This window comes from Quercus robur, chromosome 4 (genome assembly GCF_932294415.1).
Source record: "Quercus robur chromosome 4, dhQueRobu3.1, whole genome shotgun sequence".
Classification (NCBI taxonomy): Eukaryota; Viridiplantae; Streptophyta; class Magnoliopsida; order Fagales; family Fagaceae; genus Quercus; species Quercus robur.
In genome coordinates, this window is record NC_065537.1 from 29,318,541 (window position 1) to 29,379,488 (window position 60,948).

The window sequence follows — 60,948 nt, forward strand, 5'->3', positions numbered from 1 at the left end:
GGTGGGTTTTTATATGCTTTCGCTTGAGGTTCTTTTAATCTAAGCTTTGATAATGATATTTATGTGATTTATGAGTTTTGAAAGCGATATTCATATGTTTATATGTATGGATTTGGTCTTGGTGGACTTATTTGATGAGTGGGTTTATGGTTTGTACTAATGGTGGTTTTCTAAGGTTTGTTATGGTGAATATTTTGGGAGTTTCGCTTGCTAATGTGAAATAGTTGGTAAATCTAATTTTTATTGTTTATTTGGAGTTAGTGAAGGATTTACATTTGGGGTTTGTAATGGTGGATATTGTTATATATGCTGTTGTTTCATGGGTCTCTTGAAAATGGTATGTATATATTGTGGAAGAAAATTATAAGGTGTTAGGATCTCTTATGATAAAGGAGAAGGTTTTGAATGACATGATTTTAAGTCTATAAATTGGGGTCTATGCCTTGTAAATTAAATTGTTGAGAAACTTTGGAAGTATAATACATTATTTGTGAGGTTAAATACTAGGCCAGCCTAATTAAGTGCTTATTTGGCAATTCCTAATTTCTAGCTAGATACCATTTTAAGCTTTATGCTTATTATGATAGGTTTGCTTGATGTTGTTTTGGTTGTAACTAATCTCATTTGGAACTTGGAGAATTAGGCTTTTGTATGTTGCAAGGTAAGTAGCTTTTTAATATGATTTTTTGGAAAATAATCATGTTGCATAAACATTATTTTTGGGTCTAACACATTTTGGAAAATTATTTATGGGATTATGTTTTCTTGAAAAGTAATATGTTGTGACCCTATTATATACAAGGTTTTGAAATCCGGACCATTCATTGAACCGTAAAAGAGAGGTTCAAGGTTTTTGAGGTCGAACCAAGATTGAACCGTGATGACGTCATAATTAATTTAATAACGAGTACCCTCTGCAGTCACTATTGAGGAGGTCAGATTTCAAGGGGGGGATAGTGAAATGGGGGACGACACTAGGGACATTCAACATACGATACAAATTGAGAAATTTCATTAAAATATAGGTGTTAGCAGGATTTGTTGCCAAGTTCACTCCCTCCTCTGGGGCTTCTTTGATGATATGCCAAGTCACAGCTAGACAATGGAAGGTGTATGTGGATGGTGCGTCTAACACAAGAGGTTCGGGAGTAGGGGTGGTGTTGGTGTCCCTTGATGGCATAAGAGTAGAGAAGTCACTAAGGTTGGGCTTTTGGGTTTTGGACAATGAGGCTAAATACAAAGCCCTTATTGCTAGATTGCGGGCAGCACAAGAGCTCGGTGTAGAGAAGGTAGAAATGGTTTCAGATTCCAAGTTGGTGGTTAAGTAGATGGGAGTTTCAAGGCAAGAGACCAGTATAGTCAGGGTATTGAGAAGTCAAAACAGCTGTGCTGACTCCTTGGCAACATTGGCATACTCTTCGGGTGATCACATTCCCCGAATGATACTAGTAAAGCTTTTGGAGCACCCGAGCATTGAGTGCCAAACGTTAGTGGCAACTACGTCGGAACTGGGGTTGAGTTGGATGGATCCATACGTAGCCTTTTTGTCCGACGGGTCTTTGCCGGGGGATGCAAAAGAGGCGGAGAAAGTGCACAGAATGTCGACACGTTTCTGGCTATCTGAGGATAAGAGGTTGTATGGAGAGTCATACAGTGGACAATATTTGTTGTGCCTTCATCCTGGGAAAACCGTTGAGTTGTTGACCAAACTTTATGAAGGAGTATGTGGCGGGCACTTAGGGGGAGGTCCCTTACATATCGAGCCTTGACTCAAGGATTCTAGTGGCCAAATATGCAATGAAAAATGGTAGATTATGTTAGAAAATGTGATTGATGCCAAATTCATGCACTGTTATTACACCAGATGGGGGGAAACCTTAACTCGATCGCGAGTCCTTGGCCCTTCGCCCAATGGGGGCTAGATATAGTCTGACCTTTCCCTTAGGCCACGAGAAACAGACGGTATGTAGTGGTGGCTACAGACTATTTCACTAAGTGGGTAGAGGCCGAAGTCTTAGCAACATCAGGGACATGGATATAAAAAGATTCGTGTGGAAGAACATTATCACAAGGTTCGGAGTTCCCCAAGTGATGGTATCTGATAATAGTTGCAATTTGATAGTAAGCTCTTTCGGGAATACTACAACAACCTTGGTATAACCAACAGGTACTCATCACCAGCATACCCCCAAAGCAATGGGCAGGTCGAAGCAACGAATAAGGTGATTGTCAACGATTTGAAAAAGAAATTGGAGGGGGTAAAGGGAAGTTGGGTCAAGGAGTTTCCGAACGTTTTGTGGACGTATCGAATTACTCCTAGAAGATCGACAAACGAGATGCTCTTCTTCATGACTTATGGTACCGAAGCAGTTATACTGATTGAAATCAATTTGTTAAGTTCAAGGGTGGCGTGCTTTGCACAGGGATGTAACAATGAAAGTATAATTGGCAATCTGGATGCATTGGAAGAGCGAAGAGACATGGTGGCCTTGTGGCTCGCAAATTATTGACAAAAGTTGGTCTAGGGGTATAACAGGAACATTAGGATTCAAGAATTTGTGCCGGGGGACCTCGTCCTGCGAAAGGCCGTTAGGAGTATGAAAGATCAGAGTGCTGGAAAATTGACTCCAAACTAGGAAGGGCCCTACCGAGTGACAGCTACAGCCGAAGCGAGAGCCTATTACTTGGAAGATTTGGAAGAGAAACCCTTGACCTAACCATGGAATGTCTACAATTTAAAGAAGTATTACCAGTAAATGTAATGGGTGGCATGAAATTGCCATTATAATATGTAAAATAACAAGGACCATGGAATTAAGTAATTTTCAGTTAATTGATCTTGTGTAAGGAAGAGACGAATGATGAAGTAAATATTATTTTTGCCCAAGGATAGAAGTCTGGCCTCGGCTTGACTCCAGTCACCGACCAGAAGGAAACCTTAGATATTCTTACCCAAGGACAGAAGTCTGGCCTTGGCCTAACCCCGGTCACCGACCAGATGGAAACATTAGATATTCTTATCCAAAGACAAAAGTTTGGCCTTGGCCTGACCCCAGTCATCGACCAAATGGAAACCTTAGATATTCCTACCTAAGGACAAAAGTCTAGCCTCAATCTAACTCTGGTCACCGACCAGATGGAAACCTTAGATATTTTTGCCAAGGATAGAAGTCTGGCCTCGACCCGACTCCAGTCACCAACCAAATGGAAACCTTAAATATTTCTACCTAAGGAAAGAAGTCTAGCCTTGGCCTGACTCCGGTCACCAACTAGATGAAAACTTCACATTTCCACCTAAGGACAAAAGTCTGGGCTCAGTTCAACTCCGGTCACCAACTAGACAAGAACCTTAGCACCACTCCAAAAATATATATATATATATATATATATAATAATGAGGAGCATAACCATGCTCGGTTCCGAATACAAACAACAACCTGGATGCATTTTATAGTTGTCGTAACATTCTATTTTGACTAGGGATATATTTTTAAATACGTACTTGATATTAACTGATTAGTGTGCGTAAAAGCGGTGCACTAAAGGGCAACACTTAGCAGTAATGAAGTGTCACCGAATGGTAACACTTAAATGAATTTTTATTGTAAATTTTGAGTTCAGCCCTATTACCTAATACTAGGGTTATTATGTTACCTAACGTTGACACTTGAATGCTTCCTGGTATAAGCATCAAGGCCTTTAGTATGAGTGCAAAGTTACCAAAAGCATGATAAAAGTAGGTGGAAAGCATTATTTTTTCCAATACAAATCCAATATGATAAAAAGAAAAACTAATACAATCAATCTCATACAAAGAAGGGGGGGGGAAGGAAAATCAATAACAGTAAAAATAAAATAAAGCAAAACCAACTGACACAATACAAACACTTCTAAAAATTAAGCTTTAGGGGTAACAGTGGCTAGGGGAGTTGTGGTGGGGGCTCCTTGATCAGTTGGAAGGGTGTTCGATAGAGGGCCAGAGGTGACCATTGGCTGGGCAATTTGATAGGTCATGGGGGCTCCAATTCTCCATTGATCATCATTAAGCACCACCACATGGGAGTCAATCTGTTAGGACAACTCTTGGGACTCCGGGCTCTTAACACCCTCGTCCTTGTCACTGCTGTCCTCTCTTTGCTCTTTAGCCTGGGCCTCACTAGCAGGGTCCTCGGGCAAAGGTACTCGGTCGAAGTTCCTGAAGGGGGAGTCTTCAGGGAGGCCAATGGTGTTAACAGCTACCATCCAGCCTTCCATAAACCCGAACTTCCAGGCCTGAAAGATAATGGGGCCAGCAAAGTTTTCAGCATCCTTGAAGCCCCTGTTGTAGTAGGTTTGCTTTTGGGCCTTCTCCCCACCCTTGTACTCAGCAAACTCTTTGTCCTAGGTAGAGAGCTCACTGGCAGTCTCGGCGAGCTTAACCTCGGTCTCACCAAGCTTGCCCTCAGCCTCATTGGCTTTCTACTTGGCCAGCTCCAGCACCTTTTCAGCAGTGGTTGCCCGCCACTCCATGACATTTAACCCAAGGGTTTTTTCTTTCAAGCTAGCCTCGGCTACCTATTTTAGGGCTTTCTCCTTAATTGGCCTCCTCCTGAGCATCTTTAAGCCGGCCCTCCACTACATGCACTAGTTGGACGGCCTAAATCAACAAAAAAGGTAGTTCGGTTACCCCAGACCGATTAGTAACACTTAAGAATATAAAAAAGTAAATGAATGAGTAAACCGATATATGTATATGGATGCATATGGGACAATGATCACAATAGTGGGTGTATAGGGGTGCTAACTAGAGAGCTTGGGAGGAAGCAAAACATACCGCTATGGTGTACCACTTTAACTTGAGCACCAAGTCGTCGTCTCGGTAGTCGGAATAGTGCTTCACATCAACAAGAAGCAACAAGGCCTGCCCAAGACTATCTGATACCTGGCCCCCCTCGCCGCTTCCCTAGGTTCAAAGGAATGAGTTAGAAGGTATGGCTTTATCCCCCGGTTGGAAGGAACACTTCCATAGAGCAATCGAGCCTGAGAAGGAGGCTGTGTCCTGCGAGCCAATTGTGGCAGGCTGGCTTGGGGGCCATGTCTCCTGGGGGGGTCTTGTTGGTAGGTGGAATAGTAGACCGACCCGAAGCTTTGATGGGCAATCGGGTGATGGGAGGGGTGCTTTCCTGAGTCACAGCACCACTACTACCTTTATTGCGTTTTCTTTACTGCTGAGAGGCAAGAGAAGCAATTTGTTGAGGGGTGGGTTGAGCCGGAGCTTAGACCCTTGAAGCTTGCGTGACCAGAAACCAACGGTCCAAGGCCATTAACCATTTCTTTACCATTTCTTCTACTAGGTTAGGGAGCACAGGTTCTATCTCTTTGGCAGTTGGACCTTCTTTGTCAAGATCTCCTAAGAGTGGGGCATCCACGGGAATATGTTTTGCACGGCCTTGGAAAATGGTATCCCCCAAACCATCTTGAATGGGTTCTAGGGAGTCGTCTTGACCAATTAGGGACCTAAATGTTTGGTTTCCCCGAATGTGATCCCCTTAGGCAAGAAACTTGGTAGTCGAACGTCTAGATATGATAACAATGGGCTATCGACTATCTAAGCACTTGACAAATTCTGGTAGCTCGTATAGGAGGGCACACAACCCAAAATTAGATGGGAGGCCCTTAGATGACCGTCGCAGTGCTCAAAGATCTCTGAACGAAGAATGAAGTTGAGCTCCTTCACGCGAACCACTCTGATGTCTTGCTAGAACTTCTTAGAAACTGCAAATGGGAAAATGGAAAATGTAAGTGAAAGATAACAAAAGGTAATGAAATGAAACAAAAAGTAAAGTAAGGGAGGGGGAAAGGGAGTCTCAGTCGGTGAATGCCAGAGATCGACAAAAGAGGTATCGATTTATCTGATGGGGAGAGGTCGAACAGGTCATCTCTTTGTTCAGCCAGTTCCCACTCACTCTCACACATTCCCCCGCCAAATTCCTGTTGGAATCGAGGAAGCAGGATATTAACCTAACCATGGTGTTTCGAGTTTGAAGGTAGTACCCGTGCTTCAGACTTCCCCGATTGGCATATAGGAAGTTGATGTCGTGATGGGTCAAACTCAAGCCATACAAGCGGTTGAGACACCCCACACAATTAACTACCCTATAAAAATTAGGCAAGCATTGATCAGGGCTAAGGCCATAAAAATTGAGGGTTCTAAACAATAAGGGGTCTACGAGAAACCTAACCCCACCCTCAAGGATGGGCATTAAAGGAAAAAATACAACATGGGGAAGCCTTTGGTCTACTATCTCTCCCTTATGGCAGTATGAAATCTCTACATCATGAGGGATATTGTACTTGACTCTGAAGGATTCTATGTCTTCCCTAGTTTTCAATAGGTATGCAAAAGTCATATTGTCAAGTCTAAGTAAAGATGAGAAGAGATAGTAAGGGAGAAGAGTACTTACAGATTGATTTCTTGTAGAGGAGAGTGATCTTGTAGGGAAGTTAAGGGCTCAAGAGCAGAAGAAGACAGTGTTCATAGAATGCAATGCTGATTAAGGGTAGTATTTATAGGAATAAGGGTCATTAATCGTAACTGCCCAACTGCAATAAATGCACGCCATCATGTCCCTTCACGAGTGCCTTGGTAAACGATACCTCAGGCCATCTGAGCCATCCGATATTTCAAATACTGCCACGCACACAGAAAGAGGGGCATTCTGTTGACACCCCATTTTGCAACCTGCATTTAACCTCACATGGAGGGTAAAAGGGTAATTTCACTTTGGAAATATGCAATTTGATTCTGGTCATTAAATCCTTAATCTCATTTCACCAAAATGATCTTGATGTTGTAACGATCAAATCGACTGGTCATAAGCCCTAATCGAGCTATCAAATTGAAAGTTATCATCAAATAAAATTTTAATGGCCGAGATGCACTATCACAAATTGAGTTCGACTATATGTGATTATGAACAATTGATTCCAATTGGTTATAATTATAATCAATTTGAAATTAATGACATATCATAATTTTATTGGCTAGGACTACATTATATGGTAAGGTTGCACACACTTAATTAATTAGATAGTTAAACATTAATTATTCAATTATTAATTTGAGCAATTATCTTTAAATTGGGGTAAATTTAGAACTAATTAAGTCTGAAATGGGAGTGATTGGAGCCTATTAGTGTTAATTGGAAATTAATTTGAGACTTATTAATGTTAATTGTTCTGAAATTGTTTTCTAACAAATGACCTCTACTCACCATTTCATTGATATCTCTCAGAATATTTTGATTCTATGAATAAGTTTAATTTTCCCAGAAACTAGACATCTGGGGCTTCAATTTTAGCATAAGAACGAGACAATTCCAATCAGAATTGAGTAAGATGTGATTTTTTGAATTTGGCTCTACAAGCTGTTACAGTAGCTACAGGAAAATTGAATTTTGCTTACTCCTCACTCCCACCAATCTCTACATTTAATGCACCCAATTTCTCCAAAAGCTAAAATAAGGTCTAGGTTCATGATTTTTTGTCAACCCTCATTAAATGACCTTCCATTCATATTTTCTTCACCACTATTATATAAACTCCCCCCTTTTCTATATTCCAAGACAAAAAAAAAAAAAAAAAAAAAAAAAAAAAAAAAAACTCTCTTCTCTTTTCTTGAGTTCTAGTGAAGTAGAGTAGTTTTTTCATATCTTGGTCTTCCTCAGACTCAAGGTATTGAGTGAGACTCACTCTCCCTCTCCTAGCTCTTCTCTTCCACCATCCTTAGGACCTCCACCAAGAATCTCCTCCTCCACCATATGGATCTTGCATAAAGGTATAATCTCTTTCCCTAACTTGTTTTTTGTGTTGCAATGATGAGAATTTAAGATTAAAACATGATAGTTTATTTAAATTCTGTAAGGTTGAATTTAATCAACCATCTTGTTGGCTTTATTCCGTGCCAAATTTGCTTGTATTTTAGCAATTAGTAACCCTGTATTTAGGTGGGATTTTTGTAAGGATAGTGAATGAGATAGTGTGAAGAAATGCTCAAGAATGTACAAGAAAAATAGAGACCCGCGGATCTCGCGGATGACTCGCGGCTGCAAGCCGCCAGAAGCTACACATGTGCCAAGCATACCAAAAGTTGAAGCATGATGCTAGCTGGAGCACTACAGGACAAAATAGAACAACTGGTCGTTCAGTTATCTCGCGGCTGGATCTTGCGACTCAGTCAAGCCGCGAGCCAACCCTGTTTTGAAAAACCTGACTCTGCACATTCCATTTTCACCCAAGTATAAAAATCCTTCATACCCACGAAAGTAAGAGAGCTTCCAAAGAGAAATTTGAGAGAGAAACCCAAGAATAAAATAAGATTGATTCATCCACAATCTTCACATAAGAGACTCTTCAAATTCCTCTACTCTCTTCCTCTCCATTGTTAAATCCTTGAGAGGCCTGTTACCAAAACATTTTCTTACCATATCCATTACTATGAGAGGGTTGTTTGGTGTTCTGTGAAACAGTTAGGAAGGAACCAATTTCATATTGGTTGATGTTATGGTTAAGTAGTGGAAACCGGAAAGTTAGAAAAGAAATAGGTTCGGCGCAACCTCGTTGAAGCAAGAAACTTGTAGAGCTTAGGTACACTAGGTAGATTAGGCTTGGAGGGTCTATTGCTGTTCATGTATCCCAACTACATTTTCTAGTGGACTACTTACCGCTTGGAGGGTGGCGGAGAGGTTTTACGCCGAGGGCTTCGATTTCCTCTTCGATAACACATCGTTGTGTTGTCCTTGTGTTTGCATCTCTCTTCCCTTAATCTTTGCCTTTTATTTTCTGCTGTGGATGTGATTTTAATTGGCTTAGATTGCTTACCAATTCTATTTATAACTTGTGTTCATTTTTCGCACACTTATTGTTTGTCATAAAACTTGAATTGGTATTTTTGTTATTGGGGGTCTAAACGTTCAAGGGTGTTTTATACACTATTTGAACTTTCAATTGGTATTAGAGTGGGTACACTTTTATTGGTTTCATAACCATAGTATGATCCTTGACCCCATATTGAGATGGACCGGTCTCAATCCCTAAATGCACCTCTATATTTTGATGGTAGTAATTATACTTTTTGGAAGGTCCGCATAAGAGCATTTTTATGTTCCATTGATGAATCAGTTTGGGATGCTGATGATATAGGTTGGACCAGGCCTGAGGAAGCCAAATCCACATAGGATAAGGTAGCACTTGCCGCATCTAATGCTAACAGTAAAGCATTTAACGTGATTTTTTGTGGTGTGTCTCCAGATAAGTTTCATAGGATTTCTCACATTACCACTGTCAAAGAAGCATAGGAGATAATGGAGACTACCTACGAAGGCATGAAGAAAGTGAAAGACACCAAGCTGCAGATGCTAACCACTCGGTTTGAGGAGCTCAAAATGAGTGAGGATGAGTCCTTTGACTCTTTCTATAGCAAGCTGAATGAGGTGGTTGTCAGCAAGTTCAATTTATGGGACAAAACGGAGGATTCTAAAATAGTAAGGAAGATCCTTTGGTCATTGCGGGAAAGCTTTCGTGCGAAAGTGACAACGATTGAAGAGAGCAAGGACCTTGATGACATCAAAGTCCAAGAACTGATTGGTTCTCTTTAGACTTATGAAATGTCGCTGCCCACTCAACGGAAGAGCAAATCTCTTGCTCTTAAGACCATTAATGAAAAGTTGGAAGTCCATGACTCATCGAATGAGGATGTGGTTGACAAAGATGTTGCATACCTTGTGAAAAAATTCCGAAAATTCTTGAAATTCAAGAATAATGGTAAATTTGGTGATAAAGGGAAATTCCAAAGTTCAGGAAGGGAGAAAAGGGAATTCAAAAAGAAAGATGGAAAAGAATCCCAATCTACACAAGGTGTCACTTGTTTTGAATGCAACGGGCATAGACACTTTAAGAAAGAGTTTCCCAATTATTTGAAATCGAAAGGCAAGGTGTATGCCACGACACTGAGTGACTCGGATTCATCCAACTTAGATTCTAAGGAAAGCTGTGACAAAGAAGGGAATTATTCTGCTTTTATGACTATTGCCCATGTTGAGTCTTCAGACGAGTTAAATTTGCTTGTACGTGAACTTGGCGAACATAGTGATGAAGAATCATTGGGAGTTGTTGAAGAATCAGATGCTGAAGAAGATGAAAGCACAGCCAATCTTCAAGAGAATTATAACTCACTCCTGGAGAAGTGAGGTGAGTACACAAGGGTAGCCAAGGTAGCTATAAGAAAGATGAAGAAGGCAGAGGAGGACTATAAAAGTCTCCTAATTCGCTATAAGGAGGCCAAATGTGAGATAGAGACACTAAATGGTGAGCTGTCAGAAGCCTACACAAAAGTGAGATTTCTTGAGCAAGAGGGTGTGCAAGCAAATGCTAAGATAGAGATGGTCTCCACCAAGAAGCTAGATGATGTTATTTCATCTCAAAAGCATTTTTCAGACAAATCCGGGTTGGAATATACCGGAGGGAGTAGCTGATCTGGCAATATCACCAAAGAAGTGAAGTTTATAAAGGCCAAAGAGTCAGTTGAAGTTAGCCTTACTACTGAGAAACCCAAGATAGAGGAGAAGAGGAATGTGGAGAACCAACGGATGTTGAACAACCCCCGTAATCAATTTGTGGGCAGGTCTAAATCCCGAGCCAAGTCTCATCCACGACCACAAAGAGGTCCTAGATCGAACTATGTGTGTCATCACTGTGGACTTCAAGGGCATACTCGACCAAATTGTCAAAAGCTGAGAGAAATGAATAGTGCAACTGCTCCAAGGTCACGAGGACCTAGAAATGACAGGAGAAATTGGGCTAGTGAACCATCAAGAGATCAAAGTGGTGATCCTGGAATGATGGACCTAATCCTATAAGGACATCACCCCAAATGCAAGTGACGTGTGGGTGAAAAAGGGTACTCATGTATAAGCATTACAACATGTCCATGCATCAATACTTCCTATGCTTTGTGACTTTGTTTGGTTGTTTACTTATTAATTGTGTTGGTTGAAATTTGTTTGTCTATTTTTGCATACTTTCGTTCATTTTTGTTGATTTTGATCAATCTTTTCCTTCTTATGTGTCAAAAATCTATAAACCACATAAAAAGTAGAAAATCAAAAAGTTTGATCGACATTGTTGAGTTTTGTCTCAAAACTTGTTTTGCCTTGTACCTTTGTGCTAATGGCTTTGTGCATTTACGAGCGTAGCTTGTTCCTTTGCACACTTATCACTGTGGAAGAAATCTTGAAATCTATATGACTGTTGTAAATAGATCTTCAAACTTGTCATGAATGATTAGTGAATGGTTATGTTGATCTTGAGACATGCATAGACTTGTGGCTATATATCTTCCTACTCTTTATTTTTTTTGTTCTTTCTAAAAAGAGCTCACCAAATGTTAATCTCCAAATGTAAAGAGATATTGAGTTGCAAAAGCCTGTCGCACATACTAGTGTTCGACTAAGAAAAAGGGAAAGCGACCAAAAATAAAGTGTATGATTGTTCAAAAAGCCAAAGGCTATCTAATCAAGGTGAAATATCAAATATTATTCTCACAATGAGAGGTGACTGTTTCAAAAGGATCAAAAAGATCAAATGTTATGATTGAAAGTGGAGTCAAATGTAAAGCTCCAAATTATGTAATCAAGTCTTGTGGGAGGTCATATATGCATACTTCTATAATTGAGATGGGTCACATGATCTAGAGCTAATTGGGTATGTCTTGGTTGAATTAATCATTAAGCTTCACATTAGACTAAGGACTATCACATTGTTGATATCCACACACAACACACAAGTTTATGTTCAATGAATGCCATATTCATTTGTGTGATTGTACTTGATAAAATGTGTTTTCACATGCTCAATCTTTGTTGATTCAAACACAAAAAGATTTTTGAGTGTTTTAGTTGTTTTTGGAAAGTATTTTGTTCTCACAAAAACTGAAAATTTCAAAAATAGTGTTGCCCTGTTTTGGCGACTCAATCGCGGGTCAGTCAAGTCGCATGCCACAATTGCGAGCTTGCGGGTCAATTTTGGCGACTTGTTCGCGAGTGGAAGGTCCAGTCGCGAGGGGTACACAGAGATTTTCACAGCTCAACTCGCGACTCCCTCGCGAGTGAGACTTCCAATCGTGAAAAACACTTGGCAAATTTTTTCAAAACTTTTGGATTGAAGTGTTTTGGCGGGTGTTGTTGGCGACTTCCTGGCAACTTACCTCAATCACGAAAAACACGTGTGTTGCACAGTAAGGGTAGTTTTTAAAATCTTTTTCAGTTTTCCCTCCAACTTTTTATGACTATTCACTTTCTCTTTCAACTAAAACTAATCCAAACACTCTGTGTCACTCTCTACAAACTCCATTTTTGCTTCATTTCAACTCAAAATCTTCAAGAAAAAGGTATGGGTTCTCACTTTCTCACTCAGTATTTCTAATTTGAGCATTTCTCTCTTGATTCTATGAGTTGATTTTCTAATTTGCGTTGGGTTGGTGATTCGGTGTTGAGCTTTGTCCATGTATGGCGTGTTGAGGATCTTGGTTTATATGAACTTGTTTAGGTTGCTAGATTTGTTCATTATCATTTGTCATACTCTAAGCTTAGGGTTTGTTGACTGACTTATACCCATTTTGTTTGATCTTACTTTGGTTTGTTGTTTCAAAATGATTGAGTTTTGTTTGTTGGGATATATTGATTTGATTTTGTGTTTGTATATCTTGTGTGTGCTTCTGTCTTAAGTATTTTGTGTCATCTCATTCTCATCAAGATATGTCTCATTAACATATGTTTGCCCCTTGTGTGATGTTATTCTATGCATTTTTAGAACTTTTCTCCAAAATGTTGCTTGGTTTTGAGTATCTACCAATGGGTACACTCATTTGAGTTGTTGGTTTATGATTTGAGTCATTTCCTCTTTACCTGACTTTAAGCCATCTTTGGTCTTGTTGCTCTACTCTTATCTCTTTATGACACTAACAGAGTACTAATTTTTTTATATACATGTACTATGCTTTGTTGTTGTGGCCTTTTCTACTTGTCTACAGATGGCTCCTTCATCCCCAAAGAAGAAAACACTTGCCAAGAAAGCAGATAATATAATGAAAATAGACCATAATCTGTTTAGGTCTGTTTCCCATTTTGAGAGATACAAGAATTTTTTCTTAAAGGTAGGAATCATACAAGAAAGGTATGTGGATTTGGAGGATTCGAGAGACATCTTTATCCCTAGTTGTTTTGAGGGGAGAGGATGGGAAAAGCTGCTAAGTGATTTACCAGTTGTGTGAATCCCTGATTAGGGAGTTTTACTCCAATGCTGTGATAAGGGAAGAAGAGTTGAGCTGCTGGGTTAGAGGAACAGAATTCACCTTAGATGCACAGGACATTGATGATGTGCTAGGTCTTGAGGGGTTAGAAGATCATGAGTTCATCAACTATAAGGATAGGATGCTTTCTATAAAAATTGTACAGCAGAGGATTGGTGGACAGACAGAAGGGAAATGCCTTAATACCACAGCCTTTCCAGTGGACATGAGGTGTCCCACTATTATCATGATGTTTAACCTGTATCCTATAAAGAAGTTGACTACAATTAACAATGCCAGAGCTATTTTTCTGATGGAGCTCAAGGAAAAGACATTCATTGATATCAGCTCCCACATATTTGATACTATTGTGGATGAGACTAAAACCACTTCTAGGCCTAAACTGATCTTTCCTAGCCTACTCATGAGGATTTTCAGAAAGAAGGGTGTTGCAATCCCTCGAGACATCAGTCCCATGTCTACGCCTTCAGCAATTCACAAGCAAACCTTCAAGAGGATAAGTGTTCGTCTTCTAGGTGAAGAAGATGAAGGTGATGAAGGAGAGGGTGTCCCAATGGAGACTGAGGCAGAGGCAGCAGGTCAAGCATCAACTTCAACACCCAGAAGGAGAGGCAAAAGGACTAGAGCATCAACTTCTTCAGATATACCTCTAGATGCATTTCAGGTCATCTTGGATAGACTTGATGGGTTTAGAGAGGTCCAGACCGAGCAGTCTAAGAGGATAGCAGCCATGCAGGACCAACTTCATGTTCTCACAGCAAAATTTGACAGCATCACCACACATCATGAGCAATGACCCTTTGGCCATTCCGGTCAAAAAGGGGTAGAAGTTTTTTTTTGAAGCAGCCCTTGAGGGGGAGTACTAATTTGAGGGGGAGCAGTCAAAAACTGTGTTTTTCTTGTTTACTTGGTTAATGTTTATGGTTATAGTATTATGGTTTGGATAATTGTTGTTATTATGGGTTTGATACACTGTGGTTATGGTTTATGTTTGGTTCAAACTCAAAACTCATTGATGGTTTCGAAACTTTGTTACTTTTTATATATTGATGATGTTTTTCAGTATATAATGTGTTTTGTACCCATGTTGCTTTTGTAAGCTTTTAGGGTTTATTTTCATTATCTGTAGGCTTTATGATTTGTACCATGATTTATGCAGCCTTTATGCTTTGTTAAATCAGTACTTCTAACTAAATGTCATGCATTTTCTTATTAAGTACTATCACTCTTGTGCCCTTGTAGGATTGTTCCTAGATGCATATACTTAGTGTATTATGCATTAGTTGAGTGTTGGGCATACAAGTGACTTGCATTATTCTTGTTAGCTTGTATGTCCAAATGTGAATGAGCATTGTGATCACTACCTTGTAGTGATTAATTGTTTGATCAAGCCATTGTTTGTTTCTTACTCCATCTTTGCTTGATCACATCATGCCTGCTTCATATGCATTTCATGCTTTTTTGCATATAATGATCATGGTGTATTATTGTGTTTCAGGAGATTCATGTTCATATGATTCAAGAACTTCATAGTTTCTAGAGTTAGATGTGAGTGAGTTATGTTCAACTGTTCCCAACTCACATGTTAAGTCTAGAGTCTGTCTTAGGATTTTGTCACGGAATAGCCAAAGGGGGAGATTGTAAGGTTGAATTTAATCAACCATTTTGTTGGCTTTATTCCGTGCCAAATTTGCTTGTATTTCATCAATTAGTAACCTTGTATTTAGGTGAGATTTTTGTAAGGGTAGTGAGTGAGATAGTGTGAAGAAATGCTTAAGAGTGTGCAAGAAAAACAGAGACTCGCGAGTGGATCTCACGGGTGACTCACGGCTGTAAGCCGCCAGAAGCTGCACACGTGCCAGGCATGCCAAAAGTTGAAGCGTCATGCTAGCTGGAGCACTACAGGACAAAATAGGACAACTGGCAGTTCAGTTATCTCGCGGCTGGATCTCGCGACTCAGTCAAGCCGTGAGGCCAAGCCCTGTTTTGAAAAACCTGACTCTTCACATTCCATTCTCACCCAAGTATAAATACCCCTCATACCCACGAAAGTAAGAGAGCTTCCAGAGAGAATTTTGAGAGAGAAATCCTAAAGTAAAACAAGATTGATTCATCCACAATCTTCACATAAGAGACTCTTCAAATTCCTCTACTCTCTTTCTCTTCATTGTTAAATCCTTGAGAGGCCTTTTACCAAAACCTTTTCTCACAATATCCATTACTGTGAAAGGGTTGTTTGTTGTTCTGGGAAGCAGTTAAGAAGGAACCAATTTCACATTGGTTGATGCTATGGTCAAGTAGCGGAATCCGGGAAGTTAGAAAAGAAATAGGTTCAGCGCAACCTCATTGAAGCAAGAAGCTTAGAGGGCTTAGGTACACTAGGTAGATTAGGCTTGGAGGGTCTATTATTGTTCATGTATTCCAACTACATTTTCTAGTGGATTACTTACTGCTTGGAGGGCAGCGGAAAGGTTTCACGCCGAGAGCTTCGATTTCCTCTTCGATAACACATTGTTGTGTTGTCTTTGTATTTGCATCTCTCTTCCCTTAATCTTTGTCTTTTATTTTCTGCTATGGATGTGATTTTAATTGGCTTAAATTGCTAACCAATTCTGTTTATAACTTGTGTTCATTTTCTGCACACTTATTGTTTTTCATAAAGTTTTAATTGGTATTTTTGTTATTGGGGGTCTAAACGTTCAAAAGTGTTTTATACACTATTTGAACTTTCAAATTCCTTGAATAATTTTGAATGTTCTTATGTATTCTTCACTTGTTCTTGGTTGTTCATCACGTGTTCGTGCATAACACTAGTTTTGATCTTAAATCCACATAAAAAAAAATATGTAAAAGATGTTTGTTTCATAATTTTTTCAAATCCTTGAATCTAGGATATCACCATCCACACACATTCACTAGAATTTATTTTTCAATTCAAATGCAATGCTTAATAAATTGAATTAGGGTTTATCACATGCACACACATTAATTACAACTTGCAAATTGATTGATAACGTATTGGATGATGTGATATGAATGTTGGCCACCATAGTCTAGAAGACATGTTTAACAAGGTAAGGTGGGTGCCTAACACCTTCCCACCTTGTAACATAGCCTTCGAACTTAGATCAAGGATTGATAGATCAATGCTTATTCTTGTAATTTTCAATTTCTAGATTGTAACTAGGAAACAAAGCCATATACTTCATCTTAGATTGTATCTAGGACCAAAGCCATGTAATTTCCTATGATCAATGTAAATTCAATTTCAAATTAATAAAATGAGGAATTTTTCAATTTTGGTTTTCTTATTTATTCCAATAATTAAATAAGTGACGACTCCATTGTAAAACCCTTAATCTAAAGGGGGAAATATAATCAGTCAAACCTCCATTTTGAGAGGCAATAACACGACTCCACCCATTCACGTGGGTTTGGCCCAACACCCAAAAAAAAGGGCCGGGGGCGCGGTCTCTCACAACAGTAGGAAAATAATGATGACCAAACCACTAACTAAGTAATATAAAAGGGGGAAGAGACAGAGAGTTAGGGGGTTAAAAAAAGTGGGAGGAAGAAACAAAGAGAGGGGGAGAGAGTGAGCAAAGAGAGAGGAAAACACTTGGGAACTGAGGAAAGTCAAGGGGAGGGTCTCAGTTTAGGGCTTAGAGAGGGCGAACCAGACTAAGCTAAGAGCCCGATTAGTAGGATCGAAGTATAGCCCATGTATAAATTAATTGGGGGCCTAATTACTGTCTTGCTAAGAGGTATTCAGTGCCCACAACTACTTACTAGGTTTTAGCTCATCCCACCCTTTATCCTTTTTCAGATTAATTAGCTATACCTTAGGTATGGAGCTTATTTCATTGGTGATGATTAGAGTGCTATGTTAAATTTAGAAAATTTTGCTATAAATGGTTGGTGACTTGATCTTGCTATGTTCAAAGAGGCCTTAATTAATTCTGTTGGAGGAAGTCAATTTTAAGATTCCTTAGTCTTGATAAGATTGTGACTCTGTGTAATCCAATTGGAGTTTTGTAATATTTCATGTATTATGTGGAGGCACATGATTTTTTAGTTATTGTTCGTAAATGTATTATAGAGATCTAACTTGTAATGTGAAGATTTTAGTATGGTTATATATTCTTATCTTGTGGAACAGAAAAGAAGAGAAAAATCTCCTACAGTCTCTCTCCTGATGGTTCTTTCCTCATGCTTTGAACCCTTTTGGGTTTGGGGCGTGACATTGGCCCGTGAACTATCATTTCAAAGGGAAAAATATGCCCTACGAGATGGTCCAAAATTCAACACAATCCAACGGTTAGATCAAAAAGTCAACTTTTTGCCATACCTAGTTAGGGTTTTGGCCTCAATTACTATAAAATGATTTTTTTCAAACATTGTGACCTTTTGATTCATCGTCCAACCATATTGTGTTTATTTTTACCCGTTTTGGCTTTAAAATTCATGATTTTGCACTTTTTTTAATTTTTGGATTTTTTTGGTCTTTGCTTTGACTCGTGAGCTGAGCCAAACAAAATACAGTATCGACAATCATAATCTATTTCTTGCAATATTTAAAAGAAATTATAAACTAACCCTAGAAGGGGTTTTTAGAGAGCGTGTGCTTCTTGTGCCACCTATTGTAGATCTAGGGTTTATGTATCCAAAACTTTCTCAAATCTTCTACTGGCAAGGGTGTTAGAGATATAAACCTTTGTGGGTGGTCTTGGAGCATAGGCTAGACGTCTATGTGATTTAAAGTTTCAGATATCAAGTGTATTGAAGAGCAAAGTGTGAATTGGAAGTTCAAGTTGGAGCGGATCCATATCAAAGAAGTCTGAGGGTTTCAAAGTTAGGTTTGATAATCGTAGTTAGGGTTTCAAAGTGTACTATGAATTAAATATTTTTAACTATAAAATTTTATTTAATAGTGAATTGTTCTTCTTGGGATTGGCCCCCCTAGGATTTTTACCTTGAAACAGGTTTGTTTCATTAGTTTTCCTAGTTTATCATATCTTATGTTATTTAAATTTTCTGTTGTATGATATGTTTGATTTATGTTTAACCTAAGACTTGCATAATTGATTTAATAAATAAAAAATACTGATGTGTAAAATTGTGGAGTTAACAAATCTGATTTGGCATAATACAGAAAGGTCAACCAAAAGTCAAAAGTTTCGGTTTTATAGTATATTTAGATTAATAACTTGGCCATAAAATCAGGTTAAACATTGTTTGTTAAAGGGTCAAAAACCAACAATAGCAAAATAACCAATAACAACTACTTGCGAATCTGTGATATCAACATTGAACATATTTTCGTTCTTTTTAATTTTCTTACATAAAAAGGTAAGGCAATAGGCTTGCTCTTCTTTTAGCTCAACATGCTAAGTCTGTTTTTGATTTTAAGGCATGGGTTGAGGAAACCCTTGGCTTTTTAGAAGCTTCTATTGCCTCTGATGTAGCTACTTGTAGCAATTAATTTCCTATTAATGTTATGTAGTGATATTCCCATCAAAAAAAAAAAAAAAAAAAAAAAAAAAAAACAAACAATGAACATATTGTTTTATTCTGTACTATTGGCCAGTATTGTCCTCTAGTTTCATATTTTAAAGTGTAAACATGGAGCATCTGAAAAATTTATTTAAAGATTGTAAGGTCCAGTCCTAATAGAGAGAATAAAACACAAAATATGTTTTCAAATATGTTGCATTGTAAATAAATAATGTCAGAAGAGAAATCATTAAAAGATATAAATGATAGCAACAAAACTCTCTTATTCAACATAACAATCTCAATACCAAATCAATCAATCAATCAATATTAATATACATACATACATACATACATACATATATATATATATATATATATATATATAATCTGAGACCTCATATGAAAGAGCATAAGGTTTTGCCAAATGGCAAATTCTTCATTTAGGCTTCTATCTCAACAAATATATTACATTCATTTCCACTTAATTATATATAATATTTGTTCACTGAATGTGTCCCTAGATTAAATGCACATACTAATGATTAATAAGTATGCACTAATATTATATATATATATATACAAAGAGAGAGAGAGAGAGAGAGAGATTAAATTCTGTAGGGACGCGGTGTAAAACTTATGTTATACCCCTTCAATATCAATATGCCACATCATTTTATTACATATTTAAGAATAAGCACAACCACACCCAATCAATTCTAATACCCATATAAATCCAACCAAATTAGGAGTTTATTGAGATGTTATTAGGTGTGGTATGATGTATTAAATTTTAAGTAAAATACTGATATTGGATGATGTAAAATATGGGATTTACACCCCATCCTTACCAAGTTTGGACACACACACACACACACATATATATATATATAGTTTATTGATTATCTTTTTATATAAGAAACTAAAAATCTAACATGAGAGACAATGAGGTTCTATCACGTGACTTTGCTACATTAATTTTTTATTTAGCCTTCCATCTCACATTTTTTTCCTCTCTTCTCCAAAAAAACTTTTTAAAAAAAAAAATTGATCTTTTCTTTCAAATTGTCTTTGAAAATGGATCTGTTCAACATACTTCACAATATGATCCCAAGTTGAGAAGTAAATTTTTTTAGTAAGAATATTTTAATATTTCAAAATAAACATGAACAATAAAAATATGCATATTTCATGGAAATATACATAAATATCATATAAAATTTTATTAGAATGATATTTCATTGAACCTATCACTATCATAATCTACTAACATAAACATGATATCATAAAAATTATATGATATTTCCAAAAGCCAACTAAATATTAATATGATATCATAAATAACTTATGCTAACTCTAATATATTAAAGAAACAAAAACTATGATTAAGAGAACAAATAACTTACTACACCTCATAATAAACATCAATATATGAAATAGAGTAAAATGCTTTTATCATTATTTAAACTAAAATATTCCTACGTTGTTCTTCTTTGTTTTATTGTTCAAAATATATATGAAAAATAAAATATTCATATCATGGAAATATACATAGATATCATATTAAAAATATATTAGAATGATATTTCATTGAACCTACCACTATAACAAATAACTTATTACACTGCATAATAAACACCAATATATGGAGTAGATTAAAATGATTTTGTCATTGTTTAAACTACAGTATTTCTATGTTGTTCTTCTATACTTTAATGGCTCTTTACTTTAAGTAAAAAAATATAATAGATATGTGTGTAATTTTAAAATTTTTATTTTCATCGACCAATTTGTTAGTTGTTACTTTATCTAATTTCTATAACTATTATGCTATAGTCTAAATTCTTTATCCTCTTCCTCTTGAGACTAAAATAAAATATTCTTTAATTATCCCCTTAATTTCGAATTATTTTAATTCAACAAAAACCTTTTATGCTATAGTGACTTTACTTTACGTTATTATTTAAACATTCTTTGAACATTCTATATAAGTTTTTCACACGATATTTTAAAGTATTATTTGCGCATCGCGCAAGTGCTTTGCTAGTTGTTACAAAAGCTTATAATAGTATCATGAATCACCAAAATGCAGCTAAAAGTTGACATTTTAGAAAAAGAAACGAATATAAGCAACATGTCATGCTAAAAAGGTGGAAATAGAATTGGAGAAAGGATTGAAAGTGCAATATTGGTAAAAACTCTTTCACACAAAAATAGAATAAGAGTAATGATTGAGAGTGCAATATTGGTAAAAACTCTTTCATTGTGTCTGTGTTTTTATAACTGAAAAACTTGACTTTAACTCACGTTAAACTCATGTTTTCAGTTTATTAAAACACAGTGTGCGAAACAAACATAGCCCGATAAAATTAGAGAAATACAATAGATGGGTGAAGTTAATTAACTTAGCAGACAGCTTCCACTGCCAATCTTCCATTGACACTGCCAAGGTTGGATGTTCCGAATGTTGCAGATGACACAGAGACAGAACAACTTTCCCTCCCAATGCATGCATTTTCCACCACAGAGAAACTACTGCTAGCCTCCCAAGAACCTTTCTTGAATGAACCACACTTTCCTTGAGGGTCCCCATAACTTGCAAATTTGATTTCTGAGATGGTTTGCCCACCTTGGCATGAAAGATCCAATTCGTGGCCCTCATATGCGTTTCCACACACTGTTCCAACCGTGACTGTTTGGAAAGACACATTCAGAGGATTTCCACCGAATTCTTCAAACAAAATCAATGTGTTTCCGTCATTCTTGAGGAATGATCTTGGCACATGGTACCACCTTTGGGTTGGATTGCCACAATTTGTCACACATTTTTCAGAAAAGTACCCTCCACGGTAATCACATGAATCACTGCATCCATTGGTATCAGCATTGAATGAAGGCCAATAGCGTCCAATGCTTTTTCCATTCACCCAAGCCTGACCTTTGCCCATACCTTGTAAGTCCACCACCACAGGATCTGTACCAGAAGGAGTTTTGAAAGTGGTTTTATACCATGTCATAAGTCTCCCTACAGGAACATTTTGAGTAGCTTTCCACCTCCTCAGATGGGCCCTATTTGGATTGTATAGTTGGTTGGCCTCACCATTCAATCCTACCTTGTAAGACCATTGGTTGGTTGATATATTCCAAGTAGAATTGGCTCCAATCAATTCAATAGGACCCCCCACTATACCAACCGGCACAAGATCAAAGAAGGAACCATAATTTGCCAATCCAACTGTGGCACTAAGTAGAGTTATAATGTTAGTCCCGGGCTTTAGAGATACAGGTTTCTCCAACACAAAACTGTATTTACCATTTGTGCCCCATTGAGAACCAACGAACTTTCGATTAACAAAAGCATGAAGAACATGACCTTGGGTTCTTACACGCAAAGTCACATTCTCCAAAGAAGATGATTTTCCATTCATGTTAACACTAGTCATGTACCACAAATAGTCACTAGAATCAGCTGTTGTTTGCTTTTGATCAAGGAGTAGATCTGCTTTGAATCTACCTTTTCCAGTTAGTGTGTCTTTTATTGCCTCTGGTGCCCACACCCAAGAGAGCCGTTTATGATGACGGCTGCCACCAACTTGTTTCTTAACCATAACTGATGTTTGGGCATTAACCTTTGCAGTGTTGTACACTTCCTTGTTACAGTTTTCAAGAATGCTGACAGACCAAGCAGGCACAAAGTACTTGCCATCTTGTTGCAAGTCAACATTGGCATCATGTGAACCATCTGAATTGCTCAAGAAACAGAATCTGTTCCCATCGTTAGCGTTTGTGTATGTGGTCAGATAAACGTTGTTGCCATATTGCTTGGAAGTCCTATTGCCAGTAGTAAGAATCTTTTCTCCCAATTTGAGGGCAGCATGGAGATCCTTGAGATGCCCCCATTTAGGTTGATTGAAATTCCCATATTCATCAAGTGGGGCATTGTAATCATAAGAAGTTGTGATGTATGGACCTCCAGCTGTGCGTCCAAAGTTGGTTCCTCCATGGTACATATAATAGTTGTTGAAAACTCCACCGGTTTGGAAAAATCGTGCAACTGAGAATGCCACATCTTCAGCAGTTCTGAAAGGGTGTTTGCCACCCCAATTCTTGAACCATCCAGTCCAATTCTCAGTGAACACTTTTGGACTCTTAGGATTGTTTGGTGTAAAATTATCACAATAAAAACCATTGCAAGTATTGATCATGGGTTGTGGAGCATCTGATTGTTGGCACATAATCCAGGGGACGCCAATGTTTTGGGATACGGCCATTTTAGCACACCATTGAATGTAGGATTTCCCTGCTGCTCCATAAGGACCCATGATGTTCCCATACTCGTTTTCAATCTGTGCAATGATGATTGGTCCCCCTTGTGAAGCAAACAAGTTTGCTTCTTTGCACATGTTCACTATCTTGGTTGTGAATGTTTGCATTTCATTCTTGTACACCTCATTATCTGTCCTCAACTGAACACCCGGCAAGTTGTGTAACCACAAAGGGAAGCCCCCATAGGTCCATTCCGCACATACGTAAGGACCAATACGTAGAACGGCATAGAGTCCAGCATCTTGAACCAGCTTGAAGAACTTGACAAAGTCTAGATTTCCTGAGAAATCATACTTGCGACGCTGAGGTTCATGGCGATCCCAGAAGACGTATGATTCTATTGCATCAAGTCCACCATCCTTTGCCTTTTGAATAATATCAGGCCACATCTCCACTGTGCTGCGTGGATAATGGATTGCGCCCGATAATATAATCCTCCGCTCTCCATTAATAATTATGGCATTTGAATCATATGAAATATTTGCTCCGAATGAGCATGTATATAGGCAAGCTAAACTAGCAATGACAAGAACTTCAGTCCAATATCTAGACATCTTCACAAACTCTTAAAGCTTGTGTGTGTCCTTTCCTTATATGGCTAATGAGCATATTTATATAGGGAATCTAACCCTGACTTTAATCTCTATGGTAGTTATTGTTATCCATATGCAAATTTTCATACTGTTATCAGTTACAAATTTTCCATAAATAAACAATCACACCCTTACAGGAATATGCAAATTTCTAAATTTTGACAAGGACTCGGTAATGATTGGTTTTTTGTTATTACCAAAACTTATTTTTAGGATATATAGTCTCCAAATTATTATGTTTGGTAACTTATTTTCTGTTTCCAAAAACAATTTTCTATTTTTGAAACTAAAAAAATTTGTTTGGCAACTCAAAATGAACAGAAAACAAAAACTATTCATAAAACTCAATTTATGAAAGAAACTGTAAACATGCAGCTGTTTTCAGTTTTTGATTTTCAAAATTCAATGAAAATACGTATTTAATTTAATGAATCTGTTTCATTTAATAAATTAGCAATAGAGTTCAAATCCTAGTAACAACATATTTTAGTTTTTTTTATTTTATTTCAACTAACCTAACATGTTTTTTATTTCAAAAATACAAGAAAATTGTTTTTTCTTTATATTCTCAAAAACAAGTTTTTGAAAATAGAAAACAAAAACTGTTACCAATATAACCTGTTGTAGGTTTTTTAAAAACCAATAATGTCATAGCTTTAAGATTTAATTAACAAATGTTAGTAACAAATTATTGGACATAGTATAACATTTTTACTAACAGTCAACAACGTGGCAAATTCTTTTAAGCGGAGGGTAGAGCGGATTGTACTATTTTGTTGTTCTTTTAAGCGGTTATTGAAGAATGAAAACATAAAATATTAGCATGACAGCTAATAATTTGTTATCCAATATATAATAGGGATCCTCTAGAATAGTTCCATTATATGGTTCTTTTATGACAGCTAATAAATTTTTTTTTTTTTTTATCACTTAGGTGTTGATCTTTTACTTTTTTTTTATAAAATACTCGAATTTTAAAATTAAAAAAAAAAATTAAAAAAAAATCTAGACACATTGCATAGTATGACTGGTAAAGCAGAAAGTGAAATATAAAAAGTGTAGTAGAGAATTTGTATTCTTTTTATACCTTTCTCAAGTCTCAGACACCTCCGTTTTGGTTGGTCACGCATGCACAGTCAAGTATACTTTGTTTGCACATTTCTTGAAAATAGTTAAGAGATTTAGGTGGGAAAAAATGCCGGAGCTTTGAGGTAAAAATCAATATATTTTTTTATCCACAAAAAAATACACAATCGATACTCAGTTGTTCTACTCTTTATTTTATAGACCCCTTCACTGTTTTGGGTTGTTTCATGTAAATTGTATTGACCCATTTAAATTCACATGAAAATAATTGAATGTTTAAATTATTATCTTATAGGAAACTTTTAAAGAGAAAGACCGTCATCTCAGAAATTGCACTACTCAATGTGATGAAGTCTCCTTAGTAATAGTATCCTATTGCCTAGGCGCAGCAAAATGGAGCAAGCCAAAGGTGGGTACTACAGCTCCTTCGTCGGAGGTCAAATGATTGAATTTGATCATCAAATGAGTTGTTAATTACATCACTCCATATGACGCCAAGAAGAAGTGCAGTGCTCAACAATTAAGTTTTGGGCAATTATCAAATAAAGAAGATCTCTAGTCAAGCTAAAGCTGCTGCTGAAGAAATAGTTGCCGCAGACAACACAAAGAACAGGGGAAGTCAAGAACCAGGACAGAAGAACGACTTGTACTTAGCTGCTGTAAACGACTTGTAGTTTAGTTGATTGTATATGCGTTTGTTTAGTAAACTCACACGTGACACACGTGCCATGATCTGTTAGTATTAGTTTTGTTTCTGTTAGCACCTTTTCTGTGAGTTAGTTACTTAGTTAATCTTGTTTTTGGCTTGTATTTATAGATTAGTATTGTAATTATAATTATTCAATGAAATCATTCTTCCCAAATTAGTTTTCACATGGTACCAGAGCACAAAACTTAGGGTTTTCTCTTCTAACAAAATTTGGGAATCTTTCTTTCATTTTCCTTCAAAAGCTTTGAAGCTCCTTCCATGGCTGCCACTGTCACAGCTACTGCTTCAACCTCTAAAACTCAATCTTCAACATAGGAATCATCAAATGTGAATGATCCTTTGTTCTTGCACCATGGAGAGAATCCTGGTGCTTTCCTCGTTTCTCAACCTCTAATTGGTGGAGAAAATTATCCAGCTTGGGCTCGATCTGTTAGAAAATCTCTCATTGCTAAGATGGCTCTCTCACTTTGTCATCTCCAATTGTGGACTCTCCCTCTGCAATCCAAGCTTGGATTCATGCAGACAATATAGTAGGGACTTGGATAATCAACTCAGTCTCACCAATGATCCAAGCTAGTATCATCTATAGAGATACTGCTTTGGAAATTTGGAACGATCTAAAGGAGACTTTTTGTCACAAGAATGGACCAAAGATCTTCAACTTGTATAAGCAAATCTCAGAGCTTCATCAAGGTGAAACTTCAATCATTGATTTCTTCACACAATTAAAGGTCTTCTAGGATCAATTACAAAGCTTTAATCCCTTTCCTTTATGCACTTGTGGAAAATGTCAATGCAATGTGAACCAAAGGCTTACTAATCTTCAAGCCAAAGAATCAATGATGAAGTTCCTTATGGGACTGAATGATTCTTTTTCCCAAGTCAAGACTTAGATTTTACTCATGGATCCTTTGCCTTCTGTCAACAAGGTGTACTCTTTGTTGATCCAAGAAGAGATGCAAAGGAGTGTTAGTTTGTGCACAAGGGTTGAATCCACTGTACTAGCCACTAAGAACCAGAATTCTACTACTTCTAATGGGGGTTCTAATAGTACGGGAAAAGAGAGGTCTTTGTGCACTCATTGTGGCAAGCTAGGTCACACCATTGACAAGTGTTACAAATTACATGGTTTCCCACTAGTTTATAAGTTCAAGAACAAGTCCATGGCCCATCTGGTCTCTTCTATTACTCCAGATCAACCCCACAATTACATGGTGATGTCACTTCAAGAAGGTGTGCCTAGTCATGATCTTGTCACCACTGATGCTCCTACTTTCACACCAGATCAGTACCAACAATTGTTGGCCTTGATTGGTGCACTACCAAGTCCACCTCAGTAGAATTCTACAAGGCAGGAATGTCACATGGCTAATACTATGGGTTTTCCTAATAACACAATAGCAGGTATTCCTTTGAATCTTAAACATTCGGTCTTTTCTGCTAAGATTGTTATTAGAAAAGCTTATAATATGAAGACTTGGTTATTGATACTGGCGCGACTGATCACATAGTTTGTTCTGTGGATTTATTAACCTCTATTACTGCTATTTCACATACCATGGTTCAATTGCCTAATGGGGAAGTAGCTATTGTTACTCATGTTGGAATCATTCAACTTTCTTCACATATAACCCTTACAAATGTCCTTTGTGTACCCTCTTTCTCCTTTAATCTTTTATCTGTCAGTTCCATAACTACGACACAATCCCCTTTGTCTTGTTTTCCTTTCTGCTTATTTCTTTATACAGGTCCTTACCAACTGAAGCACAATTGGAGTGGGGCAGATGTTTGATGGTCTATACTTGCTACAATAATCAAGCCTATTATCAGCTTCTACTTCTCTTGTTGATTTTCTATCCAGGCACAACATTAGCTCTTTTACTGCTTTTTCTTCTACTAATCACCACAATAATCTATATTCTTTGTGGCATTTTAGACTAGGACATCCATCTGATCTTAAACATCAATCTTTGAGCAATGTATTTCCTTTCTTGCATAATTGTTGTACCAAACAATGTATTATTTGTCCATTGGCAAAACAGAAGAGATTACCATTTCCTTTCAATAATAACATGTGTGATTCTCCTTTTGATTTTATGCATATGGATATTTGGGGTCCTTTTTATGTTCCTACCTTAGATGGTTATAGATATGCAGCTAGAGCTACTTGGCTTTTTCTAATGAAGGCAAAATCTAAAGCAAAAGCCTTGATTGTTTCCTTTTATAACATGGTTTTCACTCAATTCAATATCAAAATCAAATGCTTTAGGTCTAATAATGCCCTTGAGTTCAAGCTTTCTGATTTTTATTCTGCATCATTCACCAAATTAGCTGCATTTGTACTCCACAACAAAATTCTATTGTGGAGAGAAAACACCAGCACATTTTATCCACTACAAGGGCTTTGCAAATTCAGTCTAATCTACCTCTTTTTTTCTAGGGTGACTGTGTGTGTCTACTTAATCAAAGACTGCCCTCTCCGCTTTTACATAACAAAACTCCCAATGAACTTCTATTTAGAAAAGTTCCTTCTCATTCACACCTTAGGGCATTTGGTTTTCTATGCTTTGCTTCAACCACTGGTCCTAAACCTTCCAAATTCTCTCCTAGAGCTAGAAAGTGTGTTTTTATTGGCTGTCCCTACAATGTCAAGAGTTACAAGCTTTTTGATCTTTTATCTCACACTGTTCTTATCTCTAGATATGTTGTTTTTCATGAAAATGTTTTTCCCTTTTCTGTGACTGAAGTTGTTTCTTCTTCTTCCTCTCTCATTCCACTTCCTTACATGTCAACACCCATACCCTCTTCTTTTTATGATAATCCTTCCCAACCTTCTTCCATTCCTTCCACTTCTTCCCATACTATTTCTAATGCTACAATCATTGATATTCATCATGACATTGATGAGGATTTACCTCAGGACCTCCCGGAGGCTCCAAATGAGGTTTTGGTTCCTAATTCTCATCTTAGAAGGTCTACTAGGACTTCCAAACCTCCATCCTACCTTCAAGCTTACCATTGCAATCAAGTAACCTTAGTTCCTACTTCTGAACTGTCTCAACTAGGTACATCTCATCCCCTTTCTTCTTTTCTTTCATATGACCACTTGTCACCATCCTATAAAACCTTTTGTTGTTCCATATCTGCTATTGTTGAACCATAATACTATCATCAAGTTGTGTCTAACCTTAAATGGCAAGCTGCCATGGATGTTGAAATTGCAACATTGGAGGCTAATCATACATAGACTCTTACTCCTCTCCCACCTAACAAAAAGGCAATTGGTTGTAAGTGGATTTACAGAGTTAAGTATAGATCTGATGGCTCTATGGAGAGGTATAAAGAAAGGTTAGTTGCTAAGGGATTCACACAGAAAGAGGGCTTGGATTATATTGAAACATTCTCACCTGTTGCCAAAATGGTTTCTGTGAAATGTTTGTTGCCAGTGGCTGCTATGAAAGGCTGGTTTTTAAGCTAACATGATATGAACAATACATTCCTTCATAGGGATTTGATTGAAGATGTTTACATGGCTCTTCCACCTAGATTTCAAAGCAAGGGAGAGGTGGTTTGCAAGCTAAACAAGTCTCTTCATGGTTTGAAGCAAGCTTCTTGACAATGGTTCTTTAAATTTTCAGAAGCTTTGGTTCAATTAGGATTTGTTCAGTCAAAGACAGACTACTCATTGTTTACTAGACAAGAAGGGGAGTCTTTTATTGCTTTACCGGTCTATGTGGATGATGTGTTGATTGCTAGCAATGACAAAGCCAAGGTTGATCAATTCAAAGTCTTATTGGATCAAGGGTTCAAGCTCAAGGATTTGGGAGATTTAAAGTATTTTCTTGGTCTAGAAGTTGCAAGGACTAACAAAGGTATAGCTCTTTGTCAAAGGAAGTATGCACTAGAAGTTCTAAGTGATGCTGGTATGCTTGGTTGTAAACCATCTAAAGTTCCAATGGAGCAGAACCTCAAGCTGAGCAAGTATGATGGTGAATTTAATGACCCAAGTAAGTACAGAAGGTTAGTGGGGAGGTTGTTGTACTTGACAATTACTGGAACTTACATCACTTATGTTGTTCATAAGTTAAATCAGTTTATGTCAAAGCCAAGAAAACCACACCTAGAAGCAGCTTATAGCGTCTTGTAGTATTTGAAGAATGAACCAGTGAAAGGGGTGTTCTTTTCAGCTGCATCAAAGTTACATGTGAAGGGCTTTACAAATTCAGATTGGGCTTCATGTCTAGACACAAGAAGGTCAGTGACTGGATATTGCATCTTTATTGGAGATTCCTTGGTTTCTTGGAAATCTAAGAAACAGTCCACTGGAAATCTTTATTGCATCTTTATTGTACTTTTGTCACATTCAGTGGTATCCTATTTTTCTTCACATATTTGACAGTTCCATTATCATATTGACCAGTACCAACATCACTTTTGATTGTACTTTTATCATATTTGGTGGTACCCTATTTTTTTCTCACATTTAACAGTTTCATCATCATATTGGACAGTATTAATATCACATCTGACAGTACTTTTACATTTGGGCCCACCACTAACGTCACTTTTCTACTTAATAATAACCACTCATCATAATTACAATTTGTAAAAAAAAAAAATTGTAACTCTAGCATTTTCTTCCTTTTAAATGCTATTAAAAAAAAATTAGATCTAAAATCTAAAACAAAATAAATATCCCAAAAAATTAGCCCAACAACAAAAATTACTAATAATAAAGTTAAAAACAATTAAGCTCAATTAACCAATTTTACTAAAAACGAAAAAACCAACCCTTTTAAAAATTCTAAACAAAATAATTTTGTCATTTATAGTTTACCATTTTGACCATAATGATAAGTGTTAGCCTTATTTGAGTCACTAGAACCTCCACCAGCTAAGTTTAAGAGAGCCCTAATTGCAATGAAAGGTTTTCTTTGTTGAAGACATATCAGTGCCACAAAAGCACTGATCTCTCTCTCTCTCTCTCTCTCTCTCTCTCTCTCTCTCTCTCTCTCTCTCTCTCTCTCTCTCTCTCTCTCTCTCATAGTTTATCATTTCAACCATTATGTCTTTGCATGAAGTCTCACCTGTTGTTATTCCATTTCTAACTCTTTTGTTATTCCTTTTTTTTTCCAAGAACATATTGGTAATTCTAAATCAATTTAATGAGGGTGTTGGGTGCAAGTTGCAAATTGGCCTACTACTATATACATACAATACGACAACAAAAACATTTTTAGGTTTCTTTTAGTTTCTGCAAGTTCTTCATTCTCAAGCCTTAAGGTATTTGTTCCTAGAACATATTGGAAAGTCCAATTATAACATAATTGGCTATTAAAAAGTCAATTTTCATCTCTCTCTACTTTGTTCATTCACATGGGCAGCTGATAGTAGCCCACACTAACTCCTTAGTGTAAGCAAGACCTATTTATTAGAAGTTGAAACTAAGCCATATAAACAATCACCTTGTCTTCTTTTAGTTGCTTCGGTCTTTATCTCCTTCTATATATATATATATATATATAAGCTCTTATTGGAATGGACATTGAGAAATAGAGAAACATCAATAGTAAAGAGAAAGACATATGTATTAGTATCATAAATAATATGATGCAGTGGATGACCACTTGAGAAGAAGCAATTCAAAAATAATCTATCTCTTGTATTTCTTGATGAAGTTTTTTTATATACTCTAAGGATTCTTATATATAATACTATGATAGCCTTGAAGGACTCAAAATGGTGGTCCTGGTAAAACTTTGATTCTTTTAATGTTTTTTGCCCTTGAATATTCATTTCATTAACAGGAATCAAACAAAAGCTAGTAGGATCCATACCATCTCATTCTTCTGGTAGAGGAATTTGTTTCCCACAAAGCGGCATGTATGGCCCCCACCATAACATAATGGCTCTTTTAAGGCTACAATTTTTACCATAATTTGATGAAGTAGTCAAATGTGAATGATGTACAATTGCTTTCATATGAATCCATCATTTTTTCTCCACTAATAACGTGTGACCATTTCAAAGTTGTGCTCAAATACTTTTTAAGAACAAAAACACAATAAAAGTCAGCTAGAATTATCTTGGTTTCTTTCATAAATCTTCGAATATACCAATTAACTTCCTACGTATTTCCCTTGATAGCTCCCATCACATTCAAGGCATATTTCCCTCTAAAATGACATAGTTGAGGTCACTTTCTTAATATTTATCTTTTTCTAATTAACATTAATGTGTGAGATTAATAGGGATATATTAGTTATTTTTTTTGTTTATTTATTTATTTTCTTATATATATATATATATATATATTAATATTAGTACATCTTAGCAGCATTAACCTATTGGTAATACACACCTGTTTTTGCCAAGCACATACCTGGACTGATCATGTGCAGTTACAGGTCTCATTAAGAGCACCTAGTTATAGGCTTATTGCAAGTGCCTCATGAAAATAATCTTAGGCCCACCTTCAAGTGGAAGTAAACATTTCAATTTTCACCTTGATCAGGAGACACGCAAGTCTCACCTAGCATAACTGTTCCTCATCAACTGGTAAAATGTTTTTCCAAGGAGAGTATGACTTTTATTTTTGGGCAAGCTCCTCTTAAGATCTTGCTATATGAATTTTTTAGTTAAATAGTCACATAATTGAATCTTAAAATAGGAACCTAAGGGACAACAATACCTAGATACTGTACTTAAATTTTGTCCTTATAGTTGTAGCTGGCAAATGGGGCAGGTTTTGCACTTAACCCTCAAGTACATTGTCTCTGGTTCTTTTGAAGTATTTTAATGCAGTTATGTTGGTTCAGGAGAAGAAGAAGAAGAAGAAGAGCTCCTTAAAGGAATAGTGGGGTTGCCATGTAGAAAAACAAATTGTATAAAACTTTGTCAAATGCATTTTAAGTGATTTGATTCAAACAATTCTGGGAACTCTTTCCTCAAAACACCCATTAATAGGTGGTTTACAGACAACAAAGTACTTCATGATTCGATGGTAAAATCTTCATCACTCCACCCAGTGTAAGAATAAATGACATACTTCCCATCCAGCTGCAATAATAGAACTTAATTAATCCAACGCCACTGCAAAATGAATTAAACAAGCTCAGTATCACACAAAAACTTTAAAATATTTTTCCCATTGTCCACAAAACGTTTAAGAATACATAATGAAACATATCATGCCATGGCGTACTAACAATCTAAAAGCAAATACATTAAAAAACAAAACGATGCATGCAAGCTTTAAAAAGTTGATGCCTTCTCGAAACAACACAACAAACAACTCCCTTCAGTTAGGCAGTTAATTTTGGCATGCCTTTTTCAAGGACAGAGGCCTAAAATAAAAGGTTGAGAGAAACCCCTATTTGCAATTCTATAAGAACTTTCCTCAAGCACTTGGCATGCCTTCTTTTTAAATCCATGATTGAGTTGTCCATGCAAAGAGCATACCAACTCATTAAAACAACCAAGGCAAGTCAATCATACAAAATCACAAAATTGCAACAATAATGATCTCATATTTTGGTTCTCAATTGTTGGTAGATAGCAACATAATTTGATATTCAGAAACCTCATATTGTGGTGAATATTCAACCCAACATCCTCAATGAAACTTAGAATCTTAATGAACTCTTGTAATCCAAATCGACCTTCAAAACAAACAACACCCAAACTAAAGCAATTAATAATCGGATTAGTAACAGGGAACAAAAGTTAAGACAATTCACATATATCTCATCCGTTGATTGTCCAAAAAAAAAAAAAAAAAAACCATAATAATCGTTTATTAGTACTAAAATTAACTTAGTCGAAGAAAAAAGAGAGAAAGTGTGACCTTTTTGACGGCCTTAACGGTCTAGGTTAATACGGTTGTCGAAGCAGAGAGCGGCTGGAATTGAAATACTATGTCCCTGATTGGTCCACTATTTAAAACACATATTTTCAGTTTTTAAACAATATTACACTTATTTCTACACACTTTTTCACCTATATGTTTCCAAAAAAAACTGAAAACTATTGTGGGTCTTGCTTAGGATTTTGTTTAGTAGTGATGGCTCTGGTCTTGTAGTTGGTTTGGAAGAGAAAGAAGTTGAGAGAGAAGAAGTTTACAGATAGAAGCGTAGAGAGAGTTCTAAAGCGTACAAAGAATACTGATTTTTTTTTCTTTGTTTATATCCATGGCCTGCTTTATTAGTAACAAGTATTCCCTTAAATTAAATTAAGGGTCAAGATCAAAACAACACTAATTTAATAGTTCAGAAGGTGGGTACCATATCCCTAAAAAAATTGTGGATATGGTAGAATGACCCTATTTCTAAAACCTCTAAAAGACCGATAAACTTATATATCTTTATAATTATGGAAATATCCTCAATTTGAGAAGGAAAAAAAAAAAAAAAAAAAAAGCTTACAGAATGAAGCGTAGAAAGAAAAGTGATTTGTTTTTCTTTGTTTATATACATGACTTGCTTTACCAATAATAAGTATTCCCTTAAATTAAATTAAGGGTCAAAATCAAAACAACATTAATAGGGTATGGTAGAATTACTCTTGATTAGAAGAAAGTGCTTTGCAAATTACGACAATCATCTTCTAAAAAAAAACGACAATTAAAGTCTAATAAATAAAGCATAACGATAAACTTTTACGGTAAATCATAATGGTTATAACACCCATAAAAAGCATATTACACACTAAACTGTAGAATCTGTTACAACGCGCGCCAAGTGATAAAAGAAGAAAATACTCACAGCAGCAGCCAAGAACTTTGCTGTCTGTGTTCAACTTTTGACTTGTTTCTCTGCTTTTTTTCTTGCCCGTCTCTCCCTTGAGCTCACATACTTGAATCCTCCATTTTCAGTCTCAGAGTCCTCCAAATCATTAAATGATTTCTGCAAGTCCAAAAGAAATCAGAGAAGTGTCTCAAACTATTATTAATTTAGTGAGGACTGAGGAGGAGAATGCTACCTCTCTAAGCTCAGAAAAGCTTACAGCATAGAAGGTAGCAGCAGCAGCTGCTACAATTCCAAGGATGGGTAAGGCTACTTGCTGTATCCCATCCATTTCTCTTATCCTTTGGCTCCTATGCTTACAGATAGTTTTTCTTTTAGAACGGTAGTTCAAGCTCTTGGTGGGATGAACTGGTGTGGATAATGTTTTTCATTGAGTTCTTTTTCTCGACACTATTGAGGTGCAAATGGGCTAGGCTTAGGCAAATTCATGTTTGGGCTATGTCAGCATGTGAATTGTGATATGTGTAATGTATGTGCCTATTCATATTTGACCCAAGCCCAAAAATTACATGCGTAAAATGATTAGATAATTATCTTACTCTTACTTCCAAAATTGATAATTTATACCTTCCCTTTAAATGATTGGACATTGGTCCAATTAAAATAGGACATATATATTTAAAAAATTCAAATAAAAAAATATTAAAATTTTACCAAGAGCCTTTCAGCTAAATTGATTGATACTGTGTTTCCCATGGAGACATCCAATGTTTAAGTACCTCTCATTATAATTATTGAATTATTCATAAAACACACTAAAATTTTCAATTCCTTTACAGATTAGACAACACAATAATCGTGGGGCCCACAGCTTAAGTGGAATTACAACATTGCCACCATCAGTCTATTTGAGTGATGAGAATTGAAACTAAAAACATCACCAAACACACATCTTAGGCTTAGGACCCACCAAAAATGAGTATTGGGTGATGGAAACTAAGTAATGAGTTATGGATATTGGTGAAGCCAAACAGCCCCTAATTCATTCTTGCAAGTAAACATATAAACTTGAATTCTAGAATTAGTGTTTGAGAAACATACGTGAACTCTAAAAAACAGAGAAGAAAATACAATTGTCACCTTAATTCCACATATGCCCAAAGTGCAGTCTATCAAATTTAATCAATAAATACAGGTTCTTTTCTTTTCTCAATAGGTGGCCTTTTGGATTAGCCTAATTGAGTTTTAGTCTGTAGCATGGCATGAGACCAAAGGGTGTAAAGGATGTAATAAAGCGCTAGCTTCAATAGGCTTTGAGCCTCTTGTTAACTCTTAACAAGCCCAAGATTACCATTAATTATATTTAGCACCACTATGGAAATATAATTGCACTCTAAACTTTATTAATATAATTATAACCCAAGACTCTATTAATTGAATATCATTTGACCTTTCAATGTAATACCCATGGTGAAATAAAGTCTTAATTAACTGCCATTTCATAAATCACTATTTTATTCCTTAAGTCCCTGGTTTAATATTTTAGCTATTCTTATATTTTATGAAATCTAATTTTTTATATATATAAACTTTAGTAACTCTTTACTAAAGTAGTCATACCTAACATTTTAAATAAATAATTCTCATTAAACTTATCTCAAGGGGATTTATTGTGTATCTTATTGAAATTATGAATTCCATCTTAAGAATATATATTTCTTCAACATTACGTGCAGTTGCCTGACATACGGAGATTTTGACCATTAGATTAAAAACTCAATCCTGATATATCAAAGCAACCTACCATTCATGATCGGATTAATGGTCCTCTCAAAATTGAGAGTCATTCCACACTTTTATCTTTTTCGTGATGTCAGTAGCCACAATAGCATCTTGAGTCTAGGAAAATATAAGTCATGATATATCAACACATCAACTAGAAGTCTTAGCTTCCATAATCAAGATATATAATTTTAATTGACATGTTATAGTCTTTGTAGATTAAAACCCCAATTTCATCACCAACTATGAACTATTATTTTGAGTTTACAAAGAATGTGTAACTTTGATCTTTAGCATGCAAATTATATCCCCATGCCTAAATCACATACTATGCATCTCATGGACTTATAAGATAATATCCAAATATTCACATTACAATAACCTCAAAAAATAAAATAACTTTTATTATTTAATAGATAATGACATACAATTGGATTTTAGAGCACCAATTCTAACAAATACAATATAATTATATCACGTATCTCTAAGGAAAATTTTGGAAGGCAATTAAAATAAACTGGACCATTATATAAGCTTGATTCTACCATATCGATTAGGGAGTAAGATGCCCCAATTTGATTGGATATTGATTAAGTGTGCGTTGTATGGGTGTGTGATAAGTCCTACATCAGATATATACTAATCTAGGCTTTATTAACAACTATCAAGAATCTTTTATTATGACTAGACCAGTTATTTTGGAGTATAGCACAAATGTAACTAGCGCTTTTCCATAGATTGTTAAAAATGGTTCAAAGCCAACCTAGTAACATAATTAAGCTCAAAAACAATACCCCACAAAATGGATCTAAATAAGGACATTAGGGATTTAAGTGAAGAAGATTGTGAGACCCTAATTTGAATGACTATTGATTAAGTGTGTTGTCAATGCCTCATAGTGGCAACCACCTAGGAACGGCGACGCGCATGCCTCCCCACCCCAGACGGTGGTTGCACTACGCTTGGGTAATGTGATCTACCTCCTATTACTAACGAGTCTTTTTAAATTATCACAAGTTGTGAAGTAGCCGCCAATCATTGGGTTTTTTTTCTAAGTTGTGATTGGTCACCTAAATCTATTTGATTTTATTATCAATCCTAAGTTAAGAAAAAGTCATTTTTTCCCTAATCTAATTGGATGATAAAAAATCTTGATTTTTGGTTCAAAATCTAGTTACGTGTGGGGAAGGTGTTAGACACCCCACAACGCCTGTCATGAGACAGTCCTTTGTTTTGATAAAATCTTAATTTTTGGTCATTGGCAAATAAAAACAAGATACTAGCATTAGCTTTTAGGGCTCTAAAGGAATGGGCTTTGAGGTTTGGCCTTTGTCGATGCTTTGCTAGCACATGTGATTTATTACCAAATTTCCATAGTAAAAATCCGGCAATATTTCGCCTTATTTTCGTTGAGAAAATTTGACAACATTTCACCTAAAACATTATTCTCACCAAGACTTTCGTGATGAGAATATGGCAAGAAGATGCCACATTTTCAATGCGAAAATCAGGCAGATTTTCACATTTGGTGCATTACGGCGCACCAGCGGGGTTTCATGTCTATGTATACGACATGCATTAATGTGCTCAGACTAAGGTATGCCAAGGCTCACCAAAGTATGAAACACATGATGGGTGTCACATACATGGGGAAATGGATGTCAATGGCTGACATGGATAAAGGCGATCACACCTGGTAGGTCATGCACCTAGTGAAGCATGAATATGCACCTACAGCACAAGTCTTGAATATATACCCACACTCTAAGGTTAAGAACATCAATTTCTAAGGAGAGGTTGCCTCCCCAACCACGTATGTCCATCACACGAAGTCCATAACTACCTTTGCAACATGCAACATGCAACATGCACCACATATATCACACACAAAGGGGAAAAGTATATCAGAAATTGCCGACATCCAAAGGGTATAGCCCAAGCAAGGTACAAGAATGGAAAGATTCAAATATTATCGTACTCAAAGAATGCGGCCCAAGCAAGGTACAAGAAAAGGAACCCTAATCTAGAAAGCTATAGACATGATTCTAAAAGAAAAGGCAAAGAGAAAGAAAGAGAAGCCCCACAAAAAGGCTAAGCATCCTAATCTATTGATCTATGTCGTTTTGCTTGCATCATTAAAGTCATGCATGCACTCCATCTATACATGCAACAAACAAGAAAAGAAAACATGTTGACAAGCAAAGGAACAAAGAAAGGAAGCAAGCAAACAAGCACTCAAGCAAAGGAAAGGAAACATGCTAACAAACAAGCAAGAAGAGAGACAGCATGTGAGAAAACAAACAAGCAAGCAAGCAAAGAGAAAGAGTGTCCTCAAGGGACAAATGTGGGTTTGGATATAGTGTCCATAGATCCATTAGATTGGATTATGGACGACCTACATGCCAACAAGCATGGCTCCAAGAAAGGGACTCGGGATCCCGCGTATAAAGACAAGCATGAACCCGCATGGGATATGTGAAGCAATACTTGAAGACACGAACAACAAGCAAAGACACATGCATGAGCAATGATAAACAAATATGAATGCAAAGGATGCAAACAAATAAGAAAGGCAAAGCATAAGGTGTAAACAAACACATACTAAAGGGAAGCATAAAGCATGTGAAGCATGGTAAGGATGCAAGAAGCTAAATCTAAACATGCAAACATGGATGAACATGGAGCATCCAAACAAGACAAAACAAGAGATGAATCTAAGAGTAAAAGCAAGGAAAAATATGTGAGAAGCCAAACAAGTAGGAAAGACTCTAAACCAAACCCTTTATTGAACTTGGGTGTTTGGACATAGGCCTAGACCACTAGATCTAGTTCTACACCCTACCCATGACTCAAAGAGAGAAAATATGGCATAGACAAGATATAGAAGCTAAAAGGCACTCAAGCATAGCATCCAAACATGCAAATTGGAACATGTGAAAATGGCATAGAAGCACAAACCATGAATTTTAGGCATATCTACACACTAAGTGTGCACCATCCATACCTGGCTTGTACTTAGAGTGCATCAAGTACCTTTTTGTTGATATTAGCAATTTTGGCTTTCTCTTTTCTTTTCTTTTTTTTTCTTTTTTTTTTTTTTTTTTGACTTCGACTGCTGATTTGGATGCCTTCTTGAACTCTAATCAACTTGATCTCGGTGGCACTAGAAAATTATTGGTGTATAGTTTCCACAACAATCGACGTTTTGAAAATCAGACGATCGAATCAAAAGTTACAACCTCAGGAACCGAGCTGACATGCTTGGCACAGCTTTTAAGATATCTCAACTATTTTAAATATGATTTCAACTCATGAGCAATTTTTGGAAAATTAATTCAATATTCTTTGCAATGGCATCAATTCCAACCCGTTTCAACGATTGGATCAAAATTAGGTTTTTGGTTGTCGTCGAGAGTCAACCTCGGGTCAAACTTGATCAAAGTTAACAAAAATCTCTAATAGCCTCGAATTTGATGTGAAAATATGGAAAATGTTCTTTCAGTATGATTTTGACCAATTTTGACCTTTAGTCAACTCTAGGTTGATCAGGAGTATTTTGATCATTTTGACATAAAATGGCACTTTGAGTGCACTGATACCCAAACAAGTTGGACCATGGTAATCGAGATGTTTCCACAGTCCTCCAGCAAGAAAATGATATTTTTGTAATATTCGGGGGCCAACATGCAAATCAAGAGCAAACAAAATATAGTATTGACATAAGTTATGTAGGTGTGTGATGATGAGTCCTACCTTCAGCATAAAGTCCTTGTCTTGATAGGTTTGATTACCACTTTTACTAATTTAATATGCAAAAAAATGTATATTTTTGGTGTCTTTCAGTTGCTTCTTTTGAAAATAGTTGTAATCTTCTATTTTTATTTTGAAGGGAGGTTGTTTTTTCCGTTGTTTTACTTTAATTGTCTAATCACACAATAAGGAGACATTCGATAAACTTATATAATTGTATATTTTTTAATCATTGGCACTTGAGTTATGTTCAAATTGTTCAAATTATTTTCTATAGCTATTCTTATAAGGAACAACCAAAAATGCCACTGAATTGTAAAACATTTGCCTTATTGTCTTTTATTTGGTGTTGATATATACTATTAAACATTATAATTTATTAAAAAGAGAAAAATTTATATATTAATTAATTCTAGTTAAAACTCACAACTTTACTGAGAAAAAAATCAAAATCATAATTTTTATAAATCATATTAAAATTAAGTTTGGATCATTTTTTTACAAATTCTTTTATTTTATCAATTTTTTTTTATAATTCAAAAAATACGATGGGAGGAGAGGACTCAAATTATGGACGTTTCTATTAAAACTATTAGGAAGTGCCAATTACAAGTTTTTTTTTTTTTTTTTTTTTTTTTTTTTCTGTTTGGGGGGGGGGGGGGGGTGGTTTACGAGAGTCTTGACCATCTTTTGCTTGTGAATATTAACTAACTAGTTTGTTTAATACGAGAATACTTTTTGTTAAGCATTTCCTGGCATCATATATATATATATATATATATATTTTTTTTTTTTTTTTTTTTTGGCATCATATAGGTTAATGAATATTATAAGATACAATTAATAGGTCCGGTGTTGGTCAAACTGAATGATCAATCATTAAGGGAAAAAAAATAAAAAAAATTTGAGTCCTCATGTACATTTCTGGATTGAAAAGCAACATCAACATCAATATGCCTTTTTTTAGATATACGTCAATAAAAAAATCAAAATTAAGAGTCTCTGATGATCATTTCTGGGTTGAAATGAAACAACAACATGCTTCTTTTTTAGATGAACATCAATATGCTTTTAGCAATTGCAACTTAACGTAACAAAGGTTTTTTTTTTTTTTTTGGTTAATTGGGTTGGGTAAGTGTTCAAAATGCAACACTCTGTAAGCACTATTTCACAGACAGACGTTTAAGATAACATTTGAAGGTTATTTTGCAGCTTGCGGGCTAGACATTTCTTCATGGCTCTAGATGCACTTCAGTTAATCAATTCCAAATTGCACCAACATTGCCACGATATTTGGAGAGTATGGACCAAATTAAACTCAGAAATTAGTACTTAATATGCCTTAGAGGAAACAGCTAATCAACATTTCCGCTTTCAACACTAAATGAGAAAAAGGAAGATGAGGACAAAGCTGTCCATGATACTAGAGAAGAACAAGAAAGTAAAGCCGAAACATTTTATTTTCAAAGTAAAATGAAATGAGAATTGAGCACTTAAAAGAGTCTTAGAGAATCATCTTCTATCCGGTAAAGTTTAACTTAGTGTCACCTAATGCTTTGCATCTTCTTCTTCACAAAACTTGGAATACTGATCTGAGCCCATCAATTTGTTAGTCTCATCCTTATCACTCATTTCTACCTTTATAATCCATCCATTTTCATATGGGCTCGCATTGATCTGAAACATCAAACATTGACAAAAGGTCAGGCAAAACTCCAATAATTTTCCTTAAACCTACACATTCACCAAAGAGAGGCAGAAACAGAGATTCTAATAAAGTTTAACCATGGTAAATACACATTCATGCACACGCAGATACATAAATAACACCTACACACCTACATACATGCATACAATACATCTACCAATAAAGAATAAATAATACCCTTTAGAAATATTTTGCCCCAAATAATTTCTAAAAAATTCTCCCCTAACATTGTAGATCAATTTTTTATTTTTTTTTATTTTTTTTTGGAATAAAAAGGACAAAGTTGATGTTAAACGAACTTCATCTGACAGCAACACAAATTTTTTTTTTTTTTTTTTGGCTACTTACTTAGGTACACTACTTCTGTTATGATTATAGAGTCCCACATGGATTAAATATAAGTTTAACTAAGTGTTTATAAGCTCTTGGGCACCCTCCTCTTGCAAACCAGTTTTCAAGGGTGAGTCCTACGCATGAATTTGTAACAATTGATATCAGAGCCAACTAGGAATGGCAACGGGTCGGGTTCGGACCGGATTTCTTAATGCCCGAACCCGACCCGTGGGTCTGTTCCAAAAACCCGAACCCGCCCCGTTTAATAAACGGGTTTTTTTCCTGTGCCCCAGACCCGCCCCGTCGGGCCCTACGGGTCCCGTGGGCCCCGTCCAAGATCAGAAATCCCCAAAAAAAAACCCCAAATCACGTTCATCAATCTACATCAGTCTGATCAGAAACCCAAAAAAAAAAAAAAAACCCCAAGATGCCGAGAACATGTTCATTAACCTAGATTAGAAACCCAAAAACAAAAACCCCAGATCATATTCTTCAATCGAAACAGAGTAGCAACTAAAAACCCAAAAACAATCACAAAGATTTCAGATTTTTTATTTTTACTTTCAAAATCACAAACACAAACACAAATCCTAACACAGAAATCACAAACCCAAACTTGATTCTCAAACAAAAAAAAAAAAAAAAAGAACCCAAACTCCCTAACGATCCCAAAGGTCCCAAACCGTAATGAACCCAAACAGAACGAACTGAGACCGGCGGTGAACGGTGACACTGACAGAGCTTGGGACGGCGGCGAAAGCTTGGGACGGCGGCGAGAGTTGGACCGACGGTGAGAGGTTGGGTAGTTGGCCGAAGGTGAGATTAAGAGTGAGTGAGATTGAGATTTGTGAGTGAGATTGTGATTTGTGAGTGAGAGAGTGAGATTGTGTGAGTGAGAGTATTGAAATGAAATGAAGAAGAGATGAGAGGCGGGCTGCAAGTGAGCTGAAGAAGAAAATGTTAGGGTTTATAACAATATATATATATATATGAGGGTATTTTAGTATTTTTATTTATATATATAACCGGGTCGGGTCGGGTCCGGGCCGGATTTTCATAAAAACCCGTACCCGACCCGAACCCGGTTCGGGTTTTTTTTTAAAGACCCAAATCCAACCCTATTCCTTATCGGACCGGGTAAAATCCGGCCCATTAGGGTCGGGCCGGGCCGGGTACCCACGGATCGGGCAGAAATTGCCATCCCTAGAGCCAACCACCACCCCGAGTAATCAGGTGTAGCTGATTGAGTATGGGATCAACACCTAGAGGCTAGATTAAAATAACTAATAGGTGAGTGGAGCCACTAAAAGAGAAAGGGCTACCATCAAGTCAGTGTCACTAAAGTGAGTCCCTATGCCTTGCAAACCCCTTGCAAGCTGGTTTTCAAGAGCAAGCTCTACCCATGGATTTGTAACAATTTCCATACTCTCCTCTATTTTCTTCTCTCTTCAATAATTATCTTATGCAACCAATATATGCATTCTCACTCTTATAAGGTGTGGATTCCACATACTAGTGAGAGCTGGATTCTGTTGCATCATTAATGGACATAATTTATTCTAGTATGATAATATGAAGTGGGGTGGATAAACTATGCTAGAATCCATCTTCACGGAATGTTTTTAAAGTCAAATCCTATTTAAAAATGTTAAATTCTACAGCTCATTCATCTTTTCCTTGAAAGACTATGGAGGCCTAAATTCTCATCCAAGGTCAGTTTTTTCTTTTGGACAGTAGCGTTAGGAAACTCCTAACTAGTGGTAATCTCAGGAAAGCAGTGACTAATTGTTATAACTCGGAGTTGTATGTGTAAGATGGATGGTGAAATTACAAATCACTTAATCTCTATTGTCCAATTGCTCGAGAGCTATGGAGCATGGTATTTTCTCTTTTCAGGGTTCACTAGGTTATGCCAAAGGTTTTGTGGAGCTCATAACAAATTAAGGTAAGTTTAGCGAATGGAGCAATGTTAAGATTTGGAGCACGATCCCTCATTGTCTCATGTGGGGCATTGGGTGGGAGAGGAATGCCAAGAATTTTGAAGGAAGTGAAAAATCATTACATGATCTAAAGAGTGTGGGACCCACATGTATGTAAGACAATGGTTTCATGAGACTAGCGTATACAAAAATTTCTCATGTACATGGGTAGTGCCCCTTGTACATTTCTTTTTTGATAAGTAATAAAGATGCATATTCAGAAAGCTACCTCATGCATAAAGGCATAAGGCAGATCAAATATTACAGAAAGAGAAGAGAAAAAACAAAGAAAATACTAATTACAAAAGAGAGAACTAAGAAACATAGGTTGAGAATCACTAGAAGTGAGTCCCCAAGCCCTAAACCAATCAAAAAGGGAGCCACTGAAAGAAGCAAGCAGCTGGTCATCGGAGCTTTCTATGTCCTTAAACATCCGCCAATTTCGCTCCCTCCAAATACACCACATTAAGCATAACGGAACCAAATTCCAAATGCTAGAGGAGTGCTTTCCAAACTAATTCCACCAACCAAAAAGAGCATCTGCAACCAATCATGGCAAGACCCATGAAATCCCAAATGATCTAAAAACTATACTCCACAACCGATAAGCCTTTCCATAATGAAGAAGCAAATGATCCACCATCTCCCCATTACAACGACACATAATGCACCAATCAACAAAATCAAACACTCTATCCTGCAAATTATCACCTATAAGAATCTTATCCCAAACAGTGGTCCAAACAAAGAAAGAAACACGCCGAGGAGCCTTAACCTTCCAAATACCTTTCCAAGGAAAGATAATGGGCAAGGGACCTCGTAACTTATTATAAAACGAGCGGATATCAAAATCCCCATTCTTCGTCAACTTCCATCTCATACGGTCTCCATTCTCAGTTGGAGGTAAATTAGAATCCAAAGTACAAAGAAATTCATCCACAACACCCATCTCCCAATTATTTGGTCTCCGAATGAAACGAGCATCCCAACTTCTCCATTCCTCTATCCCCAACTGTTCAAGACAAGAGGCCACAGAGGCTGCTTTATTGGAAGCAATCTCAATCACAACCGGAAAGGTCAGTTGGAGTGGTGAATCCCCACACCACCAACCTGTCCAAAACTTCACTCTATCCCCCGCCACTTGTACATTTCATTAATGAAATATTTATTGATTAAAAGAAAATGAGGTAACTTCCAATACTCTAGTCTAGAGTGATCAATATATTGACCAAGTATTAAAGGTAATAGCTCCTCACATCAATTAGAAATGATGGACTAACTCCAAGTGACATGTGGAAAACAACGGAACATATAAAAACACATGCAGACTGGCATATAGAAAAATTTCTTGTGTACATGGGTAGCGCCCCTTGTACATTTGATTAATAAAATATTTACTGATTAAAAAAAATGAGGTAACTTCCAATACTCTAGAATGACAATACATTGACCAAGTCTTAAAGGTAATAGCTACTCACATCAATTAGAAATGATGGACTAACTCCAAGTGATATGTGGAAAACAATGGAATAAATAATAAAAAAAACTTGCACTTTCTACACTACTCCCTAATTCATGCATAAGTGAATAATAATCAAAGAACCGTATCATAAGTCAGCAACTTCCTGTAGGTGCAAAACATTGCACCATGCAAGTTACTTATTCAGAACCTATAATGTCCTCCATTTGGACAGATCTTATGAAAAATTGTACATAATCATTTGATTCCTACTGGGAAACAATGGAATGATTACACATCCTTTATGAATTTCAATCGCTGATTGAACTTCCATGGTAAATCTGATAATGGGAATCCAAATATTCAAAGGTTCCCTATTTCTGTCGAACTTGCAGCACTTTGATAGTACAAATAATAAAATAAAAATAAAAACAATTTGTCAAATTTTAACTCACAGAACCGAAAATAATGGATATAGAATTTCATAGAGGCTATGGATCACAAAATCTTATTTTAAATATCAGAAGGTTAATTCAAGGGTGACACGACTTACCAAGCCTGGAGAGCTGTTGAGCTTTTCATTGACTTCAATTACTTTGCCTGAAACAGGAGAGTAAACATCACTGGTTGCTTTCACACTCTCAACAGCACCAAAACTGCTGCCTTGTGAGACAGAGGCCCCAGCTTCAGGCAATTCAACATAAACAACATCACCTAAGTGATCCTGAGCATGGTCTGTTATGCCTATGGTAGCTGAAATTCCATCAACTTTCACCCACTCATGAGAATCAGCATACTTTAAATCTTTCAAAACTGCAAGAGAAAAAAACATATATAGCGGGATAAGTCCAACAAAATACTTCAAACTCATAATAACTACACCTAAGTTGCAGTTACAATTTTTTCATATCACAGCCAAAAAAATTATTTTTAGAATTTTGTTAGTCTCAATCATGATGTGTAACCACCTATACAGGCTGTCCGATATCTAGTGGCTGGGTCATTAGAATTTTAGACAGACTGAGTGTCTGTTTGGCTAAAGCTTATAAGCTCAGCTTTTAGCTTTTAGTTTTCATGTACAACTTTTTACAACTTCACTTTTTCAATATACAAGTATATTTTAGCATACTTAAAGCAAAAAGCTACATAAGTTGTTCCCAAACAAACATTAAAAATACATAATATGCATTCGCATGACAGAATCAGAGTCACCAACTTAATAAGCTTTAAGTAACAGACACTGACAATACATAATATGCATCCGCATGACAGAATTATAGGCACCAACTTAATAAACTTTAAATCAGACTAGTACACCAGCAGCTATCCCTCGGGCTTAAACCAAAGACCTTGTCATAGTTTTCAAACATGGATCAATCTACCCATCATCATTGAACCAATAATAAGATTATATATTGAATCCCTTAACAGAAAGCTTGTTTTTGTGTGTGTGAGAAACAGACATGACACAACCACCAACAACCCCCCCCCCCCCCCCCAACGCAAATCTCACACACACCACACACAAGCAGACTTCATAATCTGCACCCAAGGTTGTACATCAAAGTTAACAAGTTTGAATTCCATGATTACAATGTTCTTGAAGGGCCAAAGCTTCTGGAATTTTAAAATTCCACATGATTGTTCATGGGGGTGGAGGAAAATTCTTAAACTCAGGGACCTATTCAGACCTCATCTTAAGTTTTTGGTGGGGAATGGGACTAATTTCTTTATATGGCATGTTAATTGGCATCCTAAGGGCCCATTGCTTCTGAAGTTTGGTCATAGTGTGATTTATGACTCAGCAAGTTCTGTTGATGCAAAACTTGCTAGTGTTATACAAGATGAAACTTAGATTTGGGACTATGCTAGATCTGAGAACCTGGTAGCTATTCTTAGCAAGCTGTCTTTAATTGAATTTGTTGATACAGATTAGGCATGGTGGATTCCTTCTAGTTCTGGAGTTTTTCAGTTGCTAGTATTTGGGATCAGATCAGAAAACACATACCTGAGGTTGCTTGGTGGAAGCTTATCTGGTTCTCTAATGCTATCCCTAGGTGTGCTTTTATCTCTTGGCTAGCAATAAGAGATAGGTTGTCTACTAAAGAAAGATTGGCAACAAGAGGCATAGGGAATGACACACTATGTGTCATGTGCAGGAATGCTGTGGAGAACAGGGATAATCTTCTCTTTGAGTGTTCCTTTTTTCAAAAAAATTGGAGAAGAATCAAACACTGGTGCTGCCAAGATAATATTGGGGATGATTGGGCTAACATTGTTGATTGGGCGGAGAAGAATTGGAGCGTAAAGTCTATGAAGGCTGTTTGTAGCAAGTTGGTTTTAGTGCAGCTATATATCATATTTGGGGACATAGAATGCTATTATCTTCCAAGGTTTGGTTAGAACTGAGGATCAGATTGTGGATTTCATCAAAAAGCAAATTAAGTTTCGGATTTAGGGAGGAAAGCTTTATGCTAGTTTCCAACATAAATCAAGAACTCTGTTATCGTTGGGGGTTTGCAGATTCTGTTCTTATTAGGATTTCTTAGCTCATGGATTATACAAACTATTCCTTATGGGTTTTTTTGGGGGGGAGTTGTTATGTGGATAGATTGTTGGTTTTGTTTGAGTCTGGTTGTTTTGGTGCTATTTGTGCTCTGTCAATTGATTTCTTTGTTGTTATAGCCTTGCTCTAGCCAGCAGGTTTGTAGTAACTGTTGTTGTTGGCTTGCCTTTCTAGGAGCCTTGTTTGTTTGTTGTTTGTACTTTGTTGCTGGGTTTCCCAGCGTGTTCTCAATAAAATTTCTTGATTATCAATAAAATAAAAAAATTTAGCATGGCAAGCCCTAGAGGCAAGATATTTCTCTGTTAGAATTAGAGTTAATCCATTGCACCTTCAAAAACATAATCTTGAAACAATGCAAAATCCCAATATCAATGCAAAATCCCAATATCAAAGTTCAGATTATACCTATGTACCCACTCTGCTATAAATTCTTTTCTACCCTTCAGCCTAGGTAAAGATCTATCAACATTAATTGAGCATCTTTTGTACAAAGACTACAGTTGGCACCAACCATGCACTGTACCACAACACTTTGAGGAAGACATATGGTTTTCAACATGGCAACACTTTAAACACAAAGTTATGCATCTAACTCCAAAGGTGAAGCAGCCATGCCTATGACCAGACTGTTAGAAAATTTTCTCCTAACAATTTGGCATACCAAACCTTGAATCTATTTTTTTTGAGAAATTTAACTGTAATCAATCTTGATCAATTAATATAAGACAAGGTACTCTAAACAAAATTGAGCATGAATATAGTACCCATCCTTTAAACAAACAAACTTAGGACAATTGAGCAAGGTCCTTAGTCTCAAGCAAGCTCAATATTTTTTTCTGTAAAGTAGAAAGCTACTCAAGTCCTTCCAACAGCAAACCGGGAAACAATCAAATCAAAGACCTCTCAGCCAAACCCAGCCATAATATCATGATGGTGAAATATCATTCCAAAAAGCATAAATTGCAATGAAATGGGCCAATGACATATCAAGCACACACTAACTAACAATGTTGATAAAATCCCTTATACTTGTGCAACTTTCCTTCTTTAAAGGCCACATAAGCTATTTAATTATTAATTGGACACAATACCATAAAAATTAGTTATTTGATAAGTATGACCATAATTTATTTTTAAGAAGATAAATAACGGCATTGACTAGAATTGAAATGACCCAATTGTTGGACTAAAGTTTTGTAATTCTTGCTACATTTTATATAATCATGTCAGATATAATACTTAAGCATTAGCTAAGTGCTAAATCCCAATCTCCCTCAGAAAAATATTTAAACATTCAAACTAAAAAGAGGAGGCATGGGTTACTTCAGCGATGTAGCGCCTGGTACTCAAATTTTTGCTCAAGGCATTTTCTCTACCCCCTTCTTACGCTGAAAAAGAAGGGGCAGCTTGAAGCCAAATTCTGGGCTTGAGAGATTGCCACATTTACCGATCCTACATTTCACCTACTGACATTCCTTTGGCAGTGTATAACAATTAAGATATTAATATTTCATGTTGAATGGACACTTTCTTAGTCAATGAATAATCCTTTACAAAGGACTCTAAAAGGACTGGAACAACACTTGTCCACCATGTAAGTTCAATCATAAAACGGATACAAGCAAAGATTCAGAAAAAACCACAGCACTGCACTGCATGAATCGGAATAATGAAGACGTAAGCAAGCATAAAAACTATTAACATGTGATAAGCATAACTAGATCAGCATCACAATATTTCGTCTTCAGACCCAAGAAATTCAGCAAAACGCTGAAAATATACTTCCGAAAAAGGGTGGGTACAGCCCCACAATTTTAAAGCATAAAATGAATTAGCACAAGATGAAGGCAATACCATCAGCAACACTAATCTGTAAACGTAAACCATTTAATTTGTTTCCTTTACCAATACATTCTAATCAGTCTTCTTGCATTTAATACCAAATGATCAAAATCCAATAACTAACTGCAACAATTGAATTGCACTAATAAAAAAAAATAACCCTTTTCTTTAAAGTACCCATTTCAGACGATGACATAAACATACAAATATTATTATGATATCTGGATAAGTAACTGTACAAATAAAGAAGAGAGAAAAGTTGGGGGGTATTGAGAATTTTATACCAGAAGAGAAGCCCCTGACCCTGAGTGTGAATGGTACAGAGATCCTCAGATATGAAGCAGCCCTTGTTGCCCACATCAGCCTACTACACGCCATAATCTACCTCTTTCTCTCTCTCTCTAAAAAGCCTCTTTTGCTGCTGAATGAAAAAACAGGAAATCTCTCGTAATCATAGATTCGTGGTACACTGTGTCATAGTGTAAGTCCGAGGTGTTTAATCAAAATTTTGCTTGCTTATGCTATTTATTCACAAGTTTATAAGTTATATTTAAGCTGTGTTTGGGAACAGCTTATTTGGTTAAAATTGAAAAATTATTGTTGAAAGTACGATAGATAAAGGTAAAAGTTTTATTTTAGAAACAAATAAAGATAAGAGTTAGTTCAAATAATACAATAGAACTCATGAATAGTGTCAAAAAGTGCAGTAGAACCCATGAATTTACTTCACTTTTTGGCACTATTCATGAGCCCACTGTATTATTTTAACTAACTTTTACCTTTATTTATAGTACTTTAAGCAATAATTTTCAGTTTCAGCAAAATAAGTAATATCCAAACACACCTTAGTGTGAGTTTGACTCCAGCTTAAAAAGTCAGTTTATTTTACTATTAAGCTTATTTTTGTTACTATTCATGGGTCCCACTATACTATTTTAGCTAATTTTTACCTTTATTTATAGTATTTTTAGCAAAAAGTTTTTAGTTTCAGCAAAATAAGCAGATCCCAAACAGACCCTTAGTTTAAGGCAAAACTATACTATTGGTCCCTGAAATTTGTCATATGTGTACAATTGGTTCTTTAAGTTTGAAGCGAGCATAATTGGTTTCTCAAGTTTTAAATCTAAGTTGTATTAGTCATTTTATTAACTACTGTTAGTAGTGTTACTTACGTGGCTAACAAAACAATGATTTGGCATTTTTTTAATGATGTGGCATGTTTTTAATTAAAAAATAGTTTCCACGTTAGAAACAATATTCAAAGTATTTTGAACCTATTGTATTTTGTATTTTGTATAAGTTCATGACAGTGCTTATATTGTCTATGCAGGGATGTATACTGAAGATATATAGGACTGTATTGTGAGTGGCTTTTTCCATTTCCCACTTCCCAAAATCAACTTTGGTGCAAGGTGGACCATAACCAAGCCATATTGTCTAGTTTCTTTCCTTGCTACCAATGAATGTATCAACTTTCAAGACTATCCTATTGTATAAGAATGTGATGGGATTCAATTTTGGCCTTACAAAATAGTAATATAACTAGTCACAAATTGTAGTTTAGGAAGATAAATTCAATTGTGTTTGATTCCCATGAGATTCTTCAAGAGGGCAGAGCAGACTGTATTAGGTTTTAATTTGCAAAGGGAGGCGACAGCAGGTCAATGGTTGTGCGAGAGAAGCAGTGTTGTTGCTGGCGAAAGCTAGGGCTTGGGCTGTTACCCGCGGCGGCTAGAGCTTGGGTCTCCATTGGCGGTGGCAAGACTTGGCTTTTTCTTCTCTTCTCTCTCTTGTGGGTGGGTTTTTTTTTTTTTTTTTTTTTTTTTTTTTTTTTTTTTTTGTTTCTTTGTTATTGTAGAATCGGCGGAGAAGAGAAAGACGATCTGCAAAGAGAAAGTGATAGTGGTGGAATTGTTGTAGTGTTTGGGTAGATGAACCAAAACAAAGCATTTTGGTCACTGAGAAAAAATATAAGAGATTTTTGATTCAATACGTAATCTATAATCTCTGTGAAGCTCTTTTCAAAATAATTTTTTTAATTTTGTTGGTACCGAGTTCAAAATACAAGATACAATAGGTTCAAAATACTTTGAATATTGTTTCTAACGTGGAAATTATTATTTTTTTTAATTTTTAATTAAAAACATGCCACGTCATTAAAGAAAATGTCAAGTTATTGTTCCGTTAGTCACGTAAGTAACATCACTAATGGCAATTAGTTAAAAGACTAATACAATTTAGTTTTAAAACTTGAGGGACTAATTATGCTTGCTTTAAACTTAAAGGACCTATTGCGTACATAGGGCAAACTTCAAGGATCAATAGTATAGTTTCGCCTTAGTTAAAACTAACATAATTTAGTAATAGTTGTAACTTTAAAAAACAAATTAAAAAGAGTTTAAATTTTATATAAGTATTCTCGATAAAATATATCATTTACATTTTACACCCTTCATTAGCATTAAATTTTATTTTTATTTAAAATGGTTTTTTTTTTTTTTTAGAATAATTACCAAGGGTTACCATTAATCTGAAATTAGTCAAAATCCGTTAAGAGTACATGAACAAGAATATCCTCTATCTACATTTAACATGTCTAGCAAGATTATGAGCAACAGAATTTCTCTGTCTACAAATATGAGAAAAACTAAGGGCTCGTTTGGGAGGAGGTAATGGAATAGAATGGAAAGGAATAAAAAGAATTATTTTAAAATATTCTTCCATTCCCATGTTTGGGAGTTTTAATGGAGTGAATGGAAAGCTCATTCCCTTGTTTGGGAGTTTAAGTGAGAGGAAATGGAATGGGTAGGAGGGAACACTCATTCCTTTCTATTTCTTTAACACCTCAAATTTTCATTTCCCTCGAAATTGGAAGGAATGGAAGGGAATGAAATTAAATTTTATGATTTTTTTTTTTTTACTAAAACTCCCAAAATACCCCTATATACTCAATTCTTTATTTTAAAATAGAATGTCTAATAGTAATATTGTCATAAAATGATTTCATTCCATTCCCTCCATGTTACTCCCAAACAAGATTACTTACATTCCATTCATTTTCATTCTTTTCCATTCCTTTATTTTAAAATATCTAATCAAGATTACTTAATTCCATTTCATTCCATTCTTTTCCATTCATTTTCCTTACTTAAATACATTTCATTCCATTCCTTTCCATTCGCTTATGATTATTTCATTCTATTCCTTTATGATCATTTCATTCTATTCCCTTATGAACTCCCAAACGAGGCCTACAAAGGTTTCTAAAAACAGTTTTGCTTCAGCTTTAAGGTGTCCATAGGAGGTGACTAAGAGCTTTGATTATCACTTCAGAATCACCTTAAAAACAAGAGCTGAAAAGCCAAGTTCTTTGAGCAAAACTTAAAGCCCTAACTGTAACATCCCGTGAGTTTAAAAATAAAAAAAAAATAAAAAAAAAGGGTAAGTCAGCATTTTGTGGACACGTGTGTCCCCCACCTAACCCCACTACCCATCATTCTCATCCACTCAATTTCACCCACATCCCTTCTCTCTTTGGCCGGCTCTCTCTCCTTTCTTTCTTTCTTTCATTTTCTCTATTTTCTTTTCATTTTGCTGAAACACACACACACTCACCCGCCTGCCTCCACTCCAAAATACACTATCTCACCATCATTTTTCCGGCAAGATCACCGGAAAAATACTTAGGAACTCCAAAGCATCTTCATTATTTTATTTGAGGTAAAAGTTCAAATATTTTTTTTGATGAGTATTATGTTCTTGTTTGAGGTTATTTTACTCAAGCTTTAATAATGTTATTCATGTGATTTAAGAGCTTTGGAAATGATATTCATGTGTTTATATGTATGGATTTTGGTCTTGGTGGATGTATTTGATGAGTGAGTTCATGATTTTTATAATGATGGTTATCTAAGGCTTGTTGTGGTGAAAATTTAGAGGTTTTGAGTTACAATATGTGATAAATGATGAATATAATTTTTATTGATCATTTGGAGCTAGTTAAAGATTTAAATTGTTTGTCTTGGAGAAAACTATGATTTTGGTGTCATGGGTCACTTGATGATGTTATAAAAATCTTGTGGGAAGCACTTGTAAAGTGTGGAGGTTTTGATGTTAGATATGACACCTTGAAAGATTTATGAGTATAAATGGGAGTCTATGCCTTGCAAATTAAAGTGTTTTGAGAAATTTTGGAAGTAGAATACATTACATGTGAGGTTGAATACTAGGCTTGCCTAATTGAGTTCTTACTTGGCAATTCCTAATTTGTAGTTAGATACAATTTCAAGCCTTGTGCTCATTGTGATAGATTTGCTTGACATTGTTTAGATTCTAGCTAATTTCCCTTGGAGCTTGGAGAATTAGGATTATGCGGTTGCGAGGTAAGTAGCTTTTTAATGGGTATTTTTGAAAAATAACCATATCTTATAAATATTGTTTTTGAGTCAAACACATTTGGAAAATGATATATATGGATATATGCTTTCTTAAAAGTATTGTGTTGTGACCCTTACTATATATGAAAAATGCATCATATTTGATATTACATTTGGGGAAATGCATGAATTGTTATATGGAAAAATGAGCATCTTTTAATTAATCTTTGATAAGAAAATCATTGATTTTATGGTGTATTGAAAAGTTAAAGATGCTTATCTTGTCTTGTATTATTTGAGAAATTGTTAGAAAATCTTTTGACAAGAATGAAGTTTGAAAACCTTACAAACTTTGTAGAAGTTAGATTATTTAAGGTTTTCTGAAACTATTTGGATATGAACTATGTGTTTCAAAGTAAGGTAACCTGTGAGTTTATGTGATTTTAGCCCTATGCCATGTGTGATTTCCCGGTGATCACCCGATTTGATTTCCGTAGTCTTTGTGACAATGGAATCAAATTTAGGTCAGTGCCTTTTCACTTTGGATGACGCGTTCTTCTCTGCTGTCCATGGGGGGAAGAGGTTCCTTGATTGTGTGTGGGTGAGGCTGCTGTCCATGGGGCCAAGAGACCACATGCAAGAGAGGTCCTATTTGACGCGCTCTCTCTGCTGCCCATGGGGGGAGAGAAAAACCTTGAGGGTATGGGTGAGGTTGCTATCCATGGGGCCAAGAGTCTGCATACCAGAGAGGATAATATCATGCCAGTTGTGAATGGGTGGATCCCCTGACCGGTCTATGTGGTAGTGTGGTAGATTTGTGATAATTTATCTTATGTTAGATATTATGGTTTTAGAAATTATATTGTTGATACTCACAGATTATGGTATATAGTTTCAAGGTATTTACTTTGAGAAACTTTGTGCTTCATTATGTAATCATTTTTGTCATATTATTATTATTGAAGATGAAACTTACATTTCCCCCACCCCCATTATTGTGCTACTTACTGGGCTTTGTCTCATTCTATTAATTTTATAACTTTTCAGAGTAGGCAACAATCTTTTGAGACATCTTTTTGGTGGCTAATAGTAGTTAGACTAACTACTGATGGAGGCTGAATTTTTGTGTAATGGATATATTAGATGGTGTACATCTTAGACTAGGCTTGACTCATTCTTTTGTATATTATAGTGGTTGTGACTGTATTTCCACTGATGGGACAAGCTGTTGTTATGTAATTGTTGTTTTCAGACCTCTATTCTTTTGTGACCTATGGTCCTTGTAATTAATACTTAGAGCTCTGACTTACTCTGAAAGTATATTCTATGGGATGATTATGAAAATTCTTGTTGTTGGCACTTGATAATAATTATGTGGATTGAATTGTCAAAAAGGAAAAAAAAAATTTACAGGTACTTGAGACGTCTCTCTCATGCTTTGGACCCTTTGGGGTTTGGGGCGTGACACTAACAGTAGCCAAGGCTGCCACTTCAGCAACTGTATGGGGGAGTAGGATATTCTCTGCCATTGAAGCCAAAACCCAGTCCCTGAGAGTCTCAAATAATCACCCCAATACCTATTTCCCTTGATTCCTTGAAGATTGCGCATCAAAATTTACTTTGACAAGATGAGTAGCTAGAGGAGACCAACGTATAAAATCACTAACCACGGCAGAGGAGTCATTCGATTACACCGGGATGGCTTTAATGAATTTGGCTAAGTTGTCGTTGGCCATTGGAATAACATCAGTAATGGGAAAGGTTGTCTTCTGTTCGGAGTCTATTTCTTCAAAACCAGAAAGTCCAGATAATCATAGCAAAGGCATCTGAATCCTTATTCTCCTCTATCACGTGTTTCACCAAATCTAAAAACTTAGGGAAGTGTTTAGTTTGGCGAAAACTCCACATCAAGTTAGAACTCCATACAGTCGAAACTTCTGGGTAAAGCCACAGAGCGTGAATCACATCCTCAGGAAATTGTTTGCAGTGCTCACAAACGTCATCAGTTAGGACTTTCCTGCGGACTAAATTAGTTTTGACATGTAGAGCATTTTTGCAAGCCCTCCATATCAAACTCTTCACATTATTTGGCACCCTACATCCCCAGATTTGTTTCCAAGCCCCTAGATAAGGATCTCGGATTTGATGAAACCTGGTTTTCCATGGTTCTTTCTTTAGATAAAAAGTTGTAACCAGATTTGACTGAATAGCTACCCGATGAGACAAAATGCCACACCAATTTATCTTCAACAGCATTTCGACTTAGAGGAATACGCTTAATCATATCTGCTTCCTGAATTGTAAATAATTGGTCCAGCAATTCAATATTCCAGCCACTATTGAATGGTAAAATCAGAGACTTGACCGAGGCATCAGAATATTGATCTATCACTAGAGATAAAGTTTTTGGGTTATCCAAGGAAGGCAACCATGAATCTTTCCAAATACTTATTGCATTTCCAGTCCCTATTCTCCACTGAGCCCCTCTCTTAATGACTTACCTACCTTTCAAAATACTCTTCCATGCATGCGACCCAGAGCTCAATCCTTAGCCCCCATGATAGAGCAATTATGAAAGAATTAAGCTTTGAACAATCGATAACATAGGGATTGCTTGTTTTGGAAAAGACACCAAACCTGCTTGGCAAGAAGAGCATCATTAAATAAGCTAAGATCTTTAAATCTCATCCTTCCTTCAGATTTGGGTTAACAAAGTGTCTGCCATTTCACCTAGTGAATCTTCCTACGACCCCACCAAAATTTCAAGATGAGGCTTTCAATTTCAATACACGGACCTTGTGGAAACTTGAAACAACTCATAGTGCATGTTAGAATAGCTTGGATTATAGCTTTGATAAAAATCTTTCTACCTGCTTGTAATAGTAGTTTCTCTTCCCACCTTTTAGTTTATGCTATATCTATTCTTTAATGTACTCAAGCTGGCTTTTTTCCTCCCCTACCCCCCCCCCCCCCCCCCCACTAGAGATGGCAAGCCAAAATACTTTGCATATTATTTGATTTTAGGGACCCCCAAAGCATTCTTGATAATTTATCTTTTGTCTTCAGCTGTAGATTTGTTGAAAAAGATGGTTGTCTTGCTTTTATTGATTTGCTAACCAGAGCAATTACCATAGCTGTCCAGGATGTCAAGAACTTTCTGGCACTCCTGTTGGTTAGTTCTACAAAAAAGGAGACATCGTCTACAATGAGAAGATGAGTTAGTCTTAAACCATTTCAACAAAGAGAGAAACCTTTAAATTACCCAGAACTGCCTCTTAAGAGATAAGGCCATGTAACCCTTCAGTACACAACAGAACAAGGAAAGGAGAAAGTGAATCCTCTTGTCTAATGCCACGGGTTGGATAATTATTCCCTTTGGTTTACCATTAACAAGAATGGAATAAGAAACAGTCTTCACACAAACCATCATTAATTTAATCCATTGTTCACCAAATCTCATTCTTCTCATGATTGCCTTAAGATAAGAGCACTCCATCTTATCATAAGTTTTGCTCATATTAAGTTTGATGGCCATGAAATCATCCTTTCTATTATGTTTCTGCATACTATGCGAAGTCTCAAAAGCAACCAAAATATTATCATAAATAAGTCTGCTCTTTGTAAAAGCATTTTGGTGTTCAGGGATAATTTTTGGTAAAATCTTTTTTAGCCTATTAGCTAAAAACTTTGAAAAGATCTTATACAAAACATTACATAAACTAATAGGTCTAAATTCTGAGACCAATTCAGGACTTTTGACTTTAGGGATGAGTATGATAAACTATGATTACAATTATTTGGGAGTGTTGCAAAGTTTAGAAAACTAAGAACAGAGTGAGTCACATCATTACCAACAAGCTTCCAATAATTCTGATAAAAAAGATCGGACATATCGTCAAGACCTAGGGCTTTCAAATGGGTCATTTGCTTGATTGTAGCTTGCACTTCCCAGGCCATGAACTCTGCAGAGAATCATGAATTCATGTCATCACTAATAATACGATGAATAGACCCAATTGAGAGATTTGATTTCACCATATATATAGATAGGAATAAGCTCGATAGTAAGCAATTAAAGAGTTTCCTATCTCCTCTGAACTTGAACACCAATCTCCATCAGAATTTTGAAGCTTTGTGATAAAATTCTTCTGATGTCTCTAAAAAGCACTACTATGAAAATACCTAGAATTCTTGTCACCATGAGTAGCCCATAGAACTTTAGATCTTTGAAGCCACATTTGATTTTCCTTGACAAGTAAGTCCTCAATTTCATATTTAAGCTCTCAAACTAGAAAGTTCACCCCTGAAAATCATTGCTTATATCTCAACTTGAATAAGTTGTTCTCACTTCAATTTCAACTAGTTTCTTATATTGCATAAATTATTTTGACTCCATTTCTTTAACTCTTAACCATACTTCTCAATTTTATGAACAACCCAAATGGCTAAATCTGATCAAGCTTGTGAATTCCATACTGCCCCAACTGTATTTGTACACCCCTTATCAGAAAGCCACATTTCTTCAAATCTGAAAGGCTTTTGATAACGTGAAGGCTCCAAATCAACTGGCACAATTCAAAGGGGACAGTGATCAAAGTTGTCAGAGTGTAAATGGTGAAATCATGTACCTCCAAATTTGAGTAACAGTTCATTATTAGCTAAACTTCTATCTAATCTTTCCCATATTGAATGCCCATCAACAAAGTGCTTTTGCCAACTAAATTGAGAACCCCTAAAACCAAGGTCTATGAAACCACATTCATCAATTACATCATGAAAGAGTTGCATTTGACTTTGGTTTCTATTTTCACCCCTAAGCTTCTCGAAGTTACTAATCAGCTCATTGAAATCACCTGAGCACATCCATGGAAGAGACAAACGATTATTAAGGTCACAAAGTAGACTCCAAGACTCATGTCTCAAATGAGTTATAGGTTCCCCATAAAAACCAGTAAATCTCCAATCATCATCCTTCCCGTTATTAATAATGGCATCAATATGATTTTTCGAAAAGTTATCTACATTCACATCAATCGAACTCCGTTGGTACAAAGCTAAACCACCACCTCTATTAATTCTTGGAACAAAGAACATATTGACAAAGTCTAGATCTCGCTTAATTTTTTTTAGCCTTGCTTCACCTGCCCATGTCTCGACTAAAAACATGATAAAGGGATCTTTTGCCCAGACTAGTTCTCCAAACTCCTTTCTTGTACATAGATTCCCAAGCTCACGACAATTCCATACTTGACAAATCATTGTGATTGGTGGGGCTGATCCACAACCCCCACCATTTCAAAATAGGTATTACCATCCTCCCTTGAAACCTGCATTCTTTGGCTAAGTAACTTAGGCTGGACATCATCACATTGTTCCCCCACTCTTTTCCCCAAAACCTTAGTCAAGTGTTAGCTAAAATGGTGGTTATACATTCTTATAAAATTCTAATATATTCCTTTTAATCTCAATCTTTATGAACTTTTTTATATCCAATAAACTAAGAAATCACATGCCAAAATACTAAAATTTGAGCTCTCTTATCACCATCACTCTAACTCAGTTGCTCAATTATTTATCTTTATATAAATTATATTATTTGAAGATATCCTCAACAAATGTTTATATACAATACCATGACGTCAAACTATTTATTTTTTCAAATTAAGAAAAAAAATTAATCTATATATATACTATAAAACCGAAGTCTCTTTTTTTTATTATTATTATTATTTTGATTTAATAAAAGCTTATCACGTAAGATTTGAAGCTCTCGCATTTTTCCACATCAGAAATATTTAAAAAAATTATTAGAAAAATCTCTTTTTGCCCTGTAAACAAATCTTGATACTTCTTCTTAAAAATAAAAAAATAATAAAAATAATAAAAAAAAGGAGAAAATTACACTTTGTCCACCTATGGTTTACCCTAAAAACACTTTGCCCACCTGAGATTTAAAAATTGGCACTTTACTCAGCTGATGTAAACTCTATTTGTTTCCCATTACTCACATCTGTTAAATATAAAGGTAAATTTGTTTTTTTGCTACTTTTATATATCTTTCTTCTCGCAAAACATACAATACTAAAATAAAAAAAAAAATTAAAAAAATCAAGAGAAAAAAAGATTTAAAAGTTAGGTTTTATAAAATTTAAGAACAATCATAATATTGTTCTCGTTAAAATTGAAAATACTAAGGGCCCGTTTGATAGAGTATCTTAAATACATGTTTTCAGTTTTTAAACAATATTATACATATTTTTACACACTTTTTTACCCACATATATTTCAAAAAAATACAAACAACATTACTCGAACTCATGTAACAAACGGCCTTTAGTATTGATTAATGTTGTCAAGTTCCTCAATTTACTTTTAATATCTCTCCCACACAGACACATCAATTCCTTTTCAATTTTCATAGGCTTTGCTACTGTTGGATCGGCGGCTGAGTTTGATGGTAGCTTAAGTTTGGCGAATGGGATCAGGAGCTGGGATCGTTGACTGGGATTGGTGGAGCTCTGATGTGGGTGCTGCAATGTGGGTTTTGGATATGATGAGTTACGAAATTTTTTGGTGGAGCTCTAAAACCGATGACAGTGGGTTATTGAGAGTTTTGTTTTTGGTTAATTATTGTCGGTGGTGGCAGAATGAGGAAGATGGTGGTGGTTTGGAGGATGGGCCTTTTTCTCTGACCCATTAAGCATCTAAAATTTGGTTGAGCTTTTGCAGTTGGGTCGATTGCTTCTATGGCCACCACCAACATTTTTTAAAATTTTTTTAATTTTACAGTTTTCTGGTAATTGTTCCTTTCCTGTCTCCACGTTGAATTTTGAGTGAAGATGCATTAGTTTCTGCAT

The 60,948-nt window shown here is 36.0% G+C and overlaps 4 protein-coding genes and 1 long non-coding RNA gene across 12 annotated transcripts; 2 read left to right on the forward strand and 3 right to left on the reverse strand.

The window, feature by feature from the left end:
* The first annotated feature begins 1,328 nt into the window (after positions 1-1,328).
* On the forward strand, positions 1,329-2,510 carry LOC126721713 (uncharacterized). The gene is made up of 2 exons (XM_050424776.1): positions 1,329-1,633; positions 2,168-2,510. The coding sequence occupies exons 1-2, from the start codon at positions 1,329-1,331 to the stop codon at positions 2,508-2,510; spliced, it is 648 nt and encodes a 215-aa protein (XP_050280733.1).
* Positions 2,511-21,157: 18,647 nt separating this feature from the next.
* Positions 21,158-23,568, reverse strand: LOC126724406 (beta-galactosidase 7-like). The gene has a single exon (XM_050428957.1). It carries the CDS (start codon positions 23,551-23,553, stop codon positions 21,244-21,246), a length of 2,310 nt encoding a protein of 769 aa, XP_050284914.1. The 5' UTR covers positions 23,554-23,568; the 3' UTR covers positions 21,158-21,243.
* An 8,852-nt stretch (positions 23,569-32,420) lies between these two features.
* Positions 32,421-34,721, reverse strand: LOC126721097 (uncharacterized). 7 transcript variants are annotated; one of them, XR_007653811.1, is made up of 4 exons: positions 34,532-34,721; positions 34,331-34,455; positions 33,135-33,213; positions 32,421-32,644 (listed from the first exon to the last, which is right to left on the reverse strand). XR_007653811.1 is itself a non-coding variant. In XM_050424111.1 (3 exons), the coding sequence occupies exons 1-2, from the start codon at positions 34,625-34,627 to the stop codon at positions 34,345-34,347; spliced, it is 207 nt and encodes a 68-aa protein (XP_050280068.1). In that variant the 5' UTR covers positions 34,628-34,721; the 3' UTR covers positions 32,421-32,644; positions 34,331-34,344. The 7 variants fall into 7 exon arrangements, 2 of the variants coding, with proteins under 2 accessions (XP_050280068.1, XP_050280067.1); XR_007653810.1 differs by having other exon boundaries at positions 34,315-34,455; XR_007653809.1 differs by having other exon boundaries at positions 34,255-34,455; positions 34,532-34,720.
* Positions 34,722-41,120: 6,399 nt separating this feature from the next.
* Positions 41,121-50,216, reverse strand: LOC126721099 (glycine cleavage system H protein 2, mitochondrial-like). The gene is made up of 3 exons (XM_050424112.1): positions 50,000-50,216; positions 45,861-46,120; positions 41,121-41,505 (listed from the first exon to the last, which is right to left on the reverse strand). The coding sequence occupies exons 1-3, from the start codon at positions 50,091-50,093 to the stop codon at positions 41,377-41,379; spliced, it is 483 nt and encodes a 160-aa protein (XP_050280069.1). The 5' UTR covers positions 50,094-50,216; the 3' UTR covers positions 41,121-41,376.
* Positions 50,217-53,168: 2,952 nt separating this feature from the next.
* On the forward strand, positions 53,169-55,435 carry LOC126721104 (uncharacterized). Of its 2 annotated transcripts, XR_007653819.1 has the most exons (3): positions 53,169-53,435; positions 54,045-54,097; positions 55,139-55,435. It is a non-coding gene; the product is annotated as an uncharacterized LOC126721104 (long non-coding RNA). The 2 variants fall into 2 exon arrangements; XR_007653818.1 differs by lacking the exon at positions 54,045-54,097.
* Positions 55,436-60,948: the final 5,513 nt, after the last annotated feature.

Excerpts from the sequence above, each read along its gene's own strand:
- LOC126721713 (XM_050424776.1), top strand. The coding sequence starts at position 1,329 with ATGGGAGTTTCAAGGCAAGAGACCAGTATAGTCAGGGTATTGAGAAGT. Across the intron at positions 1,634-2,167 it reads TGGCTATCTGAGGATAAGAG|GTACTCATCACCAGCATACC; the intron begins GTTGTATGGAGA and ends TATAACCAACAG.
- LOC126724406 (XM_050428957.1), bottom strand. The coding sequence starts at position 23,553 with ATGTGGCCTGATATTATTCAAAAGGCAAAGGATGGTGGACTTGATGCA.
- LOC126721097 (XM_050424111.1), bottom strand. The coding sequence starts at position 34,627 with ATGGATGGGATACAGCAAGTAGCCTTACCCATCCTTGGAATTGTAGCA. Across the intron at positions 34,456-34,531 it reads GCTTTTCTGAGCTTAGAGAG|AAATCATTTAATGATTTGGA; the intron begins GTAGCATTCTCC and ends TTGGACTTGCAG.
- LOC126721099 (XM_050424112.1), bottom strand. The coding sequence starts at position 50,093 with ATGGCGTGTAGTAGGCTGATGTGGGCAACAAGGGCTGCTTCATATCTG. Across the intron at positions 46,121-49,999 it reads GGTCAGGGGCTTCTCTTCTG|TTTTGAAAGATTTAAAGTAT; the intron begins GTATAAAATTCT and ends TTTCTCTTGCAG. Across the intron at positions 41,506-45,860 it reads TCAACAGCTCTCCAGGCTTG|ATCAATGCGAGCCCATATGA; the intron begins GTAAGTCGTGTC and ends TTGATGTTTCAG.